Source organism: Petromyzon marinus, assembly GCF_048934315.1.
Source record: "Petromyzon marinus isolate PM22_M1 ecotype Great Lakes invasive population chromosome 70 unlocalized genomic scaffold, UKy_Petmar_22M1.pri1.0 chr70_unloc.1, whole genome shotgun sequence".
Taxonomy (NCBI): domain Eukaryota; kingdom Metazoa; phylum Chordata; class Hyperoartia; order Petromyzontiformes; family Petromyzontidae; genus Petromyzon; species Petromyzon marinus.
The window spans coordinates 1828960-1901048 of NW_027422603.1; the positions used below are offsets into that span (position 1 = coordinate 1828960).

At 48.7% G+C, this 72089-nt stretch overlaps 1 protein-coding gene and 3 long non-coding RNA genes across 5 annotated transcripts in view; 2 read left to right on the plus strand and 2 right to left on the minus strand.

The window, feature by feature from the left end:
* The first annotated feature begins 7586 nt into the window (after positions 1-7586).
* On the plus strand, positions 7587-9689 carry LOC142908094 (uncharacterized). The gene is made up of 2 exons (XR_012931588.1): positions 7587-7767; positions 8533-9689. It is a non-coding gene; the product is annotated as an uncharacterized LOC142908094 (long non-coding RNA).
* A 9162-nt stretch (positions 9690-18851) lies between these two features.
* Positions 18852-23150, minus strand: LOC142908086 (anoctamin-5-like). The gene is made up of 4 exons (XM_076058286.1): positions 22813-23150; positions 21905-22110; positions 20588-20693; positions 18852-19346 (listed from the first exon to the last, which is right to left on the minus strand). Exons 1-4 carry the CDS (start codon positions 22900-22902, stop codon positions 18966-18968), a joined length of 783 nt encoding a protein of 260 aa, XP_075914401.1. The 5' UTR covers positions 22903-23150; the 3' UTR covers positions 18852-18965.
* An 8116-nt stretch (positions 23151-31266) lies between these two features.
* LOC116950776 (uncharacterized) lies at positions 31267-35359 on the minus strand. Its single transcript, XR_012931584.1, has 3 exons — positions 33573-35359; positions 32087-32192; positions 31267-31327 (listed from the first exon to the last, which is right to left on the minus strand). It is a non-coding gene; the product is annotated as an uncharacterized LOC116950776 (long non-coding RNA).
* A 25247-nt stretch (positions 35360-60606) lies between these two features.
* Positions 60607-72089, plus strand: part of LOC142908087 (uncharacterized) — a 16726-nt gene continuing 5243 nt past the window's right edge. Inside the window, exons 1-2 of one of the 2 annotated variants that reach the window (XR_012931586.1) lie at positions 60607-60809; positions 71129-71220. This is a non-coding gene — a long non-coding RNA (uncharacterized LOC142908087). The remainder of the gene's footprint in view (positions 60810-71128; positions 71221-72089) is intronic. The other variant, XR_012931585.1, reaches the window with a different exon arrangement.

Genomic DNA, 72089 nt, shown 5'->3' on the forward strand with positions numbered 1-72089 from the left:
GCGACGGGGCGGCGACGGAGTGGCCGGCGACCTCGGGTCCGGCTCCGGCCACGCCGGAGCCGCGGGAGAGACCCGCCCCGAGCCGGGGTAGACCCCGGCCCCGGGGGGCACGATGGAGGCGATGAACACCGAGCTCCCTGAGAGTGCGCCCGCCAGCTCGGACGACGAGCAGGCGGAGTCCGACACCGACGACGAGGACGACGCGGGCGCGTGGGAATAAACAGCCGGGGGCATCCGAGGCTTTCTGGAAAGCACCTTCGGGCAGTGGAATGTCCGGGTCGAGGACCACTTCCCCGACACAACGCGCTTGCTGAAAGTGGCGAAGGAGGCTTGCCGTGCCAATAGTGAAAGCATCCTCACCTCGAGGGAGATCTTCAGGGTGAGACCGATCATCCGGAAGCTGGAGGGGGCCCCGCCCCTCCTACCCAACGCAAGAGGGCCGGTACCCTGTGAATAATCATCGTGATGGCTGCAGGTGTTAGGATAGCCACGCTGAATTGCAACAGCGCCCGCAGCAACGCGAGATGGCACCGCGTGTGCTGCCTGCTCAGGGATCGAAAGGTCGACGTGGCCCTCCTACAGGAGACGCACCTCGACGACGCCCTGCAGGGCCGGCGACAACACCTCATGGACGGCCGGTCTTTTTTTAGCCATGGTGAGGACAACCGGGCAGGCGTCGCGATAGTTTTCGGCCCGAACTTCGTCCCCAGGGACGTGGCCTTCAAAGATATCGTGAAGGGCCACTTGATCTCAGTAGATTTTGTGCTCAACGGCGTCAGGATGCGGTGCTTCAGCGTGTACGCGCCGAGCAAGAGCCGCGGGAGGGGGCTCTTTTTCTCCGGCGCACTCCGGGACGCCCTGGAGGCATGCGATGGGGACGGGGTGTTGACGGTCGTGGGTGGGGACTTTAATTGCACCTTTGACCCAGCCCTTGACCGGAACGGCGCCGAGCCTCACCCGGAGTCGGCTCGAGCGTGGGGGGACCTGGTGCGGCAGCTGGGGCTGCTGGACGCATGGCGGCTGCACCGGCCGACCCAGCGGCAGTACACGTGGTGCCGCTGCGACTTTCGGGGAAGGGTGAGCCTCGCCAGACTGGACAGGCTGTACGTGAGCGCCGCGGACGCCAACCTGCTCGGTGACAGCGAAATCGTCCCGACTGGTTTCTCAGACCACCACATGGCGTCCGTGCAGCTGCGGGTCCCAAGGGAGAGCCGCTGTAGCACCTACTGGAGGCTCGACGTGCGGCTGCTTGAGGACCCGGCCTTCGCGGGGCTCTTCAGGGCCTGCTGGGTCAAATGGGTGGCCGCAAATAGCGGATTCGGAAGCACCTCGCGGTGGTGGGAGCACACGAAGGCGCAGGTGCGGGCACTGTGCATGCAGTTCCGGGGTCACTGCGCCGCGGCCAGAGACGAGGCGGCCGAGCACCTGCAGGCAGAGCTGCTGCTCCTGGAGGCGGAGCTGGGTGCTAACTGGGACGCGCACGAGGACAAGGGCGGCGCGCTGCTGGAGAAGCAGCGGCTCTTTAGGGCCGTGACAGACCAGCAGGCACACCGCTCCTTCGTGCGCAAACGGATGCAGCACCTGGTCCACATGGACTCGCCCTCCAGGTTGTTTTATCGCCAGGCGCGAGAGCGCAAACCGGACACCAACAGGATTCTCTCGGGCCTGCTGACCCAGGAGGGGACGATGGCCATGACGGAGGACGAGATCGCCAGGGTCGCCAGGGGGTACTACGTCGACCTCTTTGGGGCACGGAGCGTGCAGGACGGGGCGGTCCGGGACTTGCTCGACGGGAGCCCCGCGTTGGCGGACCCGGAGAGCGAGCGTCTGGAGGGCCCCATCACCCTGGAGGAGCTTCACGCCGCGATGCGGGGTCTATCGACCGGAAGGGCCCCGGGAATCGACGGCCTGCCGATCGAGTTTTACGCGGCCTTCTGGAAGGAGCTCGGCCCCCAGCTGCTGGAGGTGTTAGCGGAGAGCCTGAAGGAGGGGGAGCTCCCGCCGAGCTGCAGGATGGCCGTCGTCATCCTGCTGCCAAAGAGGGGAGACCTGCACCGAATGGAGAACTGGTGTCCGGTGTCCCTCCTGTGCGCCGATTACAGGGTGTTTGTGAAGGTGCTGGCCAACCGCCTCAAATCGGTGGTGGGTCAGCTGGTGCGGCCGGAACAAACCTATTGCGTCCCTGGCCGGTGCCTGCACGGCAACATAGGCACGGTCAGGGACGTGATCTCCTTGGCGGGGAGGGACGGCACGGATCTAGGCCTCCTCTTCCTCGACCAGGAGAAGGCATTCGACTGGATCAACCATGGATGCCTGGAGGATCTGCTCGCCTCGTACGGGTTCGGACGGACTTTCCGGGCGCAGGTGCGGCTCCTGTACACGGGTGTGTCGAGCACGCTGAAAATCAACCAGCGGCTCGGCGCCCCTTTTTCCGTGGCGAGCGGGGTCAGGCAAGGGTGCCCGTTGTCGGGCCTCCTTTACTCCCTGGTGATCAAACCCCTCGTGCGCCGCCTGCAGCTCTCCCTGTCGGGGTACAGGGTGCCGGGCCCCGAGGCGGCGACCGTCAGAGTGTCGGCGTACGCCGACGACCTGTGCGTCGTCGCAACGGACGCGCGCGACGTGGCCGCGGTGTGCCGGGCGGTGGAGGCGTACGAGGCGGCGTCCGGCGCCAAAATCAACTGGGGGAAGACCACGGCCCTGTGTCTGGGGCCGCGGGGCGCCGCGTGCCCGGTGCTCCTACCAGGAGGCGTCGCCTGGCAAACCGATGGCGTCAAGTACCTGGGCGTCCACCTCGGGAAGCCCCACGTCACGCGGGAGAACTGGACCGACCTACGGGACCGGTTCGAGGCCAGGCTGGCGGCGTGGGCGCGCTTCGCGCCGGCATTGTTTTTCAGGGGGCGGGTGCTGGTGGGCAACAACCTGGCGGCCGCGGTCCTCTGGCACAGGGCGAAGGCCCTCTAGCCCCCGGAGTGGCTGCTCGTGGTTGTGGTGCGCTCGCTCACCCGCTTTGCGTGGCAGGGCAAACATTGGTTGAGGCCGGGGGTCCTCCGCCTGCCGGTGGACGAGGGCGGTCAGGGCCTGGTGGACATCACCGCCAGGGTCCTGACCTTCCGACTCCAGACCGTGCGGCGGCTGCTGTACGGCGGGGAGGCCGCGCCCTGGGTGGCGCCCACCCTCACCCTGCTGCGAGACACCGGTGGCGGCCTGGGCTATGGGCGCGAACTATTCCTGATGGACCTGACCCAGGTGGACTACGGGAGACTGCCAGTTTTCCAGCGGAGCCTCCTGGACGCGTGGCGGAGCATGGCGTGGAGCAGGGTGAGCCCGCGCGGCAGCACGCTCGGGGAGTTTCTGCGCGAGCCCCTGTTCCACAACGGCCGCTTCGCGGGGATCCGGGAGGAGGCGGCGCTGGCCCGCCGCTTCGCCTCGGCGGGGTGCGGACGGTGGCGGACCTGGTGCGGGACCGCGGCGGGCACCCCGCGTGGAAACCCGCGGCCGATATCAGCGGGGCGGCGGGGCTCCGCACTGTGCTGGCCGGGGCGAAGTTGTTGCGGGCGGCGCTCGAAGCAATGCGCCAATCGCGGCTGCGGCTGGACACGCCCGAGTTCTCACCCCCCCGCTCCCCCCCCCCTCCCCCCACCCTCCCTCCCCCCATCCCCCCTCCCTTCCCAGAGCTGAGCTTTGCGTGCGCCCGGCCCCCCGAGCGCGACGGCGGTGACTCCGGGTGGCTGCTGCGGCTCGCCGGCTGCCGGGACGTGGCCTTCCGGGGCGCGTGCAAGAAGACGCTGTACGAGTGCAGCGTCAAGGCGCTGCACTGCCGCGAGCTGGGAGTGCTCCCGGATACGAAGTGGAGGGGCGTGCTTGCGCCGTCCGAGGAGGCGGGCCCCCCAGTGGGGCCGGATTTACAGGCCCCCCATTGCAAGCGCTGCGGGGACCTGCGGTGGCGGCCGCTCCACTGGGCGCTGCCCTCGGCCACGTGGCTCAGCCGAGTCACCCTGGGGGCGTCGGAGGAGTGCCCGTTTTGCGCCGAGCGGGAGGACCTAGAACACCTGTACCTAACCTGCCCGCGATTGGCACCGCTGTACCAGCTCCTCGGGGCCATCTCCAGGAAACTGGGGATGGCCTTCCGAAGGGGCTGGATGGTGCACCGGGCCCCCTACACAGCCGGCAAACGCCACGACCTGGTGAACTTTGCCTGCTCTCAGGCCAGGCTGGCGGTTTATATGTCGCGAAAGAGGAAGCTGCAGGGCGCCGCGGACAGCGGCTGTTCGGCGGTGGCGACGCTGCGGGGCCTGGTGAGGGCGAGGTTGCGACTGGAACACGAGTACCTCGCCTTCGCCAGGGCCGCAGACGGATAACGCGGAGTTCAGCGCGCGGTGGGCCCCTGCCATCAATGCAGCAATATTCAGTACATGGTTGTAATGTACTTCTATAGCCCCCTGCCACCAGTGCAGCAATATTCAATACATGGTTGTAATGCACTTCTATAGCCCCCTGCCATCAGTGCAGCAATATTCAGTACATGGTTGTAATGTACTTCTATAGCCCCCTGCCATCAGTGCAGCAATATTCAGTACGTGGTTGTAATGCACTTATATAGCCCCCTGCCACCAGTGCAGCAATATTCAGTACGTGGTTGTAATGCACTTCTATACCCCCCTGCCACCACTTCAGCAATATTCAGTACGTGGTTGTAATGTACTTCTATAGCCCCCTGCCATCAGTGCAGAAATATTCAGTACGTGGTTGTAATGTACTTCTATAGCCCCCTGCCACCAGTGCAGCAATATTCAGCACGTGGTTGTAATGCACTTCTATAGCCCCTGCTACCAATGCAGCTATATTCAGTACGTGGTTGTAATGCACTTCTATAGCCCCTTGCCATCAGTGCAGCAATATTCAGTACATGGTTGTAATGTACTTCTATAGCCCCCTGCCATCAGTGCAGCAATATTCAGTACGTGGTTGTAATGCACTTCTATAGCCCCCTGCCACCAGTGCAGCAATATTCAGTACGTGGTTGTAATGCACTTCTATACCCCCCTGCCACCACTTCAGCAATATTCAGTACGTGGTTGTAATGTACTTCTATAGCCCCCTGCCATCAGTGCAGAAATATTCAGTACGTGGTTGTAATGTACTTCTATAGCCCCCTGCCACCAGTGCAGCAATATTCAGCACGTGGTTGTAATGCACTTCTATAGCCCCTGCTACCAATGCAGCTATATTCAGTACGTGGTTGTAATGCACTTCTATAGCCCCTTGCCATCAGTGCAGCAATATTCAGTACGTGGTTGTAATGCACTTCTATACCCCCCTGCAATCAGTGCAGCAATATTCAGTACATGGTTGTAATGCACTTCTATAGCCCCCTGCCACCGGTGCAGCAATATTCAGTACATGGTTGTAATGCACTTCTATAGCCCCCTGCCATCAGTGCAGCAATATTCAGTACGTGGTTGTAATGCACTTCTATAGCCCCCTGACATTGTGCAGCAATGTTCAGTACATGGTTGTAATGCACTTCTATAGTCCCCTGCCATCACCAAATTCACACTGACCAGCGTGGTGAAGTATGGTAAATAACCCCTCCCCCTGGGAGCTGCATAGCATGGGACAGCTGTCAGCCAGCAATGGATTGAAAAAGGAGCTGTACTCCGCACACGTTGTTATTCAGGGTAGGGTAAGGAACTTGGAGGTTCGGTATGCATAATGTGCTCAGAAAGTATTGTATTATGTATGTGTGTTGAATCTCTTTCGCACCGTACCAAGCCCACCGTGCTCTTCGGAGGTGCGATAATATATAAATATAAGTAGTCATACTACTATAATACCACTATTAATATTTAGCATTCATTGTATTAGTAGTACGGTAATTTGTTGATATGCAGGTGTGCATGCCAAACGTTAACCAATGTTAAATGTTAAGCCTTCTCTTTTGAATACAGTGTGCTTTAAACATGGAGTTGTCTCCAGCTAATTCTTAAATGTATATCATTCATAATGTAGTAGTAGGCAGGTAGTGCATTTATGACACTTCAATTGTACATAGAGCTTGCAGGTGTGATGAAGGAAAGCATGGGAAAGGCTGGAATTTTTGTTGAAAAAAGGACAACAGCCACAGTAGCTTAAGAGACCTAACGCTGAAGCTGCTAACGCGAAGTGGTCGACACTGGCCCATGCGTTGTGACGTCGGACCCACTTTCCGCACACAGCAGCTCCTCATGGTGCCCCCCATACCAGGACCAGTGGTGACCTGGTAGCCACAGCCATTCCTCTCCCTGGCCCCATCCGGTCCGGGCATCCCAAATCGTACAAAATGTACAGCAACGGTGGTGAAACAAGCAGCCCTTCGGGCGACAGCACAGTGACGGACCTCTTCACAAGCCCCCGCGGCAGCCTGGGCAGCTCGCTGCTCCGGACCGGAAGCGGGCGCTACCGCAGCCCTGTGGTGTATGGAGAGCGGTGCTACTCGTCGGCGAGCGACGTGCTGGACGCCTACATCGAGGACTTTGAGCAGAGCGGAATCTGTGCGTCACCGCCACCCAGGATGCGTGCAGAGCATGGCGGAGCGGAGACACGTGGAGGAGAGGAGGAAGCGCAGTGTGGATGAGGGTGGGTTGCGCCTCTCACCACGCGAGGAATCGCTCCGTGGTGCTTGCGCTCGAGTGGCTATCGAGTGTGCAGGCGGTGCAATGGTATCGAAGCTATAGTAATAGGTTTTTACCCTTTTATCTGGCACAAACACTGACACCTTTATACAAGGGATCATGTTTGCAATAACCACAACACAAGTAGTCAAAATGCAAACAAAAAAGACAACTGATAATATGCACTGTCCTTGAATTTGATTGGTCCACACCCGAGACGGCTTTTCTGAGATCCCAGTCTCCACTGGTGTTGGACCAGAAGACGCCAAAAGGCGTCTTCTTATTCTTAGCGTCTTCTTGTTTGCATTTTGACTACTTGCGTTGTGGTTATCGCAAACATGATCCCTTGTATAAAAGTGTCAGTTTTTGTGCCAGATAAAAGGGTAAAAACCTATTACTATATCTTGTTACTGGCAAAGTAGGTCTCATAAGGTATCGAAGCTAGTTGACTGGAGGGGGGATAATTGGAGAGGAGAACCCCATTTATTTGCTTGTACTGGGTGCTTGTCAATTATGCTATGCTATCATGAATGTAATGTAATTCCCCTACAAAAAAACCCCTTAATAAGGTCTAAAGATACATTTTCGTGAGAGTCCCACACTGGGATGCTTGGCAAATTCCATTAATGAGTTCATTTTATGTCAGAGAAAACTATCCACAGTAAGCACACGCATATGAGAGGATAGCATAGGTCTGAACAGATAGGTCGGTGCATGCATTTCTTTCTCCTGTCATCTTCCAGCAACTTCACTGATTATCGAGTTTGTAAAGTTTGTGAAATCTAAGTGATCCTCCAACCTTTGTGTCAAAATTTGCAGATCCTAGACTGGACACATCTGAAGTTTAAACAATAACAGCTCATGCACTGATTTATCCCATATTCTCACAAACTCCACAAACGGATAACATCATTAGTTACTGATGGTGCAAAGTAAGGCAACATTGCAGGATTGCCGTTCAGGGGTCAAGGAATCTAGGGGAGAGCAAATTCATTGTGTACCAGTAAAATGTCTGTGGGTCTTACATTGCAGGTGGCATGCTGCTTGTGGAGGACCTCATCTCGGGCACGTGCAGCCTCACTGCTGCGCTGCAGCGGTCGTGGCTCATAGCCCGACGGTCAGTCTAACCACGGACCAGCTCCTAGCGGCACCAGCTGACGGTTCCTCCATGTCCTTGCTCCGCTCGCCTGGCGCCCACCGAGGGCTCGTGGTGTCGTACAGAGGCAAGCGGTCATCTCTCAGGGTCACCGCGCATAGCCTTGGCGCATCATTGGTGAGGGGCAATAAGCCAACTGAACGGTTGAGCTAAATAGCGAGAAGCAGCAAGGCTCTGCCGCCGTTAAATTTGTCGGCGAAGCCCAAAAATTATTTCTTTTCTAACCAGAAGAACGTTTTGTCGTACTTACGGAGCAGTGACGCAACTTGGCGTGAGCACTTGCCGAACGGCGGCGGCTGTGCGACAAGTACCTATTCCAGGTGGTTGACAAGCCAAAAGGATGAGCTGGATGTGTCAGGGATCACGAGCATTCCTGAGCTCAGGTAGCCGGCCTGGCTGCGTGACTGCGATGTGGAATCCCAGACCAGCAGCCACTAGACGGATACCAGCACGAAGAGAGCAGGTGCCGTTCAGATCCCGCAAAGCAGACCAAAGTACCCAGAGTGGCTCAAAGATTTGGACATCTCCAGCCTTACGAATGTAGCCAACGAGGAGCCCGTGTTAGAGGACCTTAGATCCCTAGGTGTGTGTATATATAGATATAGTCTGTATATAGCAGATGACATTTCATATCTTTTCAGGTACATATTCAGTCTTTTTTCACAGAGACGGCCGAGCGGCCACCCATGTGGTTGTGACATGCGATGCGTGATTCTTGATGCACAGCCTCATTGGAGGAGCTGCTGAGCAGGGCGCGCATGGCGTTGGACTCCCCCGGCTTGGAGGCCCCCTCCCCGGGCAGCTTCAACACAGACATCTTCCTAGGGGCTGATCGTCCCTGGGAAAACCCCTCCACGCCATTGTGAATTTATCTTTATATTCACACTCACGCACAGCATAGAGGCTGCACCGCCTCTAAGTATGATGTCAGATTATGAATGTTATAAGCTAAGCAGGTAAGCCTGGTTATTACTTGGATGGGAGACTATTTGGGAATAGCATATATTAGAGATTTTGGCTGCGAGGTAACCAGGAGTTAGTAATACAGCAATGGAATCTTGAATCTATTTGCGGAGTTTTGCATTTTACTCCCTCTGTTTTCAACGGGTTCTCCTGTTTCCTCTCACATACCACTCGCTGATGAAATTTGCAAAATATCACTACCAAACCCTCCTGAGACTTGGTGAGATTGTTCTGGCTTCCACCATGATAAGTCAACCAAGTAATTTTCTCTCAATCGTGTCTCTTCTCAGGGCCGTGTACCACCTGTCGTGTCTAAAAGAGCTGGTTGATATCAAGAAGAATAAGGATGGCTGACTACCCGTGATGTAGAAAGCCCGAAAGCACTTTATGGCGGTGGTCGAGGTTTGTCCTCAGAAGGATACGTTCGCTTGGTCCTCCTGCTAATTCATGGTTGTTAAACATCAACGGTACTCCAGGTGCTGTGGTGTGAATCGCAATTACTTGTGAACTTGTGGGGCCCGTGGGGCACCAGTAATTGCCCTGTTAACGGAAGTGCCACAACAAAGTATTGGAAAAATGTGATGAAATTCGTTCAGGGTTGGAGTTAGTGAATGGTTACAGCAGTATTTTGCACAGCAACTCCATACAGACTCGAACGTCACTTGAAAGAGAACGGATATGTGAACAATATTTTGAGCACAACTAAACCAATTTTGGTTTTAAACATTTTGGAAGGAGCCTACTTTATTGGGAACATACATGCTAGTATTTGTGTAGTTATAAACATTTGGGAAATCACTGTAAAAGTGCATTTGCTTATTTAGATTGCACTATACCTGTATTGTAAAATTTCAGAACCTTTTATGTAATTTGTAATCAATAAACCAAAGTTGTATATTGTATGCAACCTATGACTTGAATTGTTTTTATCATGTCTTGTTTAGCATGGTTGGTTATGTACAGTGTGAAAGAAATTCAACATACATTAAATATTTTTTGATATTTGAATGTTTTATATTGTGCATGTCTCAGATTTATTGTAAAATAAATATACAAAGGCTTATACACATGGAATTGAAAATATTCAGCTATGATTTGTATTTCTCAAGTATTTTAAGAAAAGTCAGCGAGTCTCTTGACATGTCTTCACATTTGGGGGTGATGATTGTGATGGATATCCAAGCATTAACCTGCTTATATTCCTAGAGTATGTATGGTGAATTTGGGCATTTTGGGTGATTGGGTATTAGGCCAAACACAGGCAGATGGTGGGGGATAGATGTGTTCAAGCATCTATTAATTATTCATCGGCATGTACTATCTTACTATGATGTAAAGTTCAAAAACACGGTTCATGAAGGGAATGGAATAAAAAACTCAACTGTGCACAAGTATGGAGGAATTAAAACTTGGAATTCAATGCAAAGATCTAGCCATATGTCGTTTACTGGGCACCAGGGTTGCCAAACAACACATGAAAGATGTGTATCAGGCACAGCCTCTGCATTATGAAAAAAATATCACTTCCTGAAGTGCATTTTGCTTCTCCTGTCTTAGGTCACCATCAAAATAAATTAGAGCAAATGTGACTCGACTGACACAGGCAGCATTTATACTTGTGACGTGTCCTCCTTCCGACGTGTGGTGTGTGTCGCACACACTGTCGGAGACGAGGTAGTTGCGGAAGACATCGTCTCTTTATTATCTTGTTCACACCAACTCCGGCCTCACTCGACCACGTTGTCGTAGAGCCTGGCCTAGACACGACCCTGTCCACGTTGCACCGACGGCGTCAACCGAGAAGGCCAACTACTGTCTGGCCACGCAATGATCGGGCGAATGCGGTGGCAACGACAGCGACGACGAGACGAGTCCACTCCCAGAACCGGCAGCCCAGAGCTCTCGCTCTCCGCTGCTTATATTATATTCTATATTCTACTCGGCGCGGCTTGGCTCTGCCCTATCCACGCCTCCCGTCTCGAACCGACCAAAGGGTTCCAGAGGCTTCCCTATGAGGTCTTCCATGACCCTTGCCCCAATTCCTCTGCCCGGCCGGCACCCCCGTATATATGCTCAACGGCGTGTGCACAAACTTTCCACTGCAGTTGCCACTGCTGGACAGCAGTCGGCGCTGTGTCACTACACTTGTATGAACACAACAATTACATAATCACATCTACACTTATATGTAATGGGCTGATATAGGCGCACACAACTTCTTGGGAGGCAACATTTTATTAACACCAACACATTACACTTAACAGTGTGGTAACTACTGACTTGTTCTAACTAACACACACCGTCACTAACACAGAATCTCGGATACACAAGCGTGACCCAGCCAAGTGGGCTACTGGCTGGTCCGCTGACTGGAGGCTTGACTCTTCTTAGGAGGCGTCTTCACGATGCATCTTCATTCTTGACCCGGGCAGCCTCGAGCCCCATGAGGAGGCTGCTTATATGGACCTCGGCGTGTCCGGGCCCCACTCCGGTCATGCCTTCCTTCGAGAACACTCTCGAAGCTGCTCGGCTGTCCACGTGGCCCCCCAAGCTGCCCCCGGCCCCCACCTTGATCCGGTCACATATCCAGCCGGGTTCACTCAGAGTGCCACGGCCTTACACAACCTCCGTGGTCTCACTCACAGCCTCCAGATTCCTGAACCGGCCCTGACGTCATTCCCGCCTCCAGACGGGATGACGTCATGTATGTGTTTAGTGACGCTCCCCTGCATAGTGACGTCACACGTGTGCGTGTGTGTATCCAGTAGTGACACCGCAAGTCACTACATCACCCACCCCCCCCCCCCCCCCCACGTAAAATTACAGCCGACCCGGCTGTGACAATACCAAAACAAAACCATGTGCCCCCAACAACATCAATAAATAACCATATAACCATAAGTAATAAATAATGCGAGAACATATGTACAACACAACTGAACACACAATAACCTATGTACGCGGCGAGAGGGACAAAGCAATCCTCAACGCCAACCCTGTGGGGGAACAACAAGGATGGCACACGCTGGCAACAATAAAGAACACAAAACGTGACACCCGCGTGAAAGTGTCATTTGAAGCGTGCGGTGCGGGAGCGAGTCCGCGTGGCCGGACTACCAGGCGAGGCCGGAGGACGATGTGGCAACATCAACACAGGTAGGTGGCTGCGGCCCCTCCATCGGGGGCAGCGGTGCTGGCGGAGGTCCATGAGACGACCCCCGCACCACCTTGAGAGAGATGTCCGGACAAGCAGCTCCCGATGACGTGGAGGGGATCACGGGCTCTGCTCCTGCAGGCAGGACCACAGAGCCAACCTGAGGGAGCACCTCAACAGGCGCGTCCCCCAGCTCGCCCGGCGCACCAGACACGCGGCCCTCGGGGATTGAGGATGAATGAACGCGCCGGGGCGGAACGAACGGTTTAAGCCGCGACGGGTAAACAAACCAAGACAGACGACTGAACCGAATTTTTACACATTGAGGGCGGTCGGCCTCCACAACCTTAACCAGCCCACACCAAGGTATGTATGACTTCAGGGACGTCCCGACTGGCACCTGCGGGCAGTGCAGCCAGGCCCTGTCCCCAAGGACCCACTGTTTGCCCGACACCCGACGGCCCCGCAAGCGTTCGTTGGCCCCCTGCTTGGTGGTCGAATTAGCCCTGGAGGCCTTGCGCGCCTCCGAGACATGCTGAAGGGTGATTCGCATCGGATCGGGAATGACCACCTTGCCCTTAGAAGTGCTCACCTTGAGCTTAATTTCAATGGGGGGGCTAGGATCCCAGCCATACATTAGGAAGAAGGGCGAGTAGCCCGTGGAAACATGGGAGGCCATTCTGAAACCAAGCTCCGGTTAAGCCTTTCCACCATCCCATCCGTTTGTGGGTGGTAGGGCGAGGTGCGAACCTTCTCGGTGCCCAGAAGGTTGCACACCTCCTTCAGCAGACTGGCCGAAAAATGTATCCCTTGGTCAGTAAGGAGGCGCTCCGGGGCCCCCTTGTCCAGCACGTATCATTGCAGGAACGCCTCAGCAATACTGACAGCCGTCTGATTGGGGAGCGGCCAAGCAACAGGTCACCGTGAGAAATATTCGACCCCCACACTGCACACAACCCTTCATAATATTTGCGACATCCGCTGCCATGCCGGACCAAAAATAATCCAATTTCAGGGCGGCAAGCGTCTTGTGCCATCCCAAATGTATCAGCCGTTCATGAATGGCGACGACCAGCCTGTCCCTGAGACATGTGGGCACCACAATGTTATACCGCTGCAGCCCGCCGCCCCAACACATTAACAAGCCCCCTTTGAGGACGACAGGAGCAACCTCTCGAAGGCCTGCGGCATCATGCAGCACATCGACTCGGTGGCGCAATTTCAAGAGGGAAGCGTCCTCACTCTGGGGTCTTGTGGGAGGATGTCGACGCTGCCGCAACAACGGGAGCAGGCGACTGAGCCTCCGGAGACCGACAGCGGAGTGAACCCAACAAGCAAGCACAATGGCCGCCAAAGGGAAGCCGCTGCAACGCATCGGCGTTAGTGTGCTGGGTCCCTTTACAATGCGACACCCTGAAGGAGTAATCCTGGAGGATCCCCAACCAGCGCGACAACTGTCCCGAAGGCTGGTCAAAACGCAACGTGTATTGTAGGGCGGCGTGATCGGAACGCACCTCGAAAGTCCGGCCATATAAATAGGGCCGGTACTGCTGAACAAAAAATACAATGGCGAGCAGCTCCCTCCGCATTACACAATAACGCTGCTTGGCCAGCGAGAGCACCCTGCTCCCGTACACCACCACTCTCTCGACGCTGTCAATCACCTGCGACAAGACAGCCCCAATGCCCGTATTACTGGCATCGGTGTCCAGGATAAAGGGTAGGGATAAATTAGGGTACCGCAGGGGAGGGGAGCGCACCAACCCATCCCGGAATGCACCATAGGCGGCCTCCTCCCCGCCCCAGTAAAATTTCTGCCTCTTTGCCGTGAGAGCGTAGAGAGGCTGGTAAATGGCGGCGAACTCAGGCACAAATTGACGATAATACGAAGCGAAGCCAATAAAACTGTGGACCTCACCCACGGACGTGGAGGTTGACCATGTGCGCACACACGCAGTTTCATCGGGATCAGTCGCGATACCCGACTCGATGTAGGGATAAGGGAGTCGTGTTCTTCTCAAGTCAGGGATCGGAGTAGTCACCTTGCCGGCCACTGGATCGTCCGTGAGACGAGTCTCAGCGCAGCCAGGCCCCTCTCCCACCGAGAACTTTGTGCAGCCTCGCCTCTCCACGGCTTCCAGCACATCCGAGTTGAACCGTGAGTACGCAAGAGGGAGTTGGGATTTAGCGTAAGATCCTAGGGAGTTTATTTCCAAGTAGATGAGGTAGATCGGGTTTAGACCATCGGGAGATAGGTTGGACCTGCCCTTGTGGGGGCTACTGTCCCCCGCCATCACTGAATTGTCGGGGCAGTTGCTCACCGACTCCCCCATTCCATTCATACCGCTACCCCCCGGCTGCTCTGTCAGGTCCAGACTACCAACCCCTAATGTCTAGCCCCCCTGTACCTCTGCCTGAGATGTCGACTGCGTTTGCGTAGCTTAATTAGCGGCTTGTACGCTTTGCGCTTGCGATGCGCTACACTGTTCAACGACGGTGTGCCACGGTGAGCGCGCTCGCAAAGTAAAACCCCGTCCTGCACGGGAATAAACAGGTGCAGCGCGCCGCTGTGGGATTCCCTCCCACCCACGCTCCACGCGCTTAAGCAAAAACAAACACGCCACGATTACTTTGCTCCGATTTAACGGGCTGTTTACACAGCTGCGTATTCGCGCACGCTAGGCGCTTAATTCGCTACTTCGCTATTAGACAATCGCGCAGGGCGCGACCGCCACCCCGCCACCCCGTCACACAGGTGCGCGAGCTTTAAGCCCTACTGTAAACAATCATACAGGTACGCGAGCGCTAAACGCCATCGAAACCAGACGCGTAGGCACGCGCACACTGAGCGCTCCGCCTCGTTGTAAACAACCGTGCACGCACGCGAGCGCAAAGTGCTACTGTAGGCGATTGCGCAGGTACGCGAGCGCTGGGCACCACTGAAAATAGTCGTGTAGGCATGCTCGCTGAACAATACTGTAAACGATCGTACAGGTACAGACACCAAGCACGCTCTACTCCCTTATTCGCCGCAAACAGCCGCATGTGCGCACGAACACAAAACACTCTCCACCCTCCTCTTCACCCTCCAAAGGACCACACGAAACAGTTTATTCCCCTACCAGTTATTTTATTTACTGCGAGCAACCCGTTAAGCTACGCATAATTGTGTGGGTCAGTGGATGTCAGCCTATTCCCATTGGGATCCTAGACTGTATTTCCTCTGCCTATCGCTCTGCTTTCTACCATCGATCAAATAGCCCAAACTTACCTCTCTCTCTTACTCACGTGTACTTCCACTCTGCTGCGCTGGAAGCTGTAGGAAAGCGATCAGTAGAGGGTTGAGCCTGGCTGCACTGAAGTTCGTCACGCGGACGTCTCGAACGGCTGACTCCCCTCCTGCATGGGCCGCGATGATTTTCGAAGAAGACTGTCTTGCTACCTGAATCCCCCTCCCTTCATCCCACCTACAACAAAGGAATTTTGCCGTTTCGCTCTCTTGGCCTCCTGTCCAATCAGGGGCTCGGATTTTCCCACCCTTTTGATACCCGGATCCCAGCTCGGGTGATGTCGCCGCAGTGATCTCTCCGACGTCCGCTCTCTGTTCTCCCGCTACCAGTCCACTGACCCGTGCTTGTGCGTGTGTGGTTCCAATCGCAATGGCAAGATGGCCCTTGCCGTGACCATGCAACTTTAATATTAGGTCATGGCGCCGCAGTGCATGTCAGCTACAGGGGGAAGATCGCCCAATTTCCCGGCCGCAGGAAACCATGAAGTTCGATCCCATTAGGGACTTCCTGAAAAAAAACCTATCGGCCGGGTGACCTCCCCTCCCGGCTCTACGTGGGGTGTGTGTGCGTCCATGCGGGGGGGGGGGGGGCGAGGGTGCACCGCGACGGCGTCGGCATCCCCCGGTGGCGGCTTCACGGTGGTGGGCACGGCCTCGGCAGAGCGGCTCTGCTGCAGCGGCCTCACGACTGTGCAGTGGGCAAAACGCGGACGTCTGAGAAGGCACCGGCCCCGGGAGAGTGGCGGGAAATCCGACGCATCGGTGACGGCGTCGCGGCGGTGGGCACGGCTCCGCTGGAGTGGCTCCGCTGCGGCAGCACCACACCCTGCTGACTCAGACTGATTCGGGTAATAGTGGCTCGCAGACACGCCGAGAATAAATCGTTAGTGATCGATAACAGCCTCGTGTGGTTTCTACGAGTGTGGTGAAAGTGCATGGTGGTGTGTATGCGCTCGCCGTAACGCGTGTGGTCGGTGCGGGGTGTCACGGTAGAAGAAACGCCGCGCCCGAAGGACTCGGCGAGTGCGCGCTTCGTCCTGTGACCCCGGACTCCCGCCCTGCTGCGTGCGGGCTAACACTAATCCCGAATATCCGCCCCCACAGCCCTTTAAATAATCTCCAATACAACCCCCCAATCGGCTACGCGTGCACGAGTGACGTCCCTGCCCTCTGACCCCCGACCCCCCCGTCCTGCGCGTGCGATTGGTGTGTCGCTCTAAAACCGACTCCAAATCCCCGCCCCGCAGCCCTTTAAACAATCTCCATTGCCCGGCATCGGCGGCAACACATGTGCGAAGGACGTCATTGCCCTCTGACCCCTGACCCCCCGTTCAGTTCATGTGAGTGGTGCGCGGGGTTGTGTGAGCGGAGATGTCGCGTTTGAGTGGCTGAGAAGCGACGGATTGATTCCAGGCAGCCACGTGCCAGCCCCGAGCTATGCCCCACAAACAGGACCCACGGACCCGAGGGGCTGCGGCGCGAGGAGAGGAGCCAGAGAGCGGCAGCCCTCTCACCGCGAGCGAGGAGTCGAGTAGCGGCTGCTCTCACTCGAGCGAGGAGTCCGGAGCCCGCAGCCCTCCCGAGATCAGCCCTCCCCCGGGGGGGGGGGGGGGGAGCCGGGGGCCCGCGTCCCCCACAACTGACAACCTGTGTACCAACTGGCCGAGTGAGAGTTTGTGTGTATTTGAGCGTAATCGTGCCAGTGTTTAGCTGTACCAGGGAGTTTGGTGCAGCAGAGTGTTTTGGTGTAGCAGGGTGTCCGGATTGTGCCGGCACACTACCCTTCTATCCATAATGTCGTAGGGTGAGCTCCATTAAACGTTAACTCGGACCCCAACCTGTCAAAGCGCCTAATCTCGGAACGTGGTTCTCAACATCGTACCTCACCCATGCTACGTACCTTTGAGACGTCCTGCTTTACAAATGTTGATGAACTGGAGGGCAAAGGTCTGGAGGACCCCACATGGAGTCTGGTTTCTCACACCCGAGCCTCCTGTGACATTTCTGGAGGCTTCTCTGGAATCTTCGTCCCATTTATTGAGTGCGGATTTGGCTTACTTCTAGCTTCATCCCAAGACGTCATCCAGTTTGGAAATACCCGAAGGTTGTGGGAGTGGCCCCGTGCTTCAGTTTCTTTCCAACCCTCGCAATGTCCGGTTGCTCACCAGCCGGAAGTCTTTTGCTGCATACACCACGACCGAGGTGTTGAGAGCAGCCATCTCGTGGCTGGTCGGCAATGGAGATGGTATTGTCGATTAGGGGAGCGTGAGTCTGTGGCATTGGTGGTGCTGCTGTCACGGAGGCGACACGAGTTTAGGAAATTCAGTTTTGTGGGTTTCCTGTAGGGAGCACTGAAAGATCCTCTCTTCCTCTTTCTCCACCCTTGTCTCTGCTGTCTCCATGTCCCCGTTCAACTCTTTCTTCGCCACTTTCCTTGAACGTGCAGCCGCCTTTACGGCCTCCCCTCTCCCCTTCTCTCCACCTCCAACCCATCTCCATCGTAATCTCCTCCCCTTTATTCAGGCTCTTCTCTTTCTTCCTCAGTCTATGGATGGGGTTATTGATTATCGGGCTCTTATACAAAAAATTTAGCTTATTTTAGCCTTTGAATAGGATTTTGTTTTCTTTCGGTAGCATGTTGCGCACATAGGGAAGATCGAGCCACGCCACCGGTTCCCATTATCAAAATCTTTGTCAACTTGTCTCCCTTGGTAGGAATGCCTTTCCTTCTGCAGCAGGCAATTGTCTTCTCTCTCTCACCTCCGTTATTTCTTCCGATGCGCTTTCTTAATCTCGCTTGCTGTGTGTATCAACTCTATCATTCAACAAGGGCAAATAAAAAAAAAATGCTTTTTTTTCCCTCCACTGCTTTACCACTATACCTCCTGAGTGGGTACTCGGAGTTTCATCTAATGTACTATTTGATGGGTCGCTTCCACACAGCACAAAGGCGGTAGCTATCCGAACTGTACATTTTTCTTTCAATTTCGATAGATTCTCGAATTATTCTTGGGCAGTAGTAGCTAGTTTAGCACAGAACTTCAACATTAAAATCAACTGAGTGTCCTTGTTGGCACGTGTGTTCTGCTACTGCGGAACACGGGTGCCAACAAATAATACATCATTTAAATGCATGCCTATAAAGGGCAGCATACTTCAATAGGGATTACCGTTGGTACGGCTATTTTAATACACAATAGGCAGAAAGGACAAGATCAAAGGGCTCTCATAATGCACATGCATAATGTACGTTGACTCGGTAATCTCCCCCCCCCCGCCCACTTTGCGCGAGAGCGCCGCAAATCTGGCTGTCGCCTGATGAAGCTAGTTGTAATTACTGGCAAAACGTCGTACTCCGATTGTAAATGTTGTGGCTTGGCTCTCCAAAGTATCAGTGACGAATTGGCTTGTTCTGTTTCCGTGACAACCCTTACAAGTTGGCTGTGTCGAGTGGTGGGGGGTTTTAACGACACGTTTATATATGTACGCGATCGGACCCAAAAAAAACCTCTATGGATGATTTTGGGCGCGAAAGCCTACGTGTTAAACCAAAATAAAAAAATATATACAAAACAACAATAATTTCTAGTTTTCCTCATTCACATCGTGATTCGTATGAAAAGACATGAGATGATTGAGACATGTTAAATCATAAACGTATTTATTAATATATATACAGATAGTCCTCGACTGTAATGTCCTTGTCCACGTGCAGAGTTAGGATAGCAGCCTCCTTTAAAAGTCAGAGTAGATTTATACGCTGTAGAAGACAGTTGACGAATCCTCGCTGCTTGCTTCCTCCTCGGATCCCTTCAGCAGTGAGTCGTCACCAGTCTTCTCTGCCTGCTCATTCTCCATGTGGCACCGCTGGGGTGGGTGCGATACGCCAGGAGACTCTGCATGCAGCGAGCAGCGAAGCAGGCCCATCTCTGCCTGCTCATCCTCAACGTGGAATTGAGGCGATGGCGGTGAGCTGGGGGCATCGGTGAGGAGGGTGTTACGGAGACGGCCCAGCTCTGCCTGCTGCAGAATCGTCTGTACGACGAAGCGCTCGCGGCGCATGCTGGCGCGCACATGGGATGGCGTGTCTGGGATGATGTATGCAATGCAGGCCTTCGTGAGTAACACCACGTGCTGCACACGTCCACACACAGGTAAAGGATTTTCAGTTTCAGGATTTGCATGTAAAGGGTGCTTACTAAATATAATAGGGCAGCATCTCAAAGTGCTTTACATCTCAGGTCAACTATTCCGGGGACCTGCAGCCTAGGGATATTATATTGTTACGTCGTTTTTCCCAATTAAATTAAGTCATTTGAGTAATTTTTGAACATTTGGCAAATTATACCGAGGCACTTTTTTTGAATTACTTAATGGGTTTTTTACGTTCACTATGCAGCAGGCAACATTTATGATGTGCAGTTAATGTACCCACCGTATTTACCTGGGCAGCCGCAATTTACCGCAACAATCAGCAAACACTTACACTCGGCCATGTCACCACTACAAAGATTCCCTGTGTAGCCTTTCACAGACTGAGACAAGTGCATCTATGAAGGGTGGCACAGTGCCTGCGGGGGTGGTGTGCACCTTTATCTCGCCAGTGATGATTTTCACACACTTCATCAAGTACTCATTTTAAAACAGAATCAACTTAAGGGACGCTCAACACTGGTTCTAATATTTTCCACTGTTGTTGGCTGTAGCCAGAAATAGTACTCCGGTCACACAGGATTGGTAGCACAGTTCACAAACAACGCAGCCGCTCCCCTTCCCACACGCACACATGCTTACGTGTGACAAATTGCATCAACAACATGAATCGTCTGCTGCATCATGAAAGTGAGTATTGTATTACCACTATTATTTGTGATCTCAGAAATACTGTGCAATTGTGAGGTGTAATAGCATTACTGGCATTATCTGTAATGACCCATTGACAATGATCACGGTTTGCTCTGCTGACCTTAACAACTGCTCACAGATGAGTCTATACGATGGTGCAGTAGTGTACGGCTTTGCACACTAGACTTGCAATCCAGAGGTCACGGGTGTGAATTGATCTTTGGTCGTGGGAGTGTAAACAATGGTGAAAGTTTTTTACATTCCACTGCCTCTATCCACCTAGCAGTGTAAATGGAATACATCCAGTCAATTGGTCGGCTGAGTTTGGTTCTGTCCAGTGTGGGAACTCCCACATCTTCCCAAGACGTATGACCAGTGTGGAAGAGCAGTAAAAATACATCTTAAGGGTCTCTCTTGAGCTCCGTATAGCAGGAGCCCTTTTGCCATCAGTGACATGAGCAAGTAATTGGAGGGCTGTACCTTTATCTTTCAATGGGTTTATGAATGTGTGTGTGCATGTTTATGTGTACCTGCATGGCAATGACGAAGGCCAGCTTTGCCGTCAGTACTTGCCAGTACTGCTTGGTGACGGAGTAGGCTTGGGGATGATCCGGCGGGTAGCGATAACCTGGATACCTACACACGTACAACCACAAGCACGCATGGACTATATTGAGCAAAGTGCCTCGAAAGTAGAGTTGGCGCTAAATTGAACAAGTATGGTTGTGCGCAAACGGTATATGCGTTCACAGCCCTTTAAAAAATCCGCTTCTGAAAGAGGGCCTCCCCACAACGTGCAGCTTGTGGGGGCTCTTTTGACAATGGTTCACGCTGGTCCATGCCAGGTTGGTGAAGGCAGGGAGTACAGATAATGAGAGAGCAATATAGCACAACTGTTAATTTTGCTGAACTACCCACTGCTGACAACCTAGCTCCACAGTCGCCTACTGCACCTGCATTGTGCATGGTGATCATCAATCTAAGCATGAACAAGGCTCAAGCCGGCTTGACTTCTGGAATCTAAGATCAGCTGTATTCGTGGTGATTTGATCATAGTCAAGTAAGGTTATATTAAATATCGATCAATATGGTTATATTGATTATAGTTGTGTATGCCAGCAATTCAAAAACGTTAGAGAAAAGGGTTGGTAGATCGCATCAATTTCTTAACTATCTGTGCTGAGGTGACCAGAAGATGGCTGTAGAGCAAGTGGTTTCATGTCTGTGTGAACCTTTAAGCTTCATTTCATTATCATGGGTTCTCCAGGACCTCTTATTGCATCCCACATGCATAAGCCCACCTTAAACTGGAATCCCAATGCACGGTCTTCCTGCAAAGGGATCTTGAGACTCAATTAAGTAGTCGTGGATCGATAGATAAATAAATAACATTACTCTTTAGCAAGGTAACAATGAGCTAGAATTCATATCAATCTATTATTATATTTCTCTAAGTGGGACTTTGGTTGTGAAGCCATCCCACCCGTACCCACTGCTCCCCCCCTCCAATTCCCCCCCCCACCCCCTTTACTATCCCCACCCACCATGCACACTCTTCCCCCAACCCTACCACAACCCCTTACTACCCAACTAAGCCAAACCCTGTGTCCACGGTAAGGGGCAGGGCCTAAACAGAGGTGGGGCCTAGGGGAAGTGTGGGTCTTAAAAGGAAAGTCATGGAGTGAAAAGAGGAAGAAAACGAGCCTAATCAGGAAGGGGCAGAGCCAGGAGGACACCACACCCAGAAGGATGTCGCATCTACCTGGACAACACACCCAGACATCAGTGCATCACATTCGCAGGGACGGCACCCCCGATAGCTGGGCATGACACTGAATGGCACAAACCTGCAGGTGGTGTAGATTGCCGGATCAAACCAGGCTGGCAGGATGTTGGGATAATTTTGCTCCTTGAAGTCGCTGATCTTGAAAATTGAAAAGCTGTCCTCCGTGTACCCATGCATTGTAGGCGAACCTGTGCCATACTCTGCTGAGTATCCATAATAATACACCAGGCGTGGGATGATGTCCGTTGTGAACGCCAAGATGCATGACTGTGGAATTAGCATACGGAGGCACAGCGATAGCGGTCACTTAGCATGCAATGATTTGGCCAAGGCTTCTGAACATCTTACCTTGGCAATTACATTAATTTTCACAAATACAATTTGGGGGGTTGCTGCCAGAGTGAAATGGTTACCATATAAGGACTTGCAATCTGGCAGTCGTCAGTTCAGTCTCCTGACACAACAGTTTAAGCAATGGATCAGTTTCTTAAATCTCCCCCACCTCTGTCCAATTAGCAATATAAATGGGTTCATCACTGTTTTAGCGCAGGTAATTCCACAACTTACAACATGTCTGGTCATCATGGAAGAGTAGGCCAAATAGCGTGTAGAGGGGTTCTCTAGAGCTACCTTTAGTTGAGGCCCTTCTGCCAGCAGTGACATGAGCAAGCAATTGCAAGGCTTTACCTTTTGCGATTTTGGGAGAGAGTGGATAGGAGCGGTGGTGCAGTGATTCGTGCACTGCACTTTGAATTCAGCACACATGCAATTGACTTCCAGCTACGACTAACATCAGTGATGAGTGATACCCGAACCGCTCCTGGTCCCCCACTACACCTCTTCTCAAACCTGCCATGACCAGAATGGTGAAGTATGGTAAAAAGAACCCACACGGCTAACATGACATGTTATGTCACTCATAAGATGGGATATTGAGCGAGAAAGCGAGCGGACAATCTGGCGACTTACATTGGTGATTACAGAGAGGGTGACAACGATACTCAGAATGTCGGCCCAGGCTCCAATTCCTCTTGCTCGCGAAACCACAGGCCTCCTCATCTTTGTTACGAGCTTCCACGCGTCGACCCGCACTTCAATGATGTTGTTGAGCAGTGCGAGCAATGGCGCAAGTGGAAATGATGCCACGAAGAGAGTGACAAACCCGAATTGGATAACTGCGGTATATTTTGAGAATGGGTAGGGGGGCAAGGATAGGATAATGAGTGAAACAGGATATAGACATACACTCTTAATGCTGTTATGTTGTGATTACTTTAAGCAAACAAAACATGTTTTCAATGCATTGAATGTGTTTTAGTCAAAGGAGACCCCAAAATATGGTCACATTTTCGTGTCATTTGTTCACAAAATTATCGTGTCCATTACATTGGCCACTGACATGCGACCAGCCACTACTATCTTTAATGCTCAGCTCTGGTTCACCTGGGTTTCTTTTGCACCATTTTCCACCACTAGGTGGCTATAATAACTAGATCACATCCTGTATTGAGGACTCCATTAACCGTACCACACATTTTTAGGCATATGCACTGTGGCTGAAATGCCAACAAATCACAGCAGTTAACCACAGTAGACATGATGCACAAGAGTTTTAAATAAATAGTAAGGGGGAGAAACGCCAACCCAAGCTGACCAATGTAGCTGCATTGGTTAGCAGACAAGAGGAGCAAATATGTGCTCCTATTGTTTCTAAAACTTAACTCCGTACATATGCACATACGCGCATGCTCAAAGACAATTGTGTTACAGTATATCCATAGATTGGTGCCTATGGCCAAATCACCCAGTATGCGTCAGATTTAATCAGATCCCAGAAGTTAAGGAGAGCTGGGCCTGAAAATTGGTTGGATGGGTGACCATGCAATAGTTATTGTGGGGTTGTGAGCAGCATAGGACAGTGCAGCAAATTACACTGTTGTATTGTACATCTAAGCTTTTACATCTGTGCTCCCTGCCTTCAACAACCCGAAATGTGGGTAATTTCCCTCCCACAACAATGTCCGACAGATACACAGGGGCCGTACACACGTGCCTAAATAGTCAAATGATACCCAATTGTGCGTGTTTTTTTTATAATAAAGTAAAACGCGTTGACTCCGTAGTGTGATCCTCTGAGCTCATTGTACCCATCTCGAGGTATTCATCAAAGAGTCCAAGTGGGCTCTGGGGCTGTAGGTCCATGTCTTGCTCCCAGCGCGTGTAGACAGCCTCAGGCCTTAGCTTGGCCCGACGCTGGGCCCACCAATTGCTGAACCATCTGGGAAATTGTGGAGGGAGGTACGCATGTGCAGACACAGAGACACCCTTACACACGTGCATATCCATTTGTTCATCAACTCTAGGTTGGCTATTTCATAGCTTTCCACTGCGTTTTCAGGTTGTATCATGTGAACATCCAAAGCACGTGGAGCGAAACGTCAGGACATGCCAAACAATATGCGGTATGACACAAAACATGTCAGAGAGCTGTACAGAACAACTGCTAAAACCTAAGTAGTAGCTGTTTTTCATTTAGCCCGTTGTCAATCCACTACACTCTTTCAGTCATGGGAGTTGCTTGTCTAATATTATGAAACTATGTACCAAGCGTCTGATCGGAATAACGCATGATACTCACGAGGTGAACTTTGTCCAGTTGACTGGTGTTCACTGCTTAGCCAGTGCACACTGCTAACAAGCTGGCGACACGACTTTTCACTGAATGCGTTTTCACACAACACATTTTCATTGTAACATGGTTCTTCTATTTGGGAAACCTTTTCACACAACGTGGACCGTGCCCATTATAATGTGGAATGCACACTGTTAAAACGCCGAACGTGGCCATTATAATGCGTTCCTGAGCAGTCGACGATGAACGACTGTCTTTTGAGTTGCGCGGCTGAGCAGTTTGATAAAGTACGCCGAATGATACAGTAACACGGCAGCCTAGCCTGAGTTATTTATCCCACCATGGGATGACTGCAGGTTGATTTTACTGTGCAAATGTGATTAACTCAGTGATTTCTTGCTTTGCGCGTTTTTACTTCACGCGGAAATTTTCAGAAACGCATCTACCGCGTCACACGAGGAAACGCCGTAATCAGACTTCACAGCTTTCATGTGTTCATGCGATACTTACGGGATGATGACCTCCTGAAAATTGCCAACCATCTGCTTCACTACCATGATGACAGTGAGTTGAGAAGTCAGTTCAAAGAGACAGCCGTTTGGGGGACACTGGAGGGGGGATGGGGTGGAGAATTGATTCAGGTTAAACTGAAGATATGAAATATTGGGTAATACATATATGGATACCACACATCATTTCTAATGATCCTCTCACATTCTTCTCTTCAGTCAATTGCACACTGCAAAAGTGACGGCTCCATATGTTAGAGGGGACAGTGATTAAGAATATCAATATTCTCCAGATTATAAGAAACACTTTCCCCCTCCCCCTCATGTATTTTAAATAAAGAAAATGGTGGCGCATCTGATAATGTTTTGTTTGTTGTCCTTCCCCCACACATCCGATGCAGGCTGTGTACGGTGCAAAATAAGTTCAACACACAACATGCATACTGCAGTTGGTGTTTAGTATCAGGTGAGTTTAATTCCAGAGCATCGTCTAGTAAATATAATAATCGTAAAACATGAAATTAAGTTGGTAGAAAACACAGAGGCACTTAAATAATAAGCTGTATTCTTTATCCTTTATGTGTATTGTTATTGAGAGGAAATCAATCAATGAATCGCCCTCGAGACGATTTTCTACAAATCTGCAGCAGGAGAAGTAGGCACCTTAATATAACACCAAATATACTCATTATAATCATCTCATGTGTCAACAAGTCTGCCTTCAAACAGAAACATGAGCAACAGGTGCACATTTTGGGCAATGGACTTTCTTCCGAGCATAGAGTGACTGCAAATACTCAGGGTGACTCTGAATGGCAATTATGTAAATGTTAAACTACGTGTCATTAACACTGTCTTAATGACATTGATTTAACGTGTGCACAACACAATGCTGCTTAATTCCTTACTCCAGAATTCGTTCTTGATATCATATTACGGGGCCGTTCTCTAACACAACGTGCTCCACTGCGCCACAGTGAGTCATAGGTAGTGGCTAAACATATCCTTGAGGGGGGCTGAAATACTGTAAATTTTTAAGGATTATCAAATATATAATTTTAAATAAATGGCGTTTGATAAATACGGTATATAATTGAAAATGTCCACTGAGAGACCACAAGGGTACTACTTGCAAAATATGTGACAAACTAACACCCTCAAGGTAACTGGGTTACCAATTGCATCAGTCTAACACGTGTTCTGCTCGTGGTGACCTCGTGCTTTCTCAAGTCTGGTTTCGAAAACTTTTTTTTTTACTCCGGAGACTGTGTTAATGCTAGAGCTGGTGACCAGGTGTGAAGACAATGAGGCCTTTTAGAGTTCCAAAAGAAAGAGTCCTTATTTCGACATTTCACCAACAGCACGGTGTGAAGACAATTGTTGGGAAAAATATCAACTACAAAAGTAAAACATAAAAATGTTGTACAAACAGCATAGAAAACACAGGGCCAACCCCTCAGATCTACACACCTCCTCGATTCTCCATTTTCCAAAGTAAGTGTAGCTTCCGGGGAAGCCGATGAATTTCCCTTTGAAAAATGCAATGTAGAAAGACGCCGAGTAGAAGTTGACGAACTGAAATAAGAATTTCTTGAACGTCAGCCGATACTCATATTCTCCTTGCGTCTTGGGCATCTCTGTGGGTGTGATACAAAGGCACACATGGACACAAACATCAAACAGGGCAATCAGTTTTGATGTTACTTACATAGTTTCTGGCACACAGGCTACGAAAAGCCACTGATAATGATGCCGCATTGAGGAATAGCAACATTTCACAATGTAACGTGCTTTGATATCCATTAAAATGAATTTGAAGATGAAAAGTTAATTTCAAAGATGTTGCTGGGGAATGAGTGACATTGCACACGTTGTTTACCAGGTGTTGTTCACCACATTCGCCCTGTGGAGTGTCCTTCAGTGTCCATTTGCAATTAAGCCATTTACACTGTCCGTATGATGTCTGAAAGCCAGTGCACTTGATTTTCAAATATCTTTAAGGTGTATCTTAGTAATTATCATGGGTCACTTTTCAGAGGGGATGCAGGCTTCAGCAGGATAAATTACTAATAAAGGGCTCAGTAGCGGGCAACATGAGCAACACAAGCAGATAGCTGACAGCTGACTAGAAGGTAGCAATGCAGCAGTGAGGGTCATCCCACAATTACATTCAGTGATTCAATGGATCGAGAGGTGAAATCAGAGTGCTAAGTTGGCACCATTGAGATCCTGGGTTTAAATCCAGGCAGCGGCCTCTGGTAACATGTGTTCTCAAGTGCAGTGAATTGATGGCTTCAGGACGATTACTAATGATGGCATATACATCTGTAACATACACCATTTGGTTCATCACTTAATTGTGGTGAAATTCTAGTTGTGAGAATGAGCAATTTGACTGTTACGAGATTAACATTATATTCCGTAGCAGTGTGGATTGAAAAGTGCTTCCCCCTAATGTGTGAACCAGAGTTCACTTGAATGAAGGGTCTCAGAGGTAGCTCAGTGATATTCACTTCTAGGGCCATTTCATGACATTAAGGGTTGCACTGGTCTACAAGAGATCCCATTGGATACTTCATCTCAAGACACGATTCTGATAGCCCAATCGGAATGAAACTGGAGGAAAAATTTAACAGAGTTCTGACAAAAACAGGCAGTAGTTGAACAAGTGACTGGATGATGCACTGATGCTGCTATTCATGGCCCCATGGTGCAAGGTTAAAATCATGATGACATTTTTACAGCGACATTATTTACCATGCACAACATTTATCCAAGCTTCAAATTTACATGTGTTCTCTGGTAGCGTATAATAAAATAAACATATGCAAACCGTGATGGTGATGACACCTACCCAGATCAGTGAGGACGAGAGCCAGCTTGTCGTAACCTTTGTTGAGTAGTAATATGATTACGATGTTGAGGATGGAGGCCGTGATGGTGGTAACCATATCAGGTGTGAGTAGGGCACCGATCACCTTGATCTTGGTCACATGATTGGGGATACTCGAGGAGAGTATGCCAAAGATGGACAGGCGGTAAACAACCACACCCAAAATTGCAGCAAGAATCAGGAGGATCTGCCAGTAACACGAGAAACACAGAGGTGGGTGAGATTGACAGTCTTGTAGCTCTTTTCCACTATATAACCAAGCCGTGAGTTAGCTGTGCCGAGCTAGCCTGGTGTGGCTCAGGAGGTGCCAGTTCGTTTGTCTACTGCAGAACCAAATGACTGGCAAAACGTCGTACTCAGATTGTAGATATTGTGGATTTGCTGTACTAGTAACGAATTGGCATGTTCTGTTTACGTGAACAACTTTACTAATTGGCTTTGTCGGGTGGTGGTGGGTTTAATGACACATATATTTACGCGATCCAACCCAAAAAAATATTATGGATGATATTGGTCGCGAAAAGCCTACATGTTAAACAACCTGAGCTGTTTCGCTAACATCACACACAATGAACGTGTAATGGTAACGTCACTTGGTCAATTGTAGAAAATGATGCAAGGTTATGAAAGGAATTACTATCCCTGGCCCTGCTTGACCTCGAGCCACGTCAGATGTGAAGTTGAGACCAAAAGCCACAAGGCCAAGGTGAGGCCAAGGCGGCAGCTTTTTAGGCCACAATCAGTGTCAAGGTCACTCAAGGTTGGGTGCGCTAGTATGAGGCCAGTGTCAAGGTTGGTACCTCTAGTAAAACTCCTCGGACTGAGGCCACACACTCAAGGCCAAGGAGGTGAGGACATGTTTTCCATCTGGCTTTAAGGCCGAGGACTAGTCTCGAGAAACCCAAATCGAGGTTGACAGGAGCAGGTGGATAACATGATACGGCTCATGATGTATTCATTGCCTTGGGCCACCTGTAGATATTTCAGGTGATTGGATTGACAAAGGGATGTAAGTTATATAATTATGAATGTATCTATACCCCCACTTGTAATCACTCAATGGATCACACAGGAGGAACAACATAGTTTGAGAGCGATTCTGACTGGTGGAGCAGAGTGTGGAGGTTGGGATTGGGTCAAGTAAAAATATATATGTATAACCCGTATATGAATCCACTGCTGGATGATGGCCTCCCCAAACCTGTGCAGATTGTCATGGTTATTTTCCCATACTTCACCATGCACACCAGTACAGGTTGGTAAAGGATGGAAGCATAAGAATGCAGTTCTCTGTTGGCCACAAGGTAGCTCTGCAGCAGCCTACAGTCCATTTTGTGCATGATGGTTACCCATTCGTGCAGTACCCAGGCTCAAAACCTGCTTCGCCTCCAAGATGAGGCACATAGCAGGTGACTTGGCCATAGCTCACTGGATCAGGAGAAGGGGTTAAATGTTGCTGTTGAGTTGGCGGACTCACCCAGAACAACACCATGATCCCGGAGAGGCAGTAACGGAACCTCAGTATCCTCTTAGGCATATGAGGCTCCTCCTCCTGCACTCACAATGCACGGACACAGACGGAAAAGCATTTGTACATAGATTAGTCTGTTGGAGTGACCAATGTTAGTGTGAGCCGTTAAGGTTGACTGATGAACTATTATTTGTTTTCCCCACTACTAGTTAAGCATGCGATGATGTAAAGGAATGGATTTGATGGTCCTGATGTCTGAGAGTTGAGCTGGCAGCGCTGAGATTTCTTGGTTTTAATCCAGGCAGCTGCCTCCAATAAAACCAAGTAGTAAGCCGATCAGCCTGGTCACCAATATTACATTTGTTTCTTTTCTTAATTTGGACAAATTTCACCTTTCAGAATTAAAAAAGATGAGTTTGACCATCATGAACATTTCTTTGTAGCAGGGCTGATGGGAAAGGGCCACCCTCTAGTGTGTGTTCACTTGAAGGGATCTTATAAGTAATTACGTAACATCTGCTTCAGCAAACCTTTCCATAACATAGAGTTCCAAATGGACATTGTTTCATAACGATGCCGATAGGACAATCGGGATAATATTGGGAGGAAAACACAATTGACCAAAGGCCAACAAATATGTTAGAAGAAAAACTAGGAAAACAGTGAACAGTTACACATGCAACAGTACAAAACAGAGGTGTGTGTGTGTGCAATGAGGTAGTCGCCGTGGTGACAGCAGAAAGCATTACCATGGTGATGATGTTACATTTCGTGGTCGTGCAGCGAGCCAGGTACTCGGGCCGGATGGGGTCTCCCTCCTTCGCCGCTGCCGTCAGGTCCCAGCGGTATGCGAGCGATGCCTGGCGACGCTTCCAAAATTCCAGGAACACCGTGGCTGGTGCGACACACCACACGGGGAGGATTTACTTAGAAAAGTAATTTCACTATCGATTGCTCAAGGGTTCAAAGGTTACCTAATGTAGTCTGTTAAATGTAATGTTCAAAGTAACTTCATTAGTACTTTTTTTTCTTTCATAAATACCTTTATTGGCTTTTTTTGGTACATTGCCACAATTTTATCCCACTTGCACTGAGTGGCATGGCATGAGATTGAGTTTTCCTTTGGATCTATAACAGAGCAGTGCTGCTCTTCGTGTTACAAAACGTTACACAAAAGCGAATGTCACAGAGCTACCTCTGTGATCTCTGGTCACACAGTAGGGGTAGCTCTTTCCCAAATGCTTTGCCACGGAGAGGAGCGTTTGTTACGTGATAGTCAAGCTAACATTTTTATTCTCAGAGCTGGAATGTAGAATATGAAGTACAGAACCAACTTTAACATTATGGATATTTTGTATTTGTTGTGCAGATATCGGTGACTGAGTTGAGACCATCATCTTGCTATAATTGAGAAACTGGTTAAATCACAGGTGGCCACTTTCATTCCAACACAGAATCTCAGTGGCGGCAACGCAGCACTCTGAACTCTGAGCCACCTGGCCACTTTGCATTTTTCATGGAATCGCCTTGGGGTACCGCATTCGTTGCTTGTTGCAGAGGTTCGTGGTTCAAATTATGTGGCTGCCCTGATTAATATTGCCCGTGCATTAATTACACAAAAATACACACCATCTGCTTCACAGTGGACATTAAAGATTATCGGTTATCATTCGTAAGAGTAGGACAATGTGTGCAAGTCATGGTCCAAATTTGCCCTCATTGAGCAGTGGGTTCATAATAGGACTGTCAGGATCACTGCATACGAACATTGCAAGACATGATGGTACTGTATATGGATGTACGTATGTATATTGAACTTCTTTAACACTGTATGTGGCCAAATGTGCTCATCATTGCAAACATGTTGATACTTGTCACTGTGTCTGGACAATGTGTGCCAATGCTTAGCATCACTTACCCCAAAGTCCCATGAAAACTGCGAAGAATATGGTGACCGGATTTTCATACATGTGTGAAGTCTGCAACGGCACAATCAGAGGTGTTAGTCACAATTAAACCTTAAATCTTAGCATCCACGTCTTTTCAATATCAACAGCAGGAAAGTAATGATGCATCGATTGATTTTTAAGTTAAAATAGATTAATCACTCATGAAACATCCATTGAATTGTGGAGATGACAATGCTCTACAATGTCTGATATTATAGTGCTATTCATGTATCAAACAAATCTGCATAAATGTGACAGAAAGAGCAAAATAAGCAATGGGCAGTTCCATGATTGTGGACATACATTTCAGACACTTTAAAGTGAATAATCATTATTTCGGCATGACATGTCAACTAATTAGCACTGAAATTCAGATTTCAAAATACTTTGTCCACTTGTATTGATCGTGGAGAAATACTCATGAAATACATCGTGTCGGATTTACTCAGACAAAGTAACTTTTCCACTCCCGCTGGGATGTGACGATGCATTCATTTTCATGTATTTGTCTAACCATCGACTTAGTCCATAAAAATGCCCTATTTACTAAAACTATAACTAACTACCTTCAAAATGATCACACGTGTATTATTAGTATAATATTTTTTTAACACCCACACGAATGGCAGCATAGTGTTTAGCATGATGTGCTGCAATCTAGTGATCGTGGTTAATGTTAATGATACAATCTCAGCAACGTGAGTTGGCTTTGTGATAATGATGCACAGCACCAATAACCAATAAGGATCCTTATTTAGAGGGAACATCGATGATGTATTTGCGTGATACCTTCGCAGTCTCGCAGGTTTCATTTAGCCTCCAAAAGGTGCATTTTTGGTCACACTGGGGACACATGACCAGGGATCCTCCGATGGTGTTGTTGCATATTTCTCCACTGCACACATAGACACGCACGAACATAAACACACTAATGGGCATAGTACACTTGGATGAGAAATATAATTTGCCTAAAGGTCATGCCACCTTTGAATGTGTCTTACCCTCCCTTTAAACAAAGTCAGACTAAATTATGGGTTCCAACGTCGAGCATTTTCCAAAGTAAAATGTATTTGCTGATGTTTAATTATCATTTTCGTTGATATCAGTGGTGTAACATCTCTATGTATTGATTTCCAGGGGTATTTACAGCCCTTTTATCAATCCACTTCTGGCTGAGGGCCTCCCCACACCTCGTGGGTCATGAGGGCTATTTAATTCTAGTCATCCCACACTGGTCAGTACGGGTTGAATATGGGAAGCGAAGACTCCAGACACAGAGTACAGCAATGTATTTCCTGCACTTGCTCCCCGCTGTCCGTCATGCAGCTTCACAGAGTCTATGTGTGTAAGTCGTATTATAAGGATACGTTTCACATTTAAACATTTTGGATTTGAATATTTTTTGCTTTTGATTTTCGGATTATTTACAATTCGTAAGAATGTACAATATATTCATGTGAACAAGAGTGACAAAACCCGATGCCACGTGATACGTGTCGTCGTGAGTGACGTCACAATGGGCAATGTCATGTTTTCTGAGCAATCCAAAACAATGTTTAATTTTCCCTGGATTGTCCGAAATATTGTAGCTAGGCTTGATTTTTTGGATTTACTTTTAGAAACAGAGACATTTGGAACATATATGCATATACAATATATTGAATGTACTATATTTGTACTGTATATATAAACTGTATGAGATTGTATATATGTGCATATGTACTTTAATAGTGAAATGTTAAAGATGTGGCCCTGATATTGCTTGCTCATGCCACTGCTGGTGGAAGGTCCTCCACTAAAGAATGCTCTAGATTTCCCCTCGAGATGATATTTGGCCTACTCGTCCATGATGGCCAGACGTCTTGGACACGGCGGGAGTACCCACATTTTACCCCATCACATCTGAACTGCCAATCATCTAACTGCGGTGTCTCCGTTTATACTGCTGAGCATATGTGGGATAATTGAAGAAACCTAGCCATTATTTCAGCTGCCATGCCAGGCGATCGCACTGGAAATCTATAAACTGCAATTCTAGAAATGCAACTATTACACCATGGCAGCATCCCATGGGATTGTATATAAGTGTATATGTATGTCTATATGTACTTTACGTGTATATGTACTTGTGTATAGCCTTAGTAGGTGCTTGCTGATACTCATTGTTCAGTCTGTATTGCCATACAGGAGATCTGTGTGAGTTCTACATCTGACACATGAGTGTATGTGTGTGTGTTTGTATGCATTTGTCTGTATGCATGTGTCGGGCCAGTACCTAGTGATGTCACGGTCCTTGCTGAATACTCCAAACAAAAAGGAGATCAGGCCGACGATTGCAGCGAAGATCAGCATCTTTGTGTAGAAGCCGAGCCATGCAAAATAGAGCCCCACTTGCTCCCCGAAGTATGACCTGTGCCGACAACATCACTCGCACACACAGCGCAAACATCACCAACCGCACATGGCACCAGTGGTGTAGCTATCGAATATGTAAGCAAGGACCATGGGCTGGAGGGAAATGTGAAGAGCAGGGAAGGCATGGGCAAATGCTATTCTGGAACTCCATTTCCCCAGCCGTCTGTGCTATCAACTCCCAGCTAGCATTCAAGTCCAGCCTTAGGACCTTTCTGGACAGGGCACGTCCCTAAGAGGTACGATGGCCTGTGGCCGAGACTAAGAATGATGTGGCAGTCAAGAGAAGGAATGCGTCTGAGAGGATGTGCACCACAGAGATTTAAGTAATAAAATCAGCATGTGTGCAGGAGCCACATGGATCGTTGCATCAGGAGACTGGGAGAGATGGTGAAGGCTTGGAGAAGTCTTCATCCAGCAGTGGATAGGGCATGAACTTACCGCACAAGGTCAAGAGGCTGCTCCTTGAAAGAGCGCCCGGCTCTTGCCCACTCCCGTCACAGCGTGTTGCGGTCGCCCAGCGTGTTCGGGTTTTTGGTGGGATGAACAGACTCACTCTGACATGGGGAACGCAATTGTTAGTCACAAACACTGCATGGACATTCACAAATTACCAGCTCCACCCCCCCAAAACTCTGCCGTGGCGCTGCTGTGGTGTAATGGTGTTGCACACTGCACTGGACTTGCAAAGTTAGAGGTCGCCCCCATTTGATTTCATGGGAACGACAGTTAAAACAATGACCACGTTTCTTAATCACGCTGCTTCTGCCCAGCAAGCAGTGTAAATGGGTGCACCCACAGTTAGTCTATTGGTTGGTCACGTTTTGTGGGATGAAGTGTGGGTACTTCTAAGTCTTCCAAAGACTTCTGTCCCACGTGAAATAGTCGGCCAAATACCCTTGAGAATGCTCTCTAGAGTGCTCGTGGAGTCCTTTCCAATGCATGTATTTTGAACTTTGCACCCTATGTAGCCAACCATGCAAATCAGAGTTGTGTTTAGTGAGCTGGGGAACCTGGACACCTATGCGGCGCATCTCTGTGGGACACTAATGTTAAGTATGTGGTAAGCTTTAGACTATGCTATAGCGTCCTATACAGGTGTGCAATTCAGGTGTCGTACATAGGCCTCCCGTAAGGTGTCAGTGTGCCCTCCATCCCCTTCCCCCCCAACAACTTACGTCATGCAGTGGATAGGCTGCAGTATAGCAGCCATTTTCAATCATTTGGTTGATATTTAATATGTTCGTGCTGTCTTGTGGCATGGGGCTTTGCAGCATGTAGTGGACCTGTGTGAGCACACATGACACACATGACAAACATAATATGCATGAAACATAGGGCTGGGTGGGTAAGCTATTATTTACTCACTCCACTCTGAAATGTTTCCCCCTCTCCAACCACCACCAGCCTACACAGTTATAATGGGCCCACAACTCTTATTGAGTCCCGACTCGGAAGGGTCCATAGAACACCCCAAAAACTGAAGCAGATATGTACCGATTTCAGCAAGTACAATATCCAGATTTCAAGGAGACATTTTCTGCATGCTTCCCATGCACAAAGGCAATTTATTCAGAATACAAATACTATCAAAACCCCAAATGCCCACAATATTGGCTCGACAGGATACCTGCTCACCAAGAACCATATCAACAGTAGTCTTTCATTCTTTTGTTGTGCAGGGGAGAGTGATTGAGGGGGCATGGTTATATAATGTGGGCAGGACTTACAAAGGGTGGGGCTGCTAGCTCACCATGTCTCCTGGTTAAGCATCCCAAAAATTTGGTAGCTTTCTCTACAGGGACACATATTACCACAACCCCTAAACCATAAATCCAGGCATTCTTAATAAACCATAATGATTTACACTTCTAACCACATGTGACTCAGAGATCGCAAGTTGCGATACAGAGCTGAAAACTTTAATTAAAATGATAAAAACACGACAAAACCCTATTAAATGAACATGTTTTTGCAAAAAAACCACCCCATTCTGGCATTATTTATACAGCATTCTTGATACAAACGTATGATTTGGCTGCGTACAGCCGGTGGGATGAGGACGTCATGATCCTTTATAGGATAGATGTCCTGCTGCGAACGCCGGTAGGGTGCCGTGAAATAGTCCGGTTGTTTGGGCACGGCTCCCGGGTTCAGGTGGTGAATATTTCCCAGGTAGTGAAGAGGCCCACTGTCTGAGCCTGACACCTGGGGGAGGTCGCTCTCCTTGAGTGGCACCTGTTTGATTTTAAATGTATTAAACGCTTTGCCTCGAGCACATGGAATCATCATCAGCCAAAATCAGTCCACTAATGGATGAAGGTCTCCCCAAGTTGTTGTAATCTATACAAGTCCTATATTACAACAAGTTCTATAATACAACAAGTCCTATAATACAACAAGTCCTATCATGCAACATTCTATACAAGTCCTATTAAACAAGTCCTATAAAACAACAAGTCCTATAATACAACAAGTCCTATAATACAACAAGTCCTATAATACCACAAGTCCTATAATACAACTAGTCCTATAATACAACAAGTCCTATAATACAACAAGTCCTATAATACAACATTCTATACAAGTCCTATAATACAAGTCCTACAATACAAGTCCTATAATACAACGTTCTATACAAGTCCTATAATACAACAAGTCCAATAATACAAGTCCTATAATACAACGTTCTATACAAGTCCTATAATACAACAAGTCCAATAATACAAGTCCTATAATACAACAAGTCCTATAATACAACAAGTCCTATAATACAACAAGTCCTATAATACAACAATTAATATGCCAAAAGCCTCCACTGCATACCCCACCCACTCTTCAAGTTGTCCCACCAATATCCCCAGTCATGAGCACACGCACATGAGCCAATCTTATCTTGCCATCTCTATGATATACATCATCTTGGGCACGTTCTCTCCTTCGGCTGCCACTCCAATGTCATTTTCGGCCAGCAGACATCATCCCTTCAAGCAACGTGCCCTTCCCGTGCCCATTCACTTTTATAAAAAGAGTCACTATAATGTTGCTAATATGCATATGTTTTCAAATGTACGTTTCTCTAATCCGTTTGGATATTTACGTCTCTCGATATCTCGTAATGTCAGTGCTTCAATTATTATCTTTGAACGTCATAAATTATAATCATCACAATCATCACCCTCACCATCATAATCTGTATCACATGCATGATCATCGCAAATATCATCACAACCATTATGAATCCTCAAACATTATCATCACATTCATTATCACCATCATAATCACAGTCATCACCACAATCATCATCACAATCATCAGCGTCATCATCATTACAATGATCATCAAAATCTTGCCTGGATGTGGAGAATCTCGGCATAGGTGGTGAGTGGGTTCCATGGCGCGTGTACTTTCACAAAGGTGGTGCGTCCGCTCACCGACTCCTAGTGGATGGCACGAAGTTCATCGTCAGACTCTATATGAGTGCGTTTAGTTGTATTTGTAGTGGGTTCCACGGAGACTGGAGACGTCTTTAGAGGCAATACGATGTATTTGTAACTCTAAACAAGACTCCCCTTAACTCCCACTATCTAGGGAGGTACAGCCTCCGGGCTAGCGTGCCCTCACATTTAGTCAACCTGGCTCTTAGCCCTCCGGCTATCTGTGCCCTAGGGAAGGCTAACTGACCCGACCCAGCCAAGGTCGGGTCCTGACTACTGGTCCGCGCTCGGCCCCGGCCCTTACAAAGACGTCGGGGCCCAGGGTCCCAGGGGCACCTGGAGCTGTGCTTGAGGTGCCCCTTTTATACACTTCCTGGGGACTCTCCGCCCCTGGTACCGCCCCCTTTCTGGAACCTTCCAGGGGGCTCTGGAAGAACCCCCCAACCCCTCACCTGGGGTCGGGGGGGGGGGAGAACCCGGCCCCTCAATGGTCCGGCTCTTTCAGCCCATCCCCAGCTCAGGGTGACACCCCCTATGGGCCCGTGCCCGCAACTGCAGGTAAGTATTATACCGACGGTATAAGGTGTGCATTTCCGACGCTACATATTTATTAGACTTTGTTTGACCAGGTGAGAGCTCAAGGGAACAGGATGGTCTCATTTGCAAGAGTGTCCACGGCCGCGTGGATTTTCGTGCTTATGTCACGTGTTGTTGAGACCTCGTGCCGATCAACGTGTGGTACAACCCAAAAGCAAATTGCATAATGTACGTGCAGTTAGAGAACACTTATTACTACAGTATAAATAGCTGGCATGCCACTTTAAGGTGGAGACGGTTTATACCCTACAGTATAAATGGGTAAGCCACAATTAATCCATATTAAGATTGTGAATGGTGGGGTAAAGTATGGGTATTCGCTATCTCTTTAAAGACGTCTGGCAAGCATAGAAGAGTAGGCCATATACCCTCCATCGGGGATCTTTAGCGCTCCTACTCAAGGAATGTATGCCAGCAGTGATATTATGAAGCAATCACAGTCTTACACCTTTTTATTTGTATACAGTGTCATCTATAGCAGAGAGACACGCAGGAAACTTACCTCCTTGGGTTCAATCTCGAGATCTAGCCCCATCTTCATCAGGCTTGCCTGATATTCGGTCCTCTTCTTCTGTCAAACAAAATTGACCATCTGTGTTATACATTGTTCTCAGTTGTGTCACTGTGGGAGTCAAGTCAAGAGGTGAGGAAGCTTATTGAACTCTTACAGTGAGCAGAGCCTCACATGGGAATCAGAGAACGGCTCTGCAAAGTAGCATCACTGAACTGCTTCAGTCGGTGTCACTTCAGCAGACCTTAATACAATAAAAATGTGCACAGCTCTTTGTCAATCAACTGTTTGAGTTCACCTTATTTGTTACAGGGATGGTCCCACTTAGCTAGTTGCTTTGCTATTTTACAAGGGCGATAGCTCCATTGTGCGTGGGTACAGTAGTAACAAAATAAACACCAAAACATCAATATTGCAGAGAATGCGTACTGGGTACTTCAGGAATATTGCACAACTAAGAAAGGCATTAATGGTCACAAACTAAACACACGTGAATCTGAAAAAAGTTCAAACAATATGAGCAAGAAGTGGCAGAAAATATTAGGTAAAGGTACAGCTAAGCTCAGTGTTTTTGTTGAATAGGGACACAAATTGGGTGAAGAGAGGGAACCCAGCTGCAGATGACTGGCAATGGTATTTCAGAAACGTTGAGCAGCAATGCAGAAATAATTATACCAAATAAAGTTTTAACAAATGGGATGTTTAATAGGAGTAAGATATGTCATGCCACTGCTTAGCCTTGAACTGAATTAAGCTACATTACAGAGTTCATAGTGCAGTGCGCTAACCAGTGAACCAGCACTCCTCCATCGAGGCCTCACAAAGGTCTTAACAGCGCTGCTTTAAGGCAAAATCACAATAACATTGATCGGAGCTCAGAAATTAAGCAGGATGGAGCCTGCTTAATAATTGGATGGGTGGCCACTAGACCTTGCAAAGCGTTAATAGGCATTGTGATTGTGAGGTGTGGCCGGGAGATGGTAGTGCTGGCCATCACCTTTATTCCGGCATCCTCCCACACCGCGCCAAACTCCTATTCATGGTATTGGCCAAATATCTCAATGTAGGGCCCTCCTTTAAGAGAATCTTGAGGCTCGCTGATTTTTTTCCTGATTAAATAATTATCACTGTTATAATAGTTTTCCATTTGGCAGTTAGAATGTGGATATTACATATATCCTGTAAGTTATCTGTCTGGGTGTCGGTGTGTGCAATATGAAAGTGGTGTATTTATTGAGGAGTTTGGGATGGAGTGTGATACGTAAAGATAATTGGTTGTTGTTCGCCAAAGCAGTGAGGCGTATGGTTCAGGGTGTGGATGTGCGAGTTGAGTGATGGGAGTCTAGCGTTCATTGAATAGCGTGGTCTGCAGTTGACGATACAATTTGATAAAGGATGTATACTGTGGATTTAAAGACTCATATGGAGGTGGCAGGGTGACTCAGCGGTCAGAGAGCTGAGTTGGCACCACTGCGTCAAACCTGGGTTTCGAGGCGTGTGGTGTTGCACGTGGGGAGAGGTGATAATGCTGGGTGCAGGAAGGTGGAGCATTATTTATAGGTTCCTCGTTCTCACCTGATTGTTGATGGCGTCCTGAGAATGGACCTCATCATCGAACGCGAGGATGAAATCGATCCGACGGACTCCATCGTAAAAGTGGAGTGTCCTACACGCAAAGGCAAGCACACACACGAATATGAGAGATGTAATAGCGTATGCATGAAATGTATATTCATAAGCTCATGATACATGTGACAGGATATAAGTTAATCTGCTATTTGTATGCAAGTTGTTCATTGCTATGATGTGATTGTTTACCCAGGAAAACCTCAATGAGTTTACATTTTTTATTTTCAAGGAGGGTCCTACAAAGTTGTTTTTTTTGCAGTCGAGAACGAAGTTGCTCAGTTTAATTCCAATTGAATAATTTGCATGTATTTTTTCAGCATTGGTATGTTTGGCCAATACCAGTTACACTGTGTCATTTAGCTATGGGAGGAAACCAGAGACCTGGAGAAATGTGTACACAAAGCATCCAGCCCCTGTGCATTATACCAAAAAAACATCAGTATTTTCTTAAGTGCATTGTGGTAATGTTATCTTAAACCACCATAAAAATAAAGTTGAGCAAATGTGACAGACTAACAGCAGCAGTGATGCAGTGATATGTAACTGTGGACCGGTGTCATCCTCTTTCGGACTCATCAGCACTGTATAGTCACCAAAGCGCACTGCTGCAAAGGCTGGAAATCTATAAATGAGGAGCAGCCATGTCTACACTTTGGGGCCCATTAGTTGGCGAATGCAAACAACTAAATCTGTAAATACCAGGAATCTCCCATCTTTGACATTCGCCAAGCTAATTTATAGGCTGTGCAAATCCACGTTTTGCCGCATAGTACCTGGGCCAGGGTAGATTGAAATGATGACGTCGAAAAGTCTTGCGGCACCGTTGAAGGCTGAGCCTCATGCCCCTTCGCTCCCTCCTCCTCATTCATTCTCTCCACGAACTCTGTATAGGTAATGTGGGGGTAGAGGGTTCGTTGCATTAGGGACAGGGGAGGCAGGTGCAGGGATGGGAATGTCGGTAAAGAACAACGCATGGTACTCATGTGTAACGCTTTCTCATAAATGTCGACGCTGCTCCAGTGTGAATACACCTGTGGTATAAAGTTGTGTTACTATTAGGGGACTATTACCCCATTTAATATCGTACACTTTAAGCAAAGCCGTGCCCAGCATGGTCAGACACAAATCAGGGCCAAAAATATTATTTGGAATAGGCAAAATAATTTTTGCCCTGACAGCTTGTCAGCTTCCATTCTGCTCATTAAATACTTCCCAATTCAGCACAATGGAGAGTGATACATAATGCCTCATTTAATTTCATTCTGAAGATACCTTTGGTGTACCTTTCAGCAAATAACCCAACTTATTCAGGACGTTCTTGCCAACTTTTATCAGTCAGGGGTGACGTTGCTAATTAAAATATTAACAGTAATTTATCAGCAATGGGATGTTTGGCCAATGCACATTACAATGTATTGGGTTTACTCATTGTTTTTTTCGGTAAAGTCACGTATGTAGAAATACAATAAAATTATATTGAAACAAAAATATAATTTTATAATTATATAATTTTATAATTATATTTTATTGTATTTCTACATACGTGACTTTACCGAAAAAAACAATGAGTAATTTTATGCAGTCACGAAAGCTTTAATTCTGTATTGGGTTTGTTTCTAACCTATGGGAAAACACAGAAGAATCCGTCAAAACTTGGGAGCTAAGCAGGTTTGAGCCTGGATAATTATTGGAGGGGTATGGCTAAGTTTTGTGAAGTAGGGTCATTGCCCAAAATATCGCCTTCAATATGTTTAAGGCTACAGTTATGTTCTTTAATTGTGCACTCCTGTCCACGCAGCAATTTCACCATATACATAAAACAGGTTGCTATAGGCTGCTGCGGTGGCGCAATGTGTGCAGCAGAGGGCAGTGCACCAAAATCCATTGATGTAATTGTACTGTACTACTTGCCACCTTCACCAAACCCGGCGAGCGGTGGTGGTTATTAGAGGGATGCTGCTGATGGTAGTGTAATGTTATTTTTGTTAGTTTATTTAGCACCCGTCCTTCGTGCAAATTTCATCTCAAAACGCTGCACAGTTGGTAATGCGTCCAATTTTCGCAATTCGGGAAACCTCAGGCCATGCGTGGAAGGAAGCCTGCACGGGCACGAGCAACAATTGCCAAGTTCTGTGATCTGTCAGCAGGGGCGATACTTACTGTGTACGTAATCCTAATTGATTAATTGATGGGAGATACAGTATTGTATTCCAAACTGGCAAATTTTGACCGTGACGCCAACATACAATAAACGACGCTTGCGAATGACGCAACGGGATCTTAACGTCCACTGTGAAGCAGACGGCACGTATTTTAATGCTTAAGACAAACGGAGTATTAATCAGGGCAGTCACTGGATTCGAACCCTGGACCTCTGAGACAAGCGGTGAACGCGCTGCTGCTGCAACATTGAAATTGTCTCTGTGCTTGTATATGTGGATAGCTTCATGAACGAATCTCTCATAGTAGCCAGATGGCTTACAAAGAACCTGTCTTGGAAAAGTCAATGGGATGTGAGCCTACTGAATTAGAACAATGATCTGCCACGGCCGAGGTGTTGGTCCTACCGTGTTTAAGGTCTGCTTTGTGTTCACGAATGCGGTCCGAGACATGGCGTTTGGTTTCTCCAATGTAACTACTACCACAGAGGCAACTTAGTTTGTAGACACCAGGGTATTGTATGTCCGGAATCACATCTTTTACAGACGGAACCAGATCACGGATTTTATGTAATGTGTTGAAACGGACCTGGATCTTGTGTTTATTCAAGATTTTGGAGATCTTTTTTGTGATCCCCGCAATGTAGGGTAAAGTGATGGTTTTGAAAGGCTCCTCAAGAGGGTTCTTCTTCATGGTTTGAGTGATAGCTTTGCGGATTGTATAGTCGGAGTAACCATTAGCCCTAAGAGCTTGGTGTACGTGCTTGAGTTCACTGCTTATGTGTTCCTGGTCAGATATGCATTGGGCTCTATGATACAGAGTCTTGATGAGAGAATTCTTCTGTGATGGATGGTGGTGGGAATCCGGTTTCAGATAAGCATCCGTATGGGTAGCTTTCCTGTAGACAGAGTGGCTCATTGAACCATCAGGTCTCTTTTTAATTAGGACATCCAAAAACGGTATCTCGCCATCTATTTCGACTTCCATGGTAAATCTGATGGCTGGGTGTATGGAATTGATGTGGTCGAAGAATTGGTCTGGAGCAGGCCGGCCATGTGGCCAGATGACAAAAGTGTCATCCACGTACCTCTTCCATAAGGTTGGGCGCAGAGTGGCAGTCTGGATGGCGGCACTCAAATTTCTCCATGAAAATGTTAGCTATAACTGGAGAAAGGGGGGAGCCCATTGGGGTGCCCTCAGTTTGTTTGTAGAAAGTTCCATTCCAAGTGAAGTATGTATTGGTTAAACAGTGTCTCACCAGGGGGGGTACCTCAGTGTTTAGTCCTTGATGAACCAAGTCTTCAATGATTGCAATGGTGTCAGGTACAGGAACCTTGGTGAATAAGGAAACTACATCAAAACTGACAAGCAGGTCGTCTGGGGACAGGGAAATACCCTTGATTGTCGATACCAGGTGAGTAGAATTTTGTACCGCAGAGGTGGTCTTTCCAGTGGAAGGACGCAGGATTTCAGACAAAAAACGAGCTAGGTCTGAAATCCGTTTTAGCTAAAGGTCTAAACTTTGCAGTCACACCTAAACACATACCAGTTAATGATATAATTGCCCAAGTAGACGTTGCTCTCAGGGGCCTGGGTCACATCGCTGCAGACGTAGCAAGATCTGAAATCGCTGCAACCCTCAAAAACGCTAAGATGCCAGCTAGCAACCTCAGCAAAGATGAGCGTTTTGAATAATATAAATTAAAAAAGAGGAATGATATTGTAGTCCTCTCAGCTGACAAAGGCAATGCTACTGTCATCATGGATAAAATAGAATACAACAAAATTAAAGAATTACTCGACGATGGCAGTTATACAAAAATAAGAGATCCCACCAACAGCCTCGTCACACAAACCAACAAAATAATTTCTGATTCAACCGCATTAATTGATTAATCTAAACAGTTTTCGTTGAAACCTTCTGCTGCCAGGCCACCAAGATTATACGGCTTACCAAAAATACATAAAGTAGATACACCCCTTCGTCCCATAGTCTCTACTATCGGCTCCCCCACCTACAAACTAGCTCGTTTTTTGTCTGAAATCCTGCGTCCTTTCACTGGAAAGACCACCTCTGCGGTACAAAATTCTACTCACCTGGCATCGACAATCAAGGGTATTTCCCTGTCCCCAGACGACCTGCTTGTCAGTTTTGATGTAGTTTCCTTATTCACCAAGGTTCCTGTACCTGACACCATTGCAATCATTGAAGACTTGGTTCATCAAGGACTAAACACTGAGGTACCCCCCCTGGTGAGACACTGATTAACCAATATATACTTCACTTGGAATGGAACTTTCTACAAACAAACTGAGGGCACCCCAATGGGCTCCCCCCTTTCTCCAGTTATAGCTAACATTTTCATGGAGAAATTTGAGACTGACGCCATCCAGACTGCCACTCTGCGCCCAACCTTATGGAAGAGGTACGTGGATGACACTTTTGTCATCTGGCCACATGGCCGGCCTGCTCTGGACCAATTCTTCGACCACATCAATTCCATACACCCAGCCATCAGATTTACCATGGAAGTCGAAATAGATGGCAAGATACCTTTTTTGGATGTCCTAATTAAAAAGAGACCTGATGGTTCAATGAGCCACTCTGTCTACAGGAAAGCTACCCATACGGATGCTTATCTGAAACCGGATTCCCACCACCATCCATCACAGAAGAATTCTCTCATCAAGACTCTGTATCATAGAGCCCAATGCATATCCGACCAGGAACACATAAGCAGTGAACTCAAGCACGTACACCAAGCTCTTAGGGCTAATGGTTACTCCGACTATACAATCCGCAAAGCTATCACTCAAACCATGAAGAAGAACCCTCTTGAGGAGCCTTTCAAAACCATCACTTTACCCTACATTGCGGGGATCACAAAAAAGATCTCCAAAATCTTGAATAAACACAAGATCCAGATCCGTTTCAACACATTACATAAAATCCGTGATCTGGTTCCGTCTGTAAAAGATGTGATTCCAGACATACAATACCCTGGTGTCTACAAACTAAGTTGCCTCTGTGGTAGTAGTTACATTGGAGAAACTACACGCCATGTCTCGGACCGCATTCGTGAACACAAAGCAGACCTTAAACACGGTAGGACCAACACCTCGGCCGTGGCAGATCATTGTTCTAATTCAGTAGGCTCACATGCCATTGACTTTTCCAAGACAGGTTCTTTGTAAGCCATTTGGCTACTATGAGAGATTCGTTCATGAGGCTATCCACATATACAAGCAGAGAGACAATTTCAACCGAGAAGATGGATTCTATCTTAGCAATCATTGGAAATATTTGATAAACCATTGCAGGTCTTAATTGATTGTTCACGCTTACAGTGGCTTTCAGACAGCATACATTATAAAAAATTTCGTCTCCCCCCTCCTCTTTTCAGAATATAGATGGACTAGTCCTAAATAAACTGCCAAATCGTTGCGTGTGGCGCTAACGTTTTTATAAATAAATAAATGCGCCGTTTAAAAATAAATTTATGCAAATCAACACACCTGAAGACAACCGTTTGAGTTATGGTCGAAACGTCGTGAGAATTTTTTATTGTTTTATATATATTTTATTATTTTGTTGTTTCCCTTCAACGTGACTTCACCGAAAAAACTAAGAATATGAATTACTGCAGTCACGAAAGCATTAAATCAAAATTAATGTTTTTGTATTGTTCATGTTGGTGCAATTTGTTAAATTGCCTTGCAAATAAATGCTTTGCTACCTGTTAAAGGCCAAATCCTTTCATGTTATTATTTTTACATGACATAATATGAACTAATATAAATTAGTTCACACAAACACTCCATCCATCTGTTCCTGGCCCGGCCCCTCTGTCAAATTTTAGAACCCATTGTGGCCCGCGAGTCAAAAAATTTGCCCACCCCTGTTCTAAACCCTTAAACCCCAAATTGTCTAAACCCATAAACCTGTAAAACCATAACCCTTTAAACCCCTCACCTTATAAACCTCTAATCCCCGAAACACCGAAACCTCTAAACCCATAACCTTCTCAAACTCGTAACCTTGTAAACCAAAACACCGAGCAATCAAAACCCATAAACCCCCTAAACCTCTAAACACCGACAGTAACTCTAAACCCTTAACCCTCTAAACCCATAACCTTCTAAACTCTACCAAATAAAGACCTCAACTCCTTCACCCTTAAAACCCTATCCGTCTAAACTCCTCACCCTTTGAAATCCTAACCCAAATACCCCGAAAACCCCAACCCTCTAAACCCCTCACCCTCTAATCCCCTAACCCTCTACACCCTTAACCCACTAAAACCCTAACCCTCAAAACCCCTAATGCGCTCAAACCCTAAACATCATAACCCTTAAAACCCCCCAAACCTCTAAACTGCTTACCCCCTAAAAACCCCAAAACCTCTAAACCCCTAAGCCCATAACCTTATAAACTTCTAACCCTCTAAACCACTAACCCTTTAACAATCAAACCCCATAAACCCTCTAAACACCTAATTCTCTAAACCGAGAACCCTTTAAAAGCATAACCTTCTAAACTGTAACCCTCTAAAACTCAACCCTCAAAACCTCTTTACCCTTAAAACCATAACGGTCTAAACCCATCACGCTCTAAAATCCTAACCCATAAACCCCCAAACCTCTAACCCACTGAACCCCTAACCTAAACCCTTAAACACAAAATCTTTGAACCCAAAACCCTCTAAATCCTAACCCTCTTAACCCCTCTACCCTTAAAACCATAACCCTCTGAACCCCTAAACCCCTAACTCTTTAAACCCCTATACCCCTAATAGCCTAATCCTCTAAACACCTAACCCTTTAAACCCCTTTACCCTTAAAACCCTAACCCTCTAAACCCCTAACTCTAGAATCCCCTAAACCCCTAACACTCTCAACCCCTAAACCCTATAACCCTCGAAATACCTAAACATATAACCCCTTATCCCCAAAATACCCCAAAACCTCTAAACCCATAACTTTATAAACCCCTAACCCTTTGTGTAGTGTGTGGTGGGTGTCACGGGGTTGGTGGGTGCAGGGTGTGTGTGGTGGGTGGTGGGTATCACAGGGGGGTGTATGTGTGGAGTGTGCATGTGGTGGGTGTGGTGATAGTGGTCGTGGTTCACAACGATCCATGACCACCACCTCTACTGTGTGGTGGACCGGCCACCACACAGCAGCGCGCGTCGGAGGAGTGAACGGATGGTTCTCCCTATGCGGGCCAGGTCCCCTCGCTTCCTCTTCTCCTCCTGCATCACCATCGCCTGATCCTCTTTCCTTGTCATCTCCTTCTCCTCCACCACTATCTCCTGCACCACCATCTCCTCCTCCTTCTTCGTCTCCACCTCCTCTGTCTCCCCCTCCATCTCCTCTTCGTCCTGCACCACCAGCTCCTCCACCAAGGTCTCCTCCTCCTGCACCACCAGCTCCTCCACCAGAGTCTCCTCCTGCACCACCAGCTCCTCCACCAGGGTCTCCTCCTGCACCACCAGCTCCTCCACCAGTGTCTCCTCCTGCACCACCAGCTCCTCCACCAGGGTGTCCTCCTCCTCCTGCACCACCAGCTCCTCCACAAGGGTCTCCTCCTCCTGCACCACCAGCTCCTCCACCAGGGTCTCCTCCTGCACCACCAGCTCCTCCACCAGGGTCTCCTCCTCCTGCACCACCAGCTCCTCCACCAGGGTCTCCTCTTCCACCACAAACGTCAGCTTCCATTTAGAGGCCAGGGCAAGCGCGGAGGATGGGGGCAGCGCCGGCTCCGCTCTGTAAAGAGATGCGCACGACACCGTTCCAACTTCCTGCTACAGCAGAGATCACAGCCCCCCCCACCATCGTCCGCGTACGGACTAACTGTGTGCAGAGATAGATTAACCAGGCTAATAACGATGCTGCAATAATGCAGCATACCTTTGCCCATCGTGGGTCTGGTTACAGAATGGGCATTAGTCTTACGATATCACAAAGGATGAAGGGCTACATGGCAAAGATATGGCTGTCTCATTATTTGTCCTCACCCAGGAACCAATTATAAAAATACATCCGTATATAACCGAATGTATACGTGGGGTTTGAACTGTACATGTGTTCGTTTGCAGGCGGCAGGGCTGGAACTCATTCAAAGAGGGACCTGGGTTTGATTCCCATACTTGGGCCACTTTCTCCGTGTGGAATGTGGAGTGTGTTCTACCCCCTCCCCCCCCCCCCCCGTTTTGTCCTGCATTGGTTTCCAAAATCAGAATACATTATTTAGACTGGATGAAGAGGAATCCGATAAGCTATGAAGCTCTTCTTTCACAGATATGCAGTCGAGGCACAGGGTCAGCAAGTTACAACAACAAAAGGAGTGCAACGTGTAAAAATGTAAGCAAGTCACAAAAAATTGAGCACATAAGCACAAAGTACATAAAATTCTGCCAGATTTTCAACACTAAATGTAAACTTGGGCAAGGCAGCAAAACATCAACAAAAACAGCCCCAGACCCCTCCAAGACAACACACAGTCCCTCAATAAAATTGTACATTAAAATGTAACTTTCATTCCTTTGGGTTTGGCATTTTCCTCCACGTAACTGAACCCTGACACACGCCACGCAACCAGTGTTGGATGGACATCCTCGCAAGTGTTAGAAATTGAACCTCCAAATCATTCAATCGGGATCGCATAGCAGCAGTAGCAAAAGCAAATTTGTTCTGTACTGCAAACAACTTGGCAGGACTCTACTGAAAAAGAGTCTTGAGACTGAGTGAGGCTCATGCTGGCTAAATAAGGGTAGTAGTAATAAATATAAATACATTAACAGGAGCAGAGCCGTCCCCCGGGTACGGTGTACTGGGGAAACCGCCCCAGGCACCGTGCTTTTGGCGGCCCTGTGCTTCGATGTCACGGTGTCAGACGTCAAATGTCTTTTTAACACGTAGGCTTTCGCACCAGATTGGCTCACAAATGATGACATCACATTCACATTTATCACTATTTAAGACCGAAACAGGAGTATTTTCCCACAATTATGGCCGTCTCCTTATGAGGCTGGTTGCAATCCCCGGCAAAATGTCGTACTCGAATAGTAAATGTGGTGGGTTTACTTTCCAACACTGGTGTGCTGATCTAGTAACTAATTGGCACATTTTGTTTACATGATACACCTTACTACTTGGCTGTGTTGGGTGGTGGTGAGTTTAACAACACATGCATATCTATGCGATCTAACCGAAAAAAACCCCTGTATTGTTGGTAATACTTCGGATTTAATTGTGACTTGCCCCGGGCCCCACACGTCCCTATGGACTGCCTTGAACATTGGACAAGCAGCTCGTGGCTTACCGTCGCTCAGCAGCTCCAAAACACTGTACCCTGCCAGGAGCAGCAATGGTGGTGGCGGTGGCGTTGCTGGTGGTGCTGGTGGCCACGGTCCGGAGCCAGCTGTGACCCAGCGCCTGCGCTGGCGTCATACGACAATCCGGATCCCATCTGTTGAGAGACGCACGGGGGTCACACGCAGCGCACATGGTGAGAGAGGCGTGGTGAGAGGATTGACGTTCCTTCCCTTCTCCCACGAGGTCCAGGAATGCACGGCAGCAGCGGTAGTCTTGGTAGCAGCGGCAATCCTTCAATACGCAGTACTCTAAAAATGCCCTGAGCCTTGCACTGCCGAGGAGCATCTTTAACGGACCTCCAAAGAGGGCGATCTTAACACCGGTGGTACTGGTCATCGGCAGGTTAACTCAGCTCCACATCTTCCTGGTTATCGGTGGAGAGCGATCGTTGATCACCTTGGTGGGGGAAATCCTCATGGGGAGGGGGGAGGGGGTGGGGGATGATTCTTACCGCAGGCAGGAGCTGACAAAGTCAACAAACTCCGGGTCGTGGCTTCTGAGTGCCCTCTGAAGTGACAAGCTCCCTGGCACCCTTCTCTTGACTGGGCAGAACATCATGCCCAAACGATCTGCAGGAGACATGCACAGCAGGAGAAACACACAGTCACCAACCACCACTTTGCCCACCTACCCACTCGCCCACGCGCCCATTTACCCACCCACTCACCCAAGGAATTGAAAATACAAAGAGGCCCCCCCCCCCCATGGCCACCCCCCAAAAAAAACTACAACAGCTCCAGGCCACACCCTAACACTGAATCCGGTCGGATGCTCGCCCCACCCTTCAACTCACCAAAGTAGTGCATTCCGTCAGGAGCTGCATCCATCATGCATCTTGGAGGCAACCCGAGGATCTGCACATGGTTGAGATAAAGGCAAAAGTCACCCCGTGTAGCCGCAGCAGACTGTAGGGGCAAGTGTTTTTAGTAGTGAGTAGAAACAGCAGCAGCAACAGTAGCGGCACCTGTTGAGGGCTAGGACTGTGGCACACACAGAGAGGGGATGGTTGGCCATATTGAAGCAGGTACACACGGCACCAGGTACTCATTTGAGGCTGATTTGTACTAGGGGATGCCCAGTACCGGTTCAGATAATCCTCACTGATGTTGGCCGTGAATTGGAATCAAACTCGCATTAGCAGGTTTGTAGCTGAGCACGCTAACCGCTACACCACTGCTCCCCCCACACGTACAAGACACACACGTGTACACACATAAAACATACGATGGCTGCCATTCGCCAGATCACCAAGTAGCCAATCGCCCCCCCCCCTCTCCTGGCTCCCCCCCCCATAGCCTACAACTTCAAGAAAGGAGGGGGGAATCACGAGCGGGTGAGCGGCCAGTTGGAAATACCTCCATGCAGCACGGGAGGTGGTCGTCGCAGCTGTCTGACTGGAATAATTTCTTGCCGGTCGCCAACTTCGCCACTGTGCAGCCCAGTGCCCACATGTCCACTGCACACGTTAATCTGTAGCCCAGCAATACCTCCGGAGAGAGGTATGGCAGGGTCCCACCCACATGCAGAGCTGCACAACAACAACAAATATATATGTACGTGTGTGTATACTCACTGTGTCATGAACAGCATCGTTATCACACACTGTCACATGTACAGACACTAAGAGACTTGCACACACACACACACTGGAACACAGACACACCCACAGGCAGAAACTCACACCCAGGTGAGGTTACTCACGTTGCCTTTTCACAAAAAAGCTGGTGCCAAAGTCCGTGACCCTGATGGTGCCGGTTACGAGATCCTTGAGCAGAATATTTTCCTAAAGGAAGGCAGAAGGAATTCACACTCGGAGGTTACGCCGATAGCATTCAGCCAGCAGTGGATCAATCACGTACCACGGTACAAGCTAAACAGGGGAACTAGGTGAGGCGTAGCGCTGTCATCAACCTTAAGTCAAGTGCAACATTCGCTGTTTTCTGACAGCTGCCACTGGGGGTGCCCCTTTCAAATGCGTCAAGATGAGCGATGTTAGTCGAGGCTCACATTTAAAGCTCTCTGAAGCACCATCTAAGTAAAAGGGTGCGGCTCTATAGACAACTTATCCTAGTTGCTCACAGCTGCCCGATAACGAGTTACGGACCAAAAACCACACTCGAGGGCGCACGGATTTCGTGACGCTTTCCACCGCGCGTTTGTCTTGGGAAGTTTTCCATTCACAGCATGGAAGCTGACAACGGGCAGCTGTCAGTTCAAACGCGTGTTTGGCACGTTTTGAAAATCATTCTTTTCAGCTCCGGTTTGTGTTTCCCAAAGTTTGGGGCAACGCTGTCATCTACATTGCTGGTTTTATCTGTGGTGAGTCCCCCAATAGCGACACGACTCTACACGACAGTTTAATTCATACCAGATCATCACCAGAGGTAACGTGACCCTGCTTCCTTCCAGATAGACGGACAGAGCTAACACATCGACCCTGTGACCAACGTGGTTAGTTTTCTCTATGGACCGAGTCCCCAATAATGACGCAACTCCGGAACAAAGTCACGCTGAATGCTGTGTCCACTCACTGGCTTGATGTCCGCATGGATGATGCTCCTGGCCTTGGTGTGGCAAAGGAACTTGAGGATGCCCCTGGTGTAAGTTTTCACCATCCCCATGTGCAATTTCCGGAACCCTGCTTCCGTAATCACATCATAGAGGCTCTCCCTGTGAAAGAGGCAGCAGCAGCAGCAACAACAATGACAACAACGAAGCAGCGTCAGTGTCATACCCTGCAATACTGCGTGGATTCTGATAACGACAATATTAATATTATATTTGCACATTCACGACTAATATGATTCATAGCTCAGTGTGGGTTTAGGTCATCGGTTTGCTGATAAACCAAATCAGTTAGCACATCTGTCCACTTGCTTTCATTGGCTCTGTTTCCGGGTGGTGGAATTATCCATTAGGAGATACAAACTCCACGCAGAAAGGCGTCCGAGTTGAGAATCGAACTCAGGGATTTTCACCGAGGGGCACAAGCGTCACCACTGCGCTGCAGCCAACCTGCTGATCGAGTGGAGGCGTGGCTATATAAATGTGGGCGGGGCTGATTGAGAAAAGAGTGGCCTCGTGCACCCGGGACACATTACAGCTCCACAGTACCGCAATGCGTGGGTGGCACAGGAATCCCAAAAGTAACATCTAGCCCCGGTGGTGTGACGTTATCACCCTCCCCTGGTGTGGAAGAGATCGGGGCTTTGATCCCGACCGTAACGCATGTATATTTTGAGTTTGCATGTTCTACCCCTGGTCACGTGGATTTTTCTCCGGGTTCTCTGGTTTGTCCCTCCACATTTAGAAACTTGTGTTTAGAGTATTTGGCTGCTATACATTTCCACATCAGCCACTTTTTTTAGCTATCATTTGTAACCAGGCCGCTTGTGAAAAATAACTGATAGGGCAGTGGGCTTTACCTGTTAAATAAAAGTTTTAGTTTAGCTAATGTAGTTAACCACGCTATGGGGGGTGGGGGGGGGCGGTGGGAACACATGGTACGTACTTCAACAGCTCCAGGACAATGCAGTGGTGTCCTCTGAAGTCAAAATGGTTCAGGACTTTGATGACGTTGTACTCCTCATCACTGCCCTCGCCCTGAAGTTCCAGAGCCATCTGGAGCTCCTTTCTCTGAAATTTATCATCCTTGGAGCTGTGCAGAGAAAATCCACAAATGAATCATGACTTAGACTTGCTAAAGGAATGACCAGAAACAAATTCTATTCCGAATTAAATAAATAAATACGTTCCCCAAGAGTAATGGCATTGTGAGTTCCGGTAGCGCGCTCATGGAAGGTTCCAGAAAGGATCGGGAAGAGGATCAAATAAGCAAGGGATAGAAGGGGATTTGGGGTGTTTCCTGAACGTAGTGAATCCCTAATGTGTGAATTGAACCGACTCCGAGCATGGCCCCAGCCACACTCAGGATTCCCAGAAGCTGAGCCAAGCCACGGCTGAGCCACTCATGTATCTTTAACAGCAGCTGAGCGGCTCAAGCCTGAGCCAAACCACGGCTGAGCGAGAGCTGAGCCTGAGTTTTAGAGACTGAGCCACAGCTGAGTCGTGACTGAATGTGGCTCTCACAGAGCAAGGCATTATAATGTGGAATATCATGGGACCTCCTTTGCCAGTACCAAAATATCAGAATAGATTTTCCCTTTTTTTCTGGCAACAAAACAGGTGTTAAGATGTTAAAACACCAAACTAAAACCTTTTACAAGGAATCATGTCTGCATTAACCATAATACTTGTGGTCAGAATGCAAACAAAAAACACTCTGATAATATATGGATTGTCTTTGAAACTGATTGGTCCACACCAGAGACAGCTTTCTTTTGAGCCTCGTCTCAAAAACGATGTTAGACCAGAGGACGCCAAAAGGCGTACAGCAAAGACAAGCGTTATCAGAGTAATGAGAGCTCAGGGTGAACGGCTACATCATGGACCTTCTTTGGGAGTATATTTTGGTACTGGCAAAGGAGGTCCCATGATGTAGCTGCTATAACGCAGAACGCACACGTTATAACACGGAACACGCCCGTTATGACATGGGACAACCCCATTACAGCGTGGAACACGCCTTTTATAGCGTGGAACGTGCCCATGATAACGTGGAAGGCTCCCGTTATAACACGGACCGCACCCATTATAATCCGGAATGCTTCTGTTCTAATGCAGGAAAGCGCCCATTATAACGTGGAATGTGCCCGCTATAAAATTGCAAGGCTGAGCGGTATGACACAGTAGGCGGAATGCGGAATGATCACGTGACGTGACAGCATGCCATCCGTTATTGATCTCTTTACATCATTGTGTGCGTGTATTATAGCTTGCAAAACTTTATCGTTACATTATATATGGGGATATTATGTTTGCTTAATGTGCTTTCCCTTAATGCGGCACTTTTCAGGAATGCATCTACCGGGTTAAATGAAGACTTAATGTAATGTAAGAGTGAACTGATCCAGAACAGGGGGAGAACATACAAACTCCACACAGGAGGACACCCGAGTCAGGAGTCGAACCGGGGACCCTCTACGTGAGGCACGACTTGTCACCACCTGATCACACGGCCGCCCACAGCACTGGACGTAACAACGTCGTCCTTGTGACGACACCACTCTGAATTCTTACCTCAATGGTGATCTCAAGATCTTCACTGCCACCAGGGTGTTCATCTTGTGGTCAAGGCACCGGATCACCTGGCCTTGAGCTCCATCCCCAATCTTCTTCAGCACCTCATAGCGGTAGTGGAGGTGCTCATGGTGGACCTGCACAAAATTACACAAATTTAGACACTATATTTTGAAAATCACAACATGTGAGCATTATTTTACGAAATAATTGCTTTTATGAAGTGTTTGGTTTTCTTAAATCTGTAAATGTGGAATGCTCTGATGTCTGCTGGCCGAGTCACCCTAAAAAAAGCTCTTTAGCTCAATGGGCTTAACTTGGGAAATAAACTTCTGATTGTGAAGTGTGTGGGAGAGTGCACGTGTGCTTTCTCTGGTTGGTTGGTGCTTAAATTGCAATGACAAGAAGCCACGAACCCCGTGACCGCTGCGCCCTGTGACCGCCCCCACGGCGGGGGCTTTGTGGCGAGTCTCACCGAAATGTAATGATGTTCGTGGTCGTCGTATCCATCGTTGTTGTGTCCCCGGGATCTGTTACGGAGCGCAAAGTACCATACTTCCTGTATGGCGACAAGCTCCAGCTTCTCCCGGTGGGTCATTTGTGGGCCAAAGAGAGCCAGGATTGCTGCAGGCAAGAGAATAACAACAGCTGTTGGTGATCTTTCATTTAAGCAGCACAGCCTCAAAAAGTCTCAAGATTCCTTTTCAGGAGGTTCCTGCAGATGCTTTACAGAGAATGGGGGCGACGCTGCTGCCATTACGTCTGCTGTGTGATCCCAATTTGAGGAATTTGCAGGGGATTTGGATGTTTTGGCCAATACCAGTTATGTCCGTATGTTAAACCGTGCTTCGGCAGCCCTGCTAATCAGAAGTGAGGGGGAAAGGCAAAAAACTAACAAGTTCGCAAAAATTATTGATTTAAAAGTGCATCGCTCCAGTGGCTGCCTAATGTCGGAAGAGCATTCCAGATGACTGCAGAAGCACATCTGAAAGCGTGCCATGCAGTGACCATCTTTGTTCGATGTCCAGCTATATGCAGCTCTGAGGACATCTTAGGTTGCTTGGGTTTGAAAACGGGGTTAACGAATTAGATAAATATAACACAGATATGCCAAGAAGGATTTTATGAAATAAGAATAGCTTTTACCCTTTCTGGCACAAAAACAGGTGTTAATATGTTCAAACACCAAATAGATACCTTTTGCAAGGCATCAAGTCTGCATTTACCACACGTACTTGTGGAAAAATATGCAAACAAACATGCTCCGATAATATATGGGCATTGTCTTTGAAACTGACTGGCCCGCACCAGAGAGAGCCTTCTTTATGACCTTGTCTCGTCGGTGTTAGACCAGAGAACGGCAAAATTCGAACGGTACATCACCCATGCAACATGGCCACCATGAAGTCCCCCATGCATCATGGTCACTGTGACGTCCCCCTTGAAACATGACCGTCGTGATGTCCCACCATTCAGCGTGGCCATCTTGACGTCACTCATTTCTATTCTTACCTTGTGGCGATTTGCTGCGGATGGAGCCGGTGCGCCCTGAGGACAGCGCACTCCACGTGGTGCAAGACTCGCCGTTACTCCGAGCCTCTCCAGCTCGGCTGATCTACACACACAAAGACAAAGGTCCACCACATGGGCTTGATTAAGATGTTGGAGCAAGTGCAGTGGGCGAGCACTGAGCCAGCATCTCTGACATCCTGGGCTCCACATTCAGGAGGGTCCTGCCGAGATGTTGCCAGTTCTCAGCGTTGGGATATTTGGCCAATATCAGTTGCCATGCTTGGATTTACAATGAAAGACGTGTGGATTTCGAGGTCACACGCAGGTCAATGGGATCGTTCAAACTGTTAAGAGGAGTGAGTGGGACTCGGGCCGGACGAGCCATGGCTAGGAGGGACAACAATGGCTCACGGTCAAGAATAATAACGGAGCGACAACCAAGGAACAGAACACATCAGAGAGCAGAGCCGCCAGAGAGATGGTGCGACGAAATCGGCGCTTGGCGGATTATTCCATCACAAGATGTGAGGGGTAGTAGGGTCTCAGGGAGGGAGGCGTTCATCCATCAGTGGATAGATAACAGCGCTGTAGATGCTCACGCGTAGACGGGCACGTACACCAACAGGATCTCGGAGAGACACTCTGATAGACGCGCACACACTTAGGCGGGCAAGGAGAAGCACACCCAGGTATACAGGTGACAGGTAGGCACACGCAGAGGGGAGAACACACGTCCACCCATACTTCACCACACGAGTCGAGGAGCCACATGTACCTCCATGGTAGCAACTTGCAGACGAGGGTGCTCGGAGCTCACGGTGTTTCTCGCGCGGTCCGGGTCTCTGCGTGGAGAGCGGCAGACAGAGGCAAGGGACACGCAGAGTTGAAGGGGCATGACACACCCACGTCTAAACCCACGTCACGTCACAATGCGGACTCTCATCAACACGGACTCACATCCTCACCAGTCACACAATACGAAAAATACAAAAAACAACAACTGCCATTCGCCACTAAGTAGCGGTGATGTGACCACGGCGCCTGTGCCAGGCCAGGTGCACTTTGAGACCACGTGAAGTGCCGAAGGCTCACTGACAGGCGGTCACAGGTCAGACCCAGGTGCCATGAGTTGTCTGAATGAGATGACTGTGCCAACTTGCTGCATTTTAGATGCCCGGCTCAAAGGTTGTTGTCGTGAGCGTTGCTCCTCTGTTCGGACACCACTACTAACACTACTCCTAACACCACCACTACGAACACCACCACTAACACCACAATTAACACCACGAACAAAGACAAAGATCCCCCGTATAGCCTTAACAGACTGTTGGGTCAAGTGCTGTCCGCGAGCACCTACGAAGGCCGGCACGGCACACGAGGGGGTGGGTAGCCAACACCACGCCCGGCCGCCTTTGTCTCCCCAGTGGCAATGTTTGCACCTCGCACCAGATACTCATTTAAGGCTGAGTCGATCTAGGGTGAGGCCCAGGACCAGTTCAGATAATCGTCACCAATGTTGGCTGTGAGCAGGAATCAAACCCAGGTTGCCAGGTTCTTAGCGCAGCGCGCTAACCGCTACACTACCCCACTAACACCATCACTAACAGCACTACTAACACCACCACCAATAATACCACCAACACTAACACCACCACTAAGACCACCACGAACACCACTACCAGCACCAATAATACCACCATCACTAACACCACCACGACTAACACCAGCAACAAAAATTCCACCATCACTAACACCAACAACAACAATCGCCATTCGCCACTAAGTGGCGGTGATGTCACCACGACGCTTGTGCCAGGCCATGTGCACCTTGAGGCCACGTGAAGTGTCGAACGCCCGCCCGCTGGCAGGAGGTCACGGGGCAGACCCAGGTGCCACAGGTCGACTGACTGACATGACTGGCTGATGCACCACCTGTGCCCCTTACTGTGCCAACTTGCTGTGCTTTAGCCATCCGGCGCTCTGCTCGTTGTTGTGAGCGTCGTTCCTGCGCTCTCCGTTGTTGTTGGAGGGCGACTGCCTCCAACTGCCCAGTAGCGTCCTTCACGAGCCTCTTCCACAGAGGCCGATCTTGACACAGCTGGTACCAGTTATCGGCAAGTCCACTCAGCTCCACATCCTGCTGTACCACATCATTCCATCTCTTCTCTAGCCCGTGCTGCGTCCGTTCAGCCCCCTCGATCCGGCCAAATAAAAGCTGCTTGGGCATGCGGTGATTGGGCATGCGGGCTACATGGCCCAGCCAACGCAGCCTTGCCTGCCGGAGGAACTCACTGATGAGGCTTTGTCCAGATCTTTCGAGGATTTGTGAGCTCCTCACACAATCCAGCCTGGTTAAACCCAGGATTGATCAGAGGCAGGCCAGCCTCAACGTTTCTAACCGGCAAAGATGTTCCATTAGGGGGGTCCACGTTTCACAAGCGTAGAGAAGGGAGGGAATGACTGTGGCTGAGAAGACCCGAAGCTTCGTGTGGAGCGACAGACCAGGTAGCTTCCACACAGCGTTACGCAACTGCTGAAAAGATAATGCCGCTCGACTGATTCGGAGTGAGACCTCTGCTGTTAAACCGGAGACGGTCATGAGCACACTGCCCAGGTATGGGAAACTTTCCACTCTCTCCATAACTGCCCCATCACCGATTGGGAGTTGTGGAGGTGGAGTGCCCGATGGTACAAAATACCCAGGCAGGTGCTTCGTTTTGGTGGGGCTGATGGTAAGGCCCCACCTCTTAGTGGCACACTCCAGTTTTAGCAGCAGCGCCTCCAACTCCTCCTCTGAGTGAGCCGCAATTATCACGTCATCGGCATACATAACGTGGTTGACCAATAGGGAGCCATCCTTTGACGGCATCCGGGCATTGATCAGCCTCCCACTGTATCTGTACCAGATGGAAATTCCTCCGGTACAGCTACTGAAGGCCTCACGAACTACGTGGTCGAAATAGATGTTAAATAATGTTGGAGCCAGAGGACATCCCTGTCGCACCCCAAGGTGAACAGGGAATGGCTCCGACTCCCGGCAATGTAGTTTTACCCGGGTCTGCTCACCATAATGAAGGTCCTTAAAGATCGTGAGCAGCGGGTCAGGGACTCCGAAAGCACGAAGAACCCAGAGCCCAGGCCTACTGATGGTGTCATAGGCCTTTACCAGGTCAATAAAGCAGAGATGTAGGTCTTGTTGGAATTCCCTACACCTCTGCTTTAGCAAACGGACAGAAAATATGGCATCTGTGCAGGACCACCCTTTCCTGAAACCACATTGGGGCTCAGCAAGCCTCTCCTCAGCATGCCTGGTAAGGCAGTGTTGAATAATCCTTGCCAGGACCTTTCCCGGCACACTGAGGAGTGAGATGCCCCTGTAGTTGTTACAGTCTGTGCGGTCTCCCTTCTTAAAGATGGGGACCACCATGGCATCCAATCACCTCACTTACACCACCATCACTAATACCACCAACACCACCATCACTAACACCAGTAACACCACCACTATCACCACTACTAACAACCACAATCACTAACACCACCATCACTAACATAACTAACACCACCACCATCACGAGCACCCCCACCACTAATACCACCAACATTAACACCACCACTCCTCCCCCTGCCAGTATGGGACACCAAAGACAAAGATCCCCGTAGAGACTTAACAGGCTGTAGGGGCAAGTGCTGTTAGCCAGCAGTATGTATGAAGGCCGGCACGACACACGAGGGGGTTGGATTGCCAGCACCACGCCCGGCCGCCTTTGTCTCCCCAGTGGCGATCTTTACACACCACACCAGGTACTCATTCGAGGTTGAGTCAACCTAGGGGAGGCCCAGCACCGGTTCAGATAATCGTTACTGCTGTTGGCCTTTAGAGGGAATCCAACTCGGGGTCGCCGGGTTCATAGCCCGGCGCGCTGTCAGCTCTACGACCGTTCCACACACACACAGACTCACACAGAGACTCGCACACATACAGACTCACACACACAGACTCACAGAGACTCACACACAGAGAGACTCACACAGAGACTCACACACACACAGAGACGCACACACACACAGACACAGAGACTCACACACACAGAGACTCACACATACAGAGAGTCACACACACAGACTCACACATACAGAGAGTCACCCACAGCTCGGTTCCACTCCTGCTCTGGGGTCTGACCGCGTTTCTCTAACGGCCAAACTGCCAGTGGGAAGCACGTGGCGCGAGACGCGGGGGTGGTCCAAGGTAACCACGCCCCCCGTGACGTCAGAGCCATGAGCTCCTCCCCCTCACACCTGAGCTCCTCCTCCCCTGCCCCCCCTCGCGACCACGCCCCATGGTCCGCCATTTCCCTCCCCCTCGCTACCCCCCTGCCCCTCCTCGTGACCCCCCTTCCCCCCCCGCCCCTCCACATTCGCAACCCCCCATGCCCCCTCACAACCCCCCATGCCCCCCCTTTTTCTCCACCTAACGAACCCCCTCTATGCCCCCCCTTGCCCCCCCCCTTGCCCCCCCTGCCCTCCCCCTCGTGACCCGCCCCCTCACCCCCCATACCCTGCCCCCCTCCCCCGCTGCTACTTCCGCTTAGGCCGGGGCCGAGTGGAGGCGGCGCGCGCTCTGGATTGTGGGTGGCGAGCGGCTGATTTGGATTCCCGCTCACGGCCACCGTCAGTGGCTCGAAAGCTTCTGAAGCGGCGGCTCGCTGGGCCTCCTCTACGTCGACTCAGCCTGAAGGTGAGAACCTCGCGCGGTGTGTCCACATCAGCAGTGGCGGCGGCGGCGGTGGGGGGAGACAGAGGAGGCGCCTGGCCCACAGCCGTCACGTTCTGCTGAGTTCACGGCGCTGCTTCAAGCAGAGCTCGGCCCTGCTGCTGCTGCTGTTGAGAGGCACTCCCAGAGGGCCGTGTGGCTGATGGGAATTATAGTTGTGGTTAAATTATAGTTGTGGTTACAGTTGTTGGTCGTGGTTATTGTTGTGTGGTTGTTATTGTGGTGGTTGTGCAGGTGGTGGCACACGAGTTAACCTATAGCACCAGGGTCTAGCCCTCTTGTACCTAGCCAGGCAGAGCAGTCAACCCATGGCACCCGAGTCTGGCCCGTGACCTCCTCCTGCACTTAGCCTGGCACAGCCGTCAAACCTTGGCACCTGAGTTATTGTGGGAACATCACCGCCACGTAGTGGTAAATGGCGACTGTTGATGTGTGTGGGCTTGTGTGTGAGTATGATGGTGAATGCGTGAGTATGATGGTGAGTATCATGGTGAGTGTATCATGGTTAGTTAGTAATACTGAGTGTGAGTTTGACTAATTCTCCTCCCTCTCGCTGTCTCTGCTTTCCCCCCTAACTGCCTCGCCTGGTGTACAGCAGGTTGTGGGTTCGACCCCGACCCTGATGCCTGCTGTATATTTGGAGTTTGCGTGTCTCTGTCTCTCCCCGTGGTCGTGTGGACTTTTTCTCCGGGTCCTCCGGTTTTTCCCTCCACATTTAGAAACATTCGTTTAAAGTTTTGACTTAAAACTTTAGTGACTGTGATGATGAGCCACTTCGTTGAGCTATCATTGGTGCCAAGTCGCTTCTGAAAAAGAGATGTTTAGCTCAGTGGACCTTAGTCTAGTTCTCTCTCCTTCCCGAGCACAAGAACAAGCAGGAGCAGGGGTAGGAGCATTCTCCACTTAGTGGTGGTGACGACACCACGGCGCTTGTGCCAGGATATGTGCACCACAGATATCCATCACATAGAGACCCATAGAGTCATCACACATAGACCTATACACTCACCACGCACATACCCTCAGACTTGCACAGAGAACCATAGACTCACCACAGAGACCCATAGACTAATCAGACAGAACCACAGACTCAAACAGATCCACAGACTCGCACAGAGCCCTATAGACTCACCAAACAGACTCACCAGACATATACCCATAGACTCAATCGTACCCATACTCACACAGAGACCCATAGACTCACCACAGAGACCAATAGACTCAGAGAGAGACCCATAGACTCACCAAACAGACCCATAGAATCACCACAGAAACCCATAGTCATACAAAAACGCATAGACTCACCACACAGAGAACCACCGAATCAAACAGACTCGCACAGAGCCCTATAGACTCATTAAACAGAGACACAAACTCACCACACAGAGACCCACGGACTCTCACAGAAACCCATAGACTCACCACACACAGATCCATCGACTCACAGAGAGACCCAAGGGCTCGCGTGTGTGGTTATTTAGTTGAAGGTGGAGGGGGATTACCAGCCCCTTGCACCCATCCAGAACTCCCTGTTGCCACTGTGGCTGTGAGGCGACGTGAGGTTTACAGCTGGTCAGGTTTGGCGCCCCCCCCCCCCCAAAATAGCATTTCTCACAACCACCGCTGCGTTATCGACCGTCGCCATTCGCCAATAAGTGACAGTGACGTCACCACGGCTCCTGTGCCAGGCCAGGTGCACTTTGAAGCCACGTGAAGTGTCGAAGGCTCGCTGACCGGAGGTCCTGGAACAGACCCAGGTGCCATGGGTTGGCTGACAGATGACTGGCAGATGCACCACCTGTTCCCTGTACTGTGCCAAATTGCTGCATATTTATCATCCTTTGTTCCGCTCGTTGTTGTGAGCGTCACTCCTCCGTTGTTGGTGGAGGGCGACTGTCTCCAACTGCCCAGTAGAAGCGTCCTTCACGAGCCTCCCTCGCAGAGGCCGATCCCGACACCGCTGGTACCAGTCGTCGGCAAAGCCCACTCAGCTGCACATCCTCCCGTACCGCATCAGTCCACCTCCACTCCAGCCCATGGCGTGCCCGCCCATCTACTCTCAACCACTTACACCACATATTCGTTAACGATGCGCACCCTAATCTGCCACTACGGTTGTGTGCAGGGTGTTGTGATGTCACGTAGTACGACGTTTCTCCTGGTCCCCCCCCCCTCCGTTATAACGCGCCGTCTATCTATGGCCTCGTCGCATTGGCCTTCATGGACGAGTGGTGATGATGAAAGATGATTCAGCGGTGGACACTGAATTACCGGGGCCCCATTTAACGTTCAGGTGACACGGGGCACGGTATGTGAAGAACCTCTTATTTGTCCTGTAAGCAGACTCCTCTGCGTGGGATATTTAACACCTCTTAATGCACAGACAACAGCCAACTCAGCCTTGCCTGCCGGAGGAGCTCGCTTATGATCGGACAGTGTCCAGATCTCTCAAGGATCTGTGAGCTACTCGCACACAAAGATCCCCCGTGTAGCCTTTAACAGACTGTTGGGGCAAGTGCTTTATAACAAAATCAAAGGGGCGCTGCAATATGATGCAATCAAAATCACCGATCAGAGATTTTCCTATATATGGTCTTTGTTGATCGTGAATCGAGACTAATTGTATTGATTCCATTCAATCGATCCGGCAGCAAGCTCAAAATGTCCGATTTTATCTGCAGTATTCCTCGTTTCACAGATCATACAAAGCAACGGTATTGATGCCCGATTTGTATGAGTGGGTGGGTGGCAGGGTGAGTGGGTTTGTGAGTGGGTGAGTGAGTGTGTGGGTGGCTTTAGTAGTTGAGCGGGTGGGTGAGTCAGATAATGAGGCGCCGCAGTGGCGAGATGTTAACTCCCTCGCCCAGAATACAGGATGTAATCAATTCGATCCCGACCCTGAAGCTGTATATTTGGAGTTTTCATCTTCTTCCGTGGTCGCGTCGATTATTTTGATTCCTTGGGATTTGTTTTACACGTAGGCTTTCGCGACCAATATTATCCATAGAGGGTTTTTTTTGGGTTAGATCGCGTAAATGTGTCGTTAAAACCCACCACCACCCGACACAGCCAACTAGTAAGGGTTGTCACGTAATCAGAACATGCCAATTTATCACTAGTACAGCACACCGGTGTGTTGGAGAGTCAAGCCACAACATTTACAATCTGAGTACAACGTTTCGCCAGTAATTACAACTAGCTTCATCAGGCGACACCCAGATTTGTGAAGTTAGTCTGTTTCGTTCCTTATAAAGAGGCATAGATGTGGTGACCACACTTTGGCGCTCTTGATGCAAAGTGGGGAGGGGGGGGGGAGATGAATGAGTCAACGTACATTATGCATGCGCATTATGCGAACCCTTTGCGCTTGTCCTTCCGGTCCATTGTGTGCATTAAAATAGCCGGGTTTTCCCTCCGCATTTCAAATCAACATGCGTTTAAAGGATTTGAATGCAATAAATGTTTACGTGATAAGCCACTTCGTCGACCTATTATTTGTAATCAGGTCACTTGATATACCTCTGTGGGCCTTACCTGGTAAAATAAAAAAAAATTGTTTAGTTTCAGTTTATTGGATGGTTGAGTGGGTAGGTGGGATTTTGAGTGCGTGGGTGTGTCAGTTGGAGATTGAGTGGGTGTCAGGGTGAGTGGGTGGGTAAATTGGTGAGTGAGTGAGTGTGTTTGAGATCCAGTGGGTGGGTTTGTGAGTGGGTGGGTGAGTAGGTGGCTGAGCCGGCGAGTGGAGTGCCATGGTGGCGAGTTGTTAACTGCCTCGTCTTTTATAAACTAGGTCATGGGTTCGATCCCGACCCTGATGTCTGTATATTTAGAGTGAGTGGGTGTGTAGGTGGGTGCATAGGTAAGTTCTTGAGTGAGTGGCTTGGTGTGTTGATGAGTCAGTGGGTTAGTGAGTGAGTGGGTTTGTGAGTGGGTGAGTGAGTGTGTGGGTGGCTTTAGTAGTTGAGTTGGTGGGCGAGTCAGAAAATGAGGCGCCACAGTGGCGAGATGTTAACTCCCTCGCCCGGTATATTGGAGTTCGTAGGTTCCCCCCAACCCTAAAGCCTGTATACATTTGGAGTTTGCATCTTCTCCCCATGGTCGGGTGGAATTTTCTCCGGGTTCTCCGGGTTGTCCCTCCGTATTTAGAAACATGCATTTATAGAATTTGGCTGCTATAACGTTCTACGTGAAAACCCACTTCATTGAACTGTTATTTGTGGTCACGTGGCTTCTGAAAAATATCTATTTTGCTGTGGGCCTGACCTGGTAAAATATAAAAAAATATTCAAAATTTAGTTTAGTGTGTGGATACTTGGGTGGGTGAATGAGTGGGCAAGTGCATGGGTGAGTGCCTGGGTGGGTTTATGGGTACTGAGTGGCTGGGTGAGTCAGTGCCTGGATGCATGTGACGGTGGGTGTTTAAGTGAGTGGGTGACTGTGTGGGTTAGTGGGTGGGAGAGTCATATAGTGGGGGGCCACAGTGGCAATATGTTAACTGCCTCGTATACAGAAGGTTGTGGGTTCGATCCTGACCCTAATGCCTGTATATTTCCCTCCACATTTAGAAACATGTATATAGAGGAGTTGGTTGCTATAAATGTATACATGATAAGCCACTTTTTTGAGCTATAATTTTTGGCGATGGTGCTTCTGAAAACAATATTTATAGCTCAGTGGGCCTTACCTGGTAAAATAAACCTGGTTGAGTTAGTGGGTGGTTGAGTTAATGGGTAGTTTAATTACTGGGTGGCTTTATTATTGTTTGGTTGAGTGATGGGTGGGTGGATGATTAGTTATTTGGGTAGTGGGTGATTTGGTGAGTGGCCGAGGGAGTGGGAGGTGGTTGGGTGAGTGTGTGGGTTAGAAATAGAGTGGGTGGCAGGGTGAGTGGATGTGTAAGTGGGTGAGTGAGTAGGTGAGTGGCTGGGTAATTAGGTGAGTGGCTCGGTAAATAATTGAGAAGCTGGGCGAGTAGGTGAGTGTATGGGTGAGTGTGGGTGGGTATGTGGTTGGGTGAATGAGTGTGTGGGAAGGAGGTTAGGTGGGTAGTGGGTGGGTTATACATTGAGTGAGTGCGTTAGTGACTGGGTGAGTGAGTGGGCAGGTGGGTGGGTGAGTGGGTGGGTTAGCGATTGAGTGGCTCGGTGAGTGAGTGCTGGGTCGGTGAGTGGGTGAGTCGGTGAGTGTGTGGGTGCTAGTTAGTGGGTGGGTGATTGATGGGGTGGGTGTGTGAGTGAGGAGATGGGTGGGTGGGTTGGTGAGTGCATGAGGGAGTAAGTGGGTGGTTGGGCGAGTGCATAAGTGAGTGGGTCAGTGAGTGGGTGTGTGGTTGTGTGTAGATTAGTTTGGTAAGAGATTGAGTGGGATGCTGGGTGAGTGGTTGAGAAGATAGGTGGGCAAGTTAATGAGTGAGTGGGTGGGTGAGCGGAGGGGTGAGTGACGGGTTGGGTGAGTGAGTGAATGGGTGAGTGACGGCTGGGTGGGTAATTTAACATAGGAAGTTGAGTGGGTAAGTTAGCGTGTAAGTGAGTGGATGGTTGAGTCAGAGTGAGGCGCCAAGGTGGTGAGATGTTCACTATTTTGCCTAGTATACAGGAGGTGGTGGATTCGATCCCGACCCTGTCACCTGTATATTTGGAGTTTGTAAGTTCTCACCCGTGGTCGCCTGGATTTTGTTCTAGATCCTCAGGGTTTTCCCTCTGCATTTAGAAGCAACATGCGTTTAGAGGATTTGGCTGCAATAAATGTATCTGTGATAAGCCACTCGTATATCTATCATTTGTAGCCAGGTCTATTCTGAAAAGGATCTATATAGCTCAACGGGCCTTGCCTGGTGACATAAGTAAATTTCGGTTTAAAGCTTTCATGACTGCAAGGATTCATCTTCTTGGTTCTTTCGGTAAAGTCACGTAGAATGGGAATAAAATAATAAAATAAAATAAGACAATAAAATTCTCACGACGTTTTGGCCACAACACAAGTGGCCTTCTTCAAGTGAAGAGACAAGTCTGTCCGGAAGACAGAGCTTGAATGAACGCTGACATGCAAGGACCGCGTCTATTAAGTTGTGTGGGCGGAGTTAAAATATGAATTTGCATGTTACCAGCATCACCTCCGGAGAGGAGGAGGGGGGGGGCTGGGAACACAGGCAGAGAGGAAACAAGAAAAGGGGCAAGTGCAACAGCCAAGGTGCGCTGTTGTGTCCTGAGTTGCCTTATGACTATGCTGTAAACTGGACTACTATATAATACAATATTATACCTTCCAATCTAAACTACATGGTATAACATCATATCATAGACAAATTCCACTTTTGAATTATACAATGCGTTACTTTACACTACCCTATACTTTAGATTATAAACTATTAGACTTGTGATATTACACTGTCTTATTCTATGAACCCAACTATATACCACACTGATGTATATTCATTATGCAATTACGATGCTATATATTGCCATGAGTTATGTTAAACATTACAATGTTATACTATTAATTATTATACTACTTGTTGTAAACCATACCATTGACCGTGGTGTGAGAAGTATTAAGAGGCAGTGCCAGCGAAAGGGCTGCGGTTTGAAAATCACCATAAAATACAATCAATTAAGAACCAAAATGGTTTAAAACATCTTTCCAATGGTTACTAAGCCAGAATCCATCTTCTCGGTTGAAATTGTCTCTGTGCTTGTATATGTGGATGGCCTCATGAACGAATCTCTCATGGTAGCCGGTTGGCTTGCAAAGAACCTCTGTCTTGGAGAAGTCAATGTCATGTGAGCCCACTGAATTATAACAGTGATCTGCCACGGCAGAGGAGTTCGTCCTACCGTGTTTCAAGTCTGCTTTATGTTCACGGATGCGGTCCGATATATGTCGTATGGTTTCTCCAATGTAGCTGCTACCACAGAGGCACTTTAGTTTGTAAACGCCCGGGTACTGTATGTCTGGAACCACATCCTTTACAGATGGAACCAGATCACGGATTTTTTGTACTGTGTTGAATCGGACCTGGATCTTGTGTTTATTCAGGATTTGAGATATTTTTTTGACCCCCGCAATGTACAGTGAGGGAAAAAAGTATTTGATCCTCTGCTGATTTTGTACGTTTTCCCACTGACAAAGAAATGATCAGTCTATAATTTTAATGGTCGGTTATTTGTGGTGACGGTTGATTTGAAAATGAGCTATGTAGCTCATTGGGCCTCACCTGGTAAAAAACATAATTTAGTGTGTAGATGAGTGAGCGGTGTGTGAGTGAGTGCATACGTGTGTAGGTGAGTAGGCGGTGGGTGAGTGAGATATTGGGTTAGAGATATAGTAGTGGGTGGCTTGCTGAGTGGGTGAGTGGCTCGGTGGTTAAGTTAGTGGGTGGTTTAATTAATAGGTGATTTAGTTTGTGAGAATTATTGGGTGGTTGGCTGATGGGTGGGTGAATAATTCCGTGGTAATGGGTGAGTAGATGAGTGGGCGGGTGGTTGGGTGAGTGGGGGATTAGAAATTGAGTGGATTGCAGGGTAAGTGGATGTGTAAGTGGGGTGGGTAAGTAGGTGAGTGGCTGAGGGAGTGGGCAGCTGGTTGGGTGAGTGGGTGGTTTAGAAATTGAGTGGGTGGCAGGGTCAGTTGATGTGTAAGTACTGGGTGAGAAGGTGAGTGGCTCATTGAGTAAGTGAGTGGATGGGCGAGTAGGTGAGTGGATGGATGAGGGAGTGAGTGGGTGGGTGAATTAGTGGGTGGGTGAGTGGATGTTTGGGTGGGTGGAAGAGTGAGTGAGTGTGTGGGTAGGTGGTTAGGTGGTTAGTGTGTGGGTTAGAAGTTGAGTGGGTTAGTACCTAAGTGAGTGAGTCGGCGGGTGGGTTGGTGAGTTCGTTGTTGGATGAGTGGGTGAGTATTAGTGGGTAGGTATGTAGGTGAGTGATTGACTGTGTGGGTGGGTGAGTGAGTGAAGAGATGGGTAGGTGGGTTGGTTGGTGGGTGCGTGAGTGAGTAAGTGGGTGCGTGAGTGCATAAATGGGTGGGTGAGTGAGTTAGTGGGTATGAGATTGCGTGGGTGGTTGGGTGAGTGTTTGAGAATTAATTTTGATGAGTTAGTGGGTGGGTGAGTCGGTGAGTGAGTGGTTGGGTTAGCGTATGGGTAAGTGAGCAAGTGGTTGGGTGAGTGTGTGGGGTAGTGAGTGATTGAATAAGTGGGTGAGTGAGGGGCTGGGTGGTTGGCTTGGGTAGTGAGATTGTGGGTGGGTAAGTGAGTGGGTGAATGGGTGTATTGGTCGGTGAGTGTGTGAGTAAGTTAGTCGGCACGTGATTGAGCGGGTGGCTGGCTGAGTGTGGGAGAAGATGGGTGGGTGAGTTAGTGGGTAGGTGAGTTGGTGCGTGGTTGGGTGAGTGAGGGGGTGGTTTGGTGAATGGGGGAGTGATTGGTGGGTGGGTAAGTTAATGTGGGAGGTTGAGTGGGTGAGTTAGTGTGTAATTGGGTGAGTGGGTCAGAGAGCGGGGTGCCACTATGGTGAGATATTAACTACCTCACTGAGTATACAGGAAATCGTGTATTCGATTCTGACCCTGCTGCCTGTATATTATGAGTTTTAATGTTTTGCCTGTGGCCTCGTGGATTTTTCTCCGGGTCCTCCAGATTTATTCCTCCGCATTTAGAGTCAAGATTTGTTTAGAAGATTTGGCTGCACTAAATGTCAGCGTGATAAGCCACTTCGTTCACGTATCAGTTGTAACCAGATTACTTCTAAAATGTTTTATATAGCTCTGTGGGGCTTACCTGGTAAAATACAAAATAGTTTAGTTGTAGTTTATTGGATGGGTGGTTGGGTAGGTGGGTAGTTCGGTGCGTGGGTGGGTTAGAGGTTGAGTAGGTGGGTTAGAGGTTGAGTAGGTGGCAGGATGAGTGGGTGGGTGAGTAGATAAGTGGCTGGTGAGCAGGTGGGTGGGTGAGTGCATGAGTTATAGATTAAATGGGTGGATGGGTCAGTGTGTGATTTGGGGCATGAATAGGTGAGTGGGTAGGTTAGTGGAGTGTTGAGTGAGTGGGTCGTTGAGTTAGTGAGTGGGGGGTATGCAGGTGGGTTCGTAGGTAAGTGGTTAAGTGAGTGGCTGGGTGTGTTGATGAGTGAGTGGGTTTCGCGATTGAGTGGGTGCCAGGGTGATTGGGTTCATGAGTGCTTGGCTGGGTGTTTGAGTGGGTGGGTGGGAGGCTGAGTCAGAGTGGAGCGCCAGGGTAGCGGAATGTTAACTCCCTCGCCATTTGTATAGGATATCGTGGGTTCGATCCCGATCGTGACGCCTGTATGTTTGGAGTTTGCATGTTCTCCCTGTGGTTGCATGGATTTTTCTCTGGGACCTCGGAGTTTTTCATGCATATTTAGAAATATACATTTAGAGGCTTTGGCTGCTATAAATGTCCACGTGATAAGCCACTTCTTTGAGCTATCATTTGTTTGCCACGTCGTTTCCGACAAGGATCTGTATAGCTCAGTGGGCCTTACCTGGTGAATTTAAAATAATTCAATTTTAGTTGAACTATTTTAAGTGAATAGGTGGATGAGTGGGTCGGTGGGTTGGTGAGTGGCTGGTTTAGTAAGTGAGAGGTTGGATGAGTGGGTGGGTGGTTGAGTTGTTGGTTTAGAGATTCAGTACGTGGCAGGGTGAGTGAGTGGGTGGTTGAGTTGTTGGTTTAGAGATTCAGTACGTGGCAGGGTGAGTGAGTGGGTGGGTGGATAAGTCAGAGAATGGGGCGCCATGGTGGCTAGGAGATGTTAACTATCTCGCCTGGTATATTGAACTTCGTAGGTTTGATCCCGACCTTGATGCCTACTGTATATTTGAAGTTTGCATGTTTTCCCCGTGGTCGTGCAGGTTTTTCTCCAGTTTCTCCAGTTTTTCCCTGCACATTTAGAAACATGAGTATTTTGAGCATTTGGCTGCTATAAATTTCCATGTGATAAGCCACTTCGTTAGGCTATCATTTGTGGCCAGGTCGGTTCTGAAAAATAGCTCTGGTAAAATAAAAAAATGGTTTCATTTATAGTCTACATAGGATTGACTTCCCAGGAAGTTACACTCATTGTATAAACCCCAGAAGAATATTGTTTTGAGTCACCCAAACCAGAATGTGAACTGATATATTCGTATTTTCAAGCGAGGTTCTCGGCCACAGACCACCTGGACAAATATGATGTAGTTTAGTTTGCATATGAATTATTACTTGGGGTTTGTTGACATGATAAAGTTAATGTGTTTTTTGACAGGTCTATTGTGTTGTACACTGACAGGGGCTCAGGCTTGTTGGGGCAGCATCTGGCTGAAATGCACCTTCACAACAGGAAGATTGGAGAGAGGCTTCACAAGGAAGAGAAAACTATCGGTATTGAATCATGAAAATGTAAAACATGTGGAAAACTAGGCCCACCGATCCAATCCTAGCATCATGTCAACTATGTATTATGTTGACATCCTTCGCACTGAGAGTAGGCATGCTAATCAGATCTAATGAATATGTGTAAACAGGCGATTTGTGTGTAAACAAACACACATTTCATACAGCTGTTTATTAATCGTAAAAATCAAGCGATTGAGCTAGTGAATGAGATAGACACATGCTGTCATTATTTCATACATGAACACAACCAGCCAGCGGTCATGATTTTCCACACCTAATCACATTCATCTCTTTGTTTTAGCCATCTTTGTGATGAATGGAACTGTATTGTTCATGTGTGTGCAATGTACTTTTCAGAATATGAATTATGTTGGGTAATATATGAATTATGGATATTAAAAGTATCTGTATTTAAGTCCATCAGGGCAAACTCTTCTGCAAAGGAGACTTAGAGCATTCAACATTGCGTCCCTTTATATTTTTGCTAATCGCAATATTTTTCGATTTAAAGCTTTCGTGACTGCAGGGATTCATATTCTTGGTTCTTTCGGTAAAGTCACGTGGAAGGGAAATAAAATAATACAAATAAAACATTATATAATAAAATTTTCACGACATTTCGGCCACAACGCAAGCAGACGTCCTCAGATGAAGAAACAGAGCTGTCGGAAAGACAGCGTCTTAATGAACACTGGGCAGTGAACACTGGGCAGTGTTCATTAAGACGCTGTCTTTCCAACAGCTCTGTTTCTTCACCTGAGGACGGCTGCTTGCGTTGTGGCCGAAATGTCGTGAAAATTTTATTATGTTATGTTTTATTTGTATTATTTCCCTTCTACGCGACTTTGCCGAAA

Bases quoted from the DNA above. Each gene is read 5' to 3' on its own strand.
- LOC142908086 (XM_076058286.1), bottom strand. From the start codon at position 22,902: ATGAGGAGGCCTGTGGTTTCGCGAGCAAGAGGAATTGGAGCCTGGGCC. The intron at 22,111-22,812 runs GTAAGTCGCCAG...CTAATTCCACAG, and splicing joins CCCTCTCTGTAATCACCAAT to TCATGCATCTTGGCGTTCAC. The intron at 20,694-21,904 runs GTTTGTGCCATT...GTACGTGTGTAG, and splicing joins GCAATCTACACCACCTGCAG to GTATCCAGGTTATCGCTACC.